At 36.7% G+C, this 72,089-nt stretch overlaps 1 protein-coding gene across 1 annotated transcript; it reads right to left on the reverse strand.

The window, feature by feature from the left end:
- Positions 1-24,750: 24,750 nt before the first annotated feature.
- On the reverse strand, positions 24,751-39,325 carry LOC107772611 (protein ABC transporter 1, mitochondrial). Its single transcript, XM_075243785.1, is given in 9 exon segments — positions 24,751-25,386; positions 25,872-25,988; positions 26,656-26,765; positions 26,925-27,084; positions 27,783-27,941; positions 29,178-29,330; positions 37,074-37,299; positions 38,498-38,795; positions 38,798-39,325. Coding segments are annotated over 9 exon segments (1,863 nt in total). The 5' UTR covers positions 39,042-39,325; the 3' UTR covers positions 24,751-24,990.
- Positions 39,326-72,089: the final 32,764 nt, after the last annotated feature.

A 72,089-nucleotide genomic window follows, 5' to 3' on the forward strand; every position in this document is an offset into this window, starting at 1 on the left:
GTTTCATTGATGTTAGCTAACTCAGATTCCAAGTTAAAAGTCTCTTGGCTAGCTTCAACTAGGGTATCACGACGAGAATACAAAAATGCCCAACTCACTTCAATGGCAGATTTATCCTCAAGGATTTCATAATCCCTTTCCCAGCCAGCAATTTCATTCTTTAATTTCTCATTTTCAGCCAAGGCAGAAGTGCACGAAGCATGAAGAGAGGCATGGGAACTTTCCAAGGCACAAACCTTATCAGAAGAAGCTTAGAGGTCTTCTTGTGCTTGAGTCAAATTCTGCACGAGCTCTCCAGCATAAGCCTCTTTATCACCCAAGAGAGCCTTCAACTCTCTAATCTCTTCACTTGGCTTTGACAGTTGCTCAGAGAAAGAGGTTTCAAGACGAGCTTTTTCTTTATCCACTTGACTTGAGGAAGCCTTTTCAACTGCCAACTTTGAAGTCAAGGCCCGTACCTGCTGCTCCAAGGTACGCTTACTTTCTTCTAAGTACTCCACATCAATTTGAAGGCTTTCATACTATTCCTTCCAATTGCACGCCTCTAATTGAGAATCATGCACTAATTGCTCTGAGAGGGCAACCCTTTTCATCATCTCCATGCCGATAAGATTGGCCTACAAAAAAAAAAGAAAAAGAAGGGAAATGAGAATCTCAAAGATAGGAAAATTTTAAAGCACAACAAAGGAAAAAAGAGAAGGGGAATACCTTTAAAGAAGCGTGCACAATATCATTCATCAAATTCAAGGAGCTATGACTCTCTAGCTTGGCTCTTTCGATTGGTCCGATTAAGGGCTTTAGCCATACATCTGCTTGACCCGATTCCTTAAGAGATTGCCCTCAGCAGGGACTTCAATGATCACTTGCCTCATAGCACCACTCCCACTTGAGGAGCCAACTTCAGCACGGTGAATGATTGGGGAAGGAATTTTTGAAGGAGGAACAGTGGAAGCAGGGATAGTGGAAGTAGTAAAGACAGTCTGGGGAGGAACGAAAACAACCAAGATCAGCAAAGAAGGAGTCATAGATACAGGTGTAGAAAAAGAAGCCAGAGGTGCTTCATCCAAAACTGGGTCTAAGCCTTCACCACCAAACCCACTGATAAAAAGCTGCTCAACAGAGTCATGAGCAGCAGCGGGAGCAACATCATCATCAAGAATCATTACCGGGGCTTCAATAGACTCGGTAAGGGGAATAGAACGGCGGGGGGATGCTTCTTCTTCATCATCAGAAATGATGCGTCTTCGAGCCCGTGGCCTTGTTATCAAAGAGCCCCCGTCTTCCTCTTCTTCAGAGCCTTGGTCATTAACGGCTTTTCTTTTCGATGAAGAACCCAAGATTATTTCTTAGGCCCTTTCCAAAGAGATACGAGAAGTCGTGACCGCCTCGCAGTAACTCCTCGAATAGCAAATCCTGATAGAAAGAAGGATTGAAATTAGTTCAGAGAAATAAAAAATATATGTAAGATAAAAGCTCTTACCATGAGTTTTTACTTTCCAACCAAATTGTTGGGAAATAGTCTTCCAAGATCTACCATCCATCGGCGCAATCTTCAATAGTTGTCTACTCAATCACGAAAATTGGGAACATCTTCTACAACTCCCATGGTTGCTGAAAAATAAAGGCAAAATTAGAAAAATGAACAAAATTGAAGAAAAAGGTACGAGAAAGTTAGAAGACTCACGTGCAAAATTCCACTTCTCAGGAAAGGGAACGTTCTCATCGCCTACTAAACCAACAGTGGGGGCAGCAACAAACTTGGCATACCAGCCACGGTCTTTGTCATCTTCAAGGCTAACTAGAACTCTTTTGCTCCTGGCTACTAGTGTATAAACACCATTGCAAAAGAGTTTAGGGGAGTAAAGGTGAATCAGATGCGGGAAAGTAAAAGGCACACTGGCTGTGTTGGTCAAATGCCTCAAACATGCGGCAACCCTCCATATTATTGGGCCAATTTGACCTAAGCAAGCATCAAAGAAACGGCAGAACTCGAGAATAATCGGATCAATAGCAGGTTTGAATCGTAAAGTGAAAGGGTACTTATACAACAACAATAACGACCCAGTATAATCCCACAAGTGGGGTCTGGGGAGGGTAATATGTACGCAGACTTTACCCCTACCCCGAAGGGTAGAGAGGCTGTTTCTAGGAGACCCTCGACTCAAGAAAGCAACAAGAGACGATATATTAGTACCATAAAAATGCATAATAAAATAACAACAATATAAGAGATATGAAATACAGAATACGAAATTCGAAATAGATGGCTGGTATAGTAAAAACTAGCAGGTAAAGCCCTGCATCAATAGACGACCAATGTCATTCTTAGTTTAACTCTTAACTGGCTAGTCTAACTCCTAACTGGCTAGTCTCACTCTAACTCTTTGTCTAAAGGGTACGTATAGACAAATGGAAATCTGGTTAAGTAGGAGGTAATTCTTTGATTCGCATTGGGAATAATGATAGGAAAGTCATGATCCCAATGGCAGTCTCTACGAACTAAAGAAATCAAACCTTCAGTAATTTAAGTGGGATAGATATCAGCACAGTCTAAAGAAGATACTTGATTTCTAAGAGATTCTCTGTCATTGAAAAAAGATAGTTCCACAAGAACTACTTCTTCTACTAAAGGTTCACGAAGAGGTTCAGAAGGTTCTTTACCCCTAGAAGAAGATCTTTATGAAAGAGAACCCCTAGTTCTAGAAGAGGGGCCAGAACTAGGCGAAGGAAGAGAAGAACCACGCAAGGATAAAGATCCCAAATTACGAAGCCCACCTCATCTTCTGCTCCTAATAGGGACATCAGGGAAGTTATCAACTATGGGGACCCTTCTAGGGTTAGGGTTTGATGAAGACATGATAGTACGAGGAAGAAACGAACAAAGATTCAAGAACTGAATATTTTGAAAACTTTATGTGATAAAGACAAAGAAGAAAATTATATTTATACTATGAATCAACCGTCAAAGGAAAAGGAGCACTGATGGAAAAGTCATAATGAGAACTGACGCTTCATGATTAGTGAAGCTGTGAAAAAGCCCTAAAAAGCGTTACAATATCGCAGATCCAGTAGAAGGGTGTCATGTGTGAAGAGCATTAAATGGAAGTAACAAATGAGGTGTTGATTTTATTATAGCATTAATGGTGACAAAAACTTCCGTTTTAATGAATTCCACTTCCCAAATATTCAATTGATGAATAAATGGCAAGTGGGGGGACTATCTGTAATGGGAAAAAATTGAGTTTACATATTTAAGTGGTTGGAAGATGACGTGCCATGATACGTAGACTGGTCAAAAAGTTATGATTGACAAAGAGGCACGAGTTGCAATAGATACGAGCAGAGGCATAAGAGGAAGTGTCGCACCTCCTTTTTACATACCCGAGAGGGTGCGTAGGGAGTTTTCTCCAATTAAAGGACAGTCGAAACGAGATTTGTTTGTTTGTTTCAGAGTCGCCACCTGGGAATTTTAAGGCGTCCCAAGTCACCGGTTTTAATCCCTGAATCGAGGAGAATATGACTCTGTCTATTTAACAGTCTGCGCACCAGAAATCCGGATAAGGAATTCTGTTAACCCGGGAGAAGGTGTTAGGCATTCCCGAGTTCCGTGGTTCCAGCACGGTCGCTCAACTGTTATATTCGGCTTGATTATTTTGATTTGTAAAATACATTTTTATTGCATGATTTTATTGTTACCGCTTCTATTTAGATTTAAAGACCCTTCTTTGAATCGAATCACGCGTACGTGTATCCGTTTTATATATTATATATATTTTAACGTGAAAAATCGTGTCACGCGTACGTATACACAATGATATTGATAATATAATAATTATTATTTTTTTTCGAAATTTTTTATTAATAAAAAAAAAGACTAATTCGAAATTGTGCTTAAAATAAAATTAAGAACGTTCGTCGCTCTTTTCTTCTTTTATTTTTCTAAAACTAAATTATAAAAATACTTAAACTATTATTAAGAACTAAATTAAGTTATAAAAGCGCAAATTAACTCCAAATAAAAATTAACGCACAATTAAGTATTAATTAAGCATAAAATTGTATATTTGGACATTAAATGCTAAAAATGCAAACGATGCCTATTTTTGTAATTTTTTAATTTTTGTAAAACAAATTTAATTACTAACAATTATAGAATTAAATCCTACATGCAAATGCGACATATTTTTGTATTTTTTATTAATTTAGCAAATAAACACGCACAGACAAATACAAATAATTATTCAAAATATCACAAAATATCACAAAATTGCACACCAAAGAAAAATCATTTTATTTTTGAATTTTTTGGGAGTAATTCTCATATAGGGCAAAAATCACGTGCTTACAGCTGCCCCTCTTTGCCCGAAGACACGAAGGGTTTTCGTGCAAAGATAAAGCGAGCGATTTTTTGCCCATCCGAGTACTCCGTGTGAAGCATTTTTTGAAAAAGATTTGACCGAACCTTTGCTTCAAAGGTTTCCTACATATCCTGGGCTAAACAGGAATCAGGCCAATGTAGTTCGGGAAATTTTGGTAGCTGGGACTACCGTGGGACTGCATTGTTACTGTTGTTGCATGTTATTACCACTGCTTACCGATCTCCTTGTTACACCATGCTTAAAATAAAACAAGAAGCTAGGCTAGAGTACAATTTGTTTTTGTTGCCTTGCTTCCTTGTCTGCTTGCATTTCTTCCGGTACTTTTCTTCTTTTGACACATGCACTTGAGTTTGTGCTGTGACCTCTTGTTGCAACCTTCTGCTTCCCGGTGCCGGGGAATTTTATTGTTTCCTGCTGGGGATTCCTATTGTAACCCTCTGTTTTATTGTCCTCTGACTTGATCTTGAAATGTATGCCTCTGTTATCTGGGCGGGCTCCCAACTTCAATACTTGAAAATTAAAGACTTGAAATGTATGCCTCTGTTATCTGGGCGGGCTCCCAAGTTCAATGCTTGAAAATTAAAGACTGAAATGTATGCCTCTGTTCTATGGGCGGGCTCCCAACTTCAACAACAAAAATGAATGCCATTCCTCTCTTCAGGCGGGCTCCTGACTTCAACAACAACTTTGAAAATAATTCACCATTCCTCTCTTCAGGCGGGCTCCTGACTTCAACAACAACTTTGAAAATAATTCGCCATTCCTCTCTTCAGGCGGGCTCCTGACTTCCACCAATACATCGCCATTCCTTTCTTTAGGTTGGCAAGATTTCAACAACTTTTTAAAATGCCTTTCCTCTCTTCAGGCGGGCTCCTGACAACAACTTTGAAAATAATCGCCATTCCTCTCTTCAGGCGGGCTCCTGACTTCAAACCATACATCGTCATTCCTTTCTTTAGGTTGGCAAGATTTCAACAACTTTTAAAAATGCCTTTCCTCTCTTCAGGCGGGCTCCTGACAACAACTTTGAAAATAATCGTCATTCCTCTCTTCAGACGGGCTCCTGACTTCAACCAATACATCGCCATTCCTTTCTTTAGGTTGGCAAGATTTCAACAACATCGCCATTCCTTTCTTTAGGTTGGCAAGATTTCAACAACTTTTTTTTAAAAATGCCTTTCCTCTCTTCAGGCGGGCTCCTGACAACAACTTTGAAAATAATCGCCATTCCTCTTTTCAGGCGGGCTCCTGACTTCAAACAATACATCGCCATTCCTTTCTTTAGGTTGGCAAGATTTCAACAACTTTTAAAAATGCCTTTCCTCTCTTCAGGCGGGCTCCTGACAACAACTTTGAAAATAATCGACATTCCTCTCTTCAGGCGGGCTCCTGACTTCAAACCATACATCGCCATTCCTTTCTTTAGGTTGGCAAGATTTCAACAACTTTTAAAAACGTCTTTCCTCTCTTCAGGCGGGCTCCTGACAACAACTTTGAAAATAATCGCCATTCCTCTCTTCAGGCGGGCTCCTGACTTCAAACCATACATCGCCATTCCTTTCTTTAGGTTGGCAAGATTTCAACAACTTTTAAAAACGCATTTCCTCTCTTCAGGCGGGCTCCTGACAACAACTTTGAAAATAATCGCCATTCCTCTCTTCAGGCGGGCTCCTGACTTCAAACAATACATCGCCATTCCTTTCTTTAGGTTGGCAAGATTTTAACAACTTTTAAAAATGCCTTTCCTCTCTTCAGGCGGGCTCCTGACAACAACTTTGAAAATAATCGTCATTCCTCTCTTCAGGCGGTCTCCTGACTTCTTATTTGTAATAATATCCTTTATTGAAGACTTTGTTTTGTTTTGTAAAATGTAAGATAAAGGGGTTTGGGTCTTTTGGGTTATGGACTGGGTCGACCCAGTTCTAAATGGACTGGGTCGTAGGGAAGATTGGACCATTTTTTGGGCCTGTGGCTTGAAATCGAAGAAGAGGCCCAATTCCGACTTTCTTTATATTTTCGCTCTCTTTTCTTCTTTTATTTCTCTAAAACTAAATTATAAAAATACTTAAACTATTATTAAGAACTAAATTAAGTTATAAAAGCGCAAATTAACTCCCAATAACAATTAACGCACAGTTAAGTATTAATTAAGCATAAAATTGTATATTTGGACATTAAATGCTAAAAATGCAAACGATGCCTATTTTTGTAATTTTTAATTTTTGTAAAACAAATTTAATTACTAACAATTGTAGAATTAAATCCTACATGCAAAATGCGACATATTTTTGTATTTTTTATTAATTTAGCAAATAAACATGCACAGGCAAATACAAACAATTATTCAAAATATCACAAAATTGCACACCAAATTGCACACCAAAGAAAAATCATTTTATTTTTTGAATTTTTGGGAGTAATTCTCATATAGGGCAAAAATCACGTGCATACAAACATCAAACTAATATTATAATCAAAAGTTTTACAAACCTCAAAACAAAAAGGCCAGCTTCCTTTTCCCGTTTGACAAATGCAACCAAACGACTATTTTTGTTTTGAATTGTGAAGAAAGTTGAGTTGGTCGGTTTGTTCAGAGGGTTCAACAAGAGTCTACTGTGCCGGAAAAATAGAATACTGAAACAGCAAATGACCGGAATGTGTCAAGCATGGGCCAGTGGGCAAGGACAGCCTTGTCATGAGTCACAATTGTTTAAAACAATATAACCAATTTTTTTTATACATCGCCATTTTCCAAAAATAAATGCATCGCCATTTTCCAAACGTCCCAGAAGGCGAGCACGAGCGTCACAAAATCTCCAGAAGCCTCCACATAACTTTCAGGTGCCCTATAACCCACATCCAAGCCAGAAGTATAAAGGGGAACGAAGGTTGAAAGATAATTTTACACCAATAGGAGAGTAACCACCAAAAATCCTCTCTGGCTGACCAGGAGATGGAGCGCCTTTCCAATTGCCCAATACAGTGTTTTAGCCATTAAGTTCTGCATCATCATTGCCAAGGCCGTTACCAACTTCAATATCATTATCATCAGTTAGCGACTTCCCGGGATGACTCTAAAATCCAGACCTTCTGATCAGTCTGCAAAAGATGCCAAGTCAGACAAATGAGAGTCTTACCGACGAACATAACATTCTGTTCCACAGCATAAAGGACTCTAATCTCCGACAGAGAAATAAAATTCCCCAGCAGAGTCGCCAGAGCTGTCGCACCTCCTTTTTACATACCCGAGAGGGTGCGTAGGGAGTTTTCTCCAATTAAAGGACAGTCGAAACGAGATTTGTTTGTTTGTTTCAGAGTCGCCACCTGGGAATTTTAAGGCGTCCCAAGTCACCAGTTTTAATCCCTGAATCGAGGAGAATATGACTCTGTCTATTTAACAGTCTGTGCACCAGAAATCCGGATAAGGAATTCTGTTAACCCGGGAGAAGGTGTTAGGCATTCCCGAGTTCCGTGGTTCCAGCACGGTCGCTCAACTGTTATATTCGGCTTGATTATTTTGATTTGTAAAATACATTTTTATTGCATGATTTTATTGTTACCGCTTCTATTTAGATTTAAAGACCCTTCTTTGAATCGAATCACGCGTACGTGTATCCGTTTTATATATTATATATATTTTAACGTGAAAAATCGTGTCACGCGTACGTATACACAATGATATTGATAATATAATAATTATTTTTTTTTTCGAAATTTTTTATTATAAGAAAAAAAAGACTAATTCGAAATTGTGCTAAAAATAAAATTAAGAACGTTCGTCGCTCTTGTATAATTAAATATTGAACCGCACATCTCGAGTTATATGAAATTAATATTGATATTCTCCGAAGAGCCCCCATTTTATTAAATGTTCGTTCGAAGTTGCGCGAACGCATAATCCGAATTGCTTTTAGAAATATAATCAGGTTACGCGAACGCATCCCTAAGCACGCAAAATATTCTTAATAGTAGTATAGATTTTCCATAAATTGTTGAATGTTAACCGCAAATTATATTTTTTGCGTAAGAATTATATTTCTCCAAGCCATTCAAATTTAAAAGGGTAAAAATAAACGTGGGATTAATAATACCATTTTTCCGTAAATACAATATATGCATACCCAAAAAATGAATTGCATATAAAACTAGGAAAGAGAATTAATTTGATAAATAAACTAATATTTTTCGAAGAAATTATATCTCCTTCTCATCTACTTGTTTTTTAGTCCAAAGTTATAATGGTTTGGTTAATGTTTGCAATGGAAGATAAGAGTCAAGTTGATAAGAAAAAAAGAAATATTACAAACTGATTCAATAAAATTGCTTTATATACAACGTAGTTGTTCGTCGGAACCATTCATAATATTTTAACGTCGTAACAAGCTAATCAATTCGTCGGAACCATTCATAATATTTTAACGTCGTAACAAGCTAATCAATTCACCTTTCTTATGGTTATACATATACCCGTTATCTTACCATATATGAACATACAACTTATATCAATCTAAACCAAAATCAGATTTTTTACAAGATATACTAATAATGTAATTTCTTGATACTTCCATTCTACTTTACATTTAGCTAACAATATTACGGGATGTAATTAATGGCCCATTTTATGCCATGTTCTCTACCTTGGTATTTCAATCATGACTTCACTTAATGAAAATTCCGAAATAGATAATATTATTACAACGCTTAAACGAACTTTAAGAGGTAACAATTATCTTATATTCATTACGCCAAACGTACTACTATATTAATCAACTGAAACAAAAACCAAATTTTTAACTACTGAACTTGAACGAATGGAAAACAGAATTATAATTCCCGAACTTCATTAATTTGTCATGTTGAAGCTTTTCATGACATGAATTTACAGATATGTACCTGATATTGGAAGCAAAAGAAAATGAAGATGAGAATCAGCAGCAGTAATAACAGTACAACAGCAACAACTGCCCAGCAACAGTAACAACCCAGTAACAGACCGGTGGAGTAGTAATCCCAAAAACAAAAGCCTTAAGCTTTAAATGAAACAACAACCATTAATACTAATTTCAAACAAAGAAAGAAAGCAGTAGAATTTTAGTTTTATTTTTATTTTGAAAGCTTAAATATTTTTCGGAATTTTTCTCTCTTCTATTCTTTGTCCGTTTTTTCTCTCTATCTGTGTGTGTATTTTTTCTCTCGTATCTCTTTCTATATTCTCTTCTTTTTTATCTTCTTCTATTTTCTTTGCGCTGCTTTGTTCTTGCTTGCTGGGGATAATACCACTGTGGGAGTCTCCTTCCTTCAAATTCAATTTTTTTTTTCAGAATTTATTTTCGCTCAACACTGCTAGGGATAAAAGTGTTATCTTCTTGGGATAACATTGTTGAGGATAATGCTGCTGGGGAATTTTATCCCTTCAAATCGATGCTTCATTCTTCTGGAAGCTGCTGAGGATGATAATGGTTTTTGCTTTTCTGAGCACAAATGTCATCCCTTTGTTCTGTCTGCTGGGGAACAACTTCCTTCATTGGAAACTTATTATGTCGGGGGCAACACTGGTTCAATGACCACTTCCCTTGAGACTGGTGTTATCTTTATTCTTCCTCGAGTGGGTACCTGACTTCCAGAAAATTTTCCAAATGAAAGGAAAATTTTCTGCCCCAGTTTTACAGTCTCCCTTATGGCATGCATTTCTGTCATCAATGCCATTCCCTTTACCTGTTTCAAATCAAACAAAATTTGTTAGTTTAAAACGTGGTGGTTGGTTGTGATACTCCCACTGGGATGGTTTTCCCTTTTCCCTTCCTTGCTCTGCGTTCCACAACTTGTTGGGGATGATATTATTTGCTGGGGATAATCCTTTTCTGCTGGGGATATCCCTCTTCTTTCGTGGCATGGCTCGGAAACTTGCATTTTCCCGACCTTTTAGTCTCGCATGAATTTCCCAAATCATGCTTATTGTTTTTCTTGTTTTGTCCACGGGCTCTGGTCTTGAGGTTTAATAACCTTTGATTTCGGCAAGGATATCCCTCTTGACACTCGTCAATCCTTTTGCTGGGGATATCTTTCTTGACACTGGCCTCGTGCTTCTTCCTTCCTGACTATATCACTTGGATGTACTAGTCAAATCTTATCTTGGAAAGCTGATGGTCTACTTTGAAGTCATTTCCCACTGGTCTTGACCAAACAGACTCTACTGGGGAAATTTCTATGAAAGGAAAAGATAAAAGGGAACAGAATAAAAGACAAAGGAAAAAAAATGACTCTTTAACAAAAGAAACTATAAATAAAAACCTATCAAATGAAAACACTAACTCTAATGGTCATGACATGCATGTGTGGCCTATCCTTCGTCATCAATCGTCTTTCGAGGTCTTCCCTTGACTATCCCCCATCTGATTCCCAATCTTATTCGACCTGTAGTGCCCGAAGGGTTTTCACTATCAAGCCTCTCTCATTTTGGTTTTCTCTCAGCTTGCGTCGCCTTATGGTGTCCGTAAAAATTTTCACCGATAAGACTCTCTCATTTGTATCACTTTCCAGCTGGGGATTTGGAGTGTTGCCGGTATGACTCTCTCTGCTGGAGATTAGAGTCCTTTTTGCTGTGGAACAGAATGTTATGTTCGTCGGTAAGATTCTCATTTGTCTGACTTGGCATCTTTTGCAGACTGATCAGAAGGTCTTTCTTTGGACCGTAATGTGGGTTTTTTGGATAGGCTTAGAAAGAAAGGGTATTAAAGGCTCAAAAACAAAATAAATTTGGGGTTTTAAAATTACAACCTTCGGAACCAATTTTGCTTACAACGAGTACAACTCTTGCCCCAGTTTCTTGCTTGGGGATTATTTATTTATTATTTTTAATTTCTTTTTACACCATGACCGAGCCGTGAGGCGCCTACGTATCCTCTTTGAGGAATCAGGTCAAACGTAGTTCCCAATTCCTCTTTTTCATTTGACTTTCTTTTGTTTTTTTTGTTATCATTTTTCTCTCATTTTTCGTTTTTTTTTTGTTTTGTTTATTTTTTCCTTTACCTTCCAAGTCGTATTTCCTAGTCATTGCTATTGATTCCGAACGAGGGGTATGAAAGATAATAAATAAGGCTCAAAAGGGATAACGAAGGATAAAATGTTTAGGTAGCAGAACAAAATGCCTTCGTCATTCCAGTCTTCAAAACATGCCAAGTGCAAACAACACGATTGAATATAGATTTATAGTCTCTTCCGATGGTGTTGGACTTGACAATTATGTTAAACACTTTCTTTTTCATTTGTCATTTCTAAAGCACTGCTGGGCGACACTCTCACTCTCATGCACGACCCTCATGCCAATTTGGCGAATCTTGCATTTAACGGTTTTCTTTATGTTTTACTTGCCCCAGTTCCACATGGCTCGGGTTTCAAATAATATCAAACCGTTCTTATTTCCTTTAAATGCTTTGATCACCTTCCCAGGGTTTTATGATTAACTTTATAGACTAGGCCCAAACTGTGTGCGCATGTCATGTCCCTAGAATCGGCATTCAACGAAAATGACAAAAGGACTAAATAAAAAGATGACTGGAAATAATAAAAGACCGGCTTTTGTATTAAACTTCCGGCGAAATGGTTAGAAAAACAAACAAAACAACCAGAATAAAATCTTAACACAACATCAACGAGACTTAAACAAACTGATAAAAAATGGAAAGATAAGAAGGTTTGACACAAGACAATATTCGGATTACAACCCTAAGAATAATCCGGATAACAGAAATGACAACAAAATAAACCACCAACAGCTTCTCTCTTGCTAACCATGGAATGGAGCGTCCTCCCATTTTATCAAAATTGGCATCTTAGCCACTAAGCTTTGCATTAGTATTGCCAAGACCATTATCAGCTTCCATATCATCAACCTCCGTCAACAAGTTCTCGATAGGGTTCGAGTGCTCCATGTTACTGTTATCGATCACAATCCGCCCTTCTTGGATCATTTTCTCTACTTCCCTTTTCAAATTACGACAACTCTCAATGTTGTGCCCTATGACATTGGAGTGGTACGCGCATTGCGCTGCCGGATCAAAGTTTCTTGCATGTGGATCTGGAGTATATGCGGGGAGCGGCTCAATCAAGCCAGCATGCTTTAGCCTTTCAAACAGACTTGCATAAGATACTCCGATAGGGGTGAGAGCCTTTCCTCGTTTGAGCAACCTTTCATTCCTAAATGCTTGATTGGGCCGGAAACCTGATCCAGGGGGCTTCCGGTAGGCTTGTGAGGGTGGATAGGCCTTCTGTGGAGCTGGGTATTTGGAAAGTGAAGCCATCTTTGGGAATCTCGTGGAGAGAAGTAGCATTGGGGAGGGGAGTAGCGTGGACGAGTGATGGAACTACTCGGGTAGCTAGGAAAGCTGTCATAAGTGGGTTGGGATGAAGAGTATGGGGGATGGGTAATGCCAGAGTTTGAAAAGCTTGGCGGTGGTGGGGGTGGTGCTTTCCCAGTTATCCATGCCTGATACATGTCTGCCACATGTTGTCTAAGCATTTTCACTTCTTCTACCAACCCGTTGTTCTGTTCGACCAATTGTTGTCGGTCATCAGTACCGACCCATCCTGTTCTGAGGTTCTGTGTCATTTGCTTTGCAGGGAGGAGTTAACACAACCAACCACTTTTCTATATATGAACACAGCAAAGGGAAGCCATCACGTTAGTGTCAGAGCATTTGACAGATAATCATATATTAGAGATGCAATGCACCTAAGCAGTTAAACCATTCTATCAGAGATGCGATGCACTTGCACTTTCCTTTATTTTTCTTTCTTCCTTTTTTTTTCTTTTTCAGTGGTGGTCGAATCTTATGGAGATTGCCTACGTATCATGACCCCGCATGAATCAGACCTTGCGTAGTTCGGACCAATAAAAGATAAGCAATACTAATCATTTTTTTTCAATTTTCATATTGGGTTTCAAAGGTTTAAAAATGACCTACAAACTTGAAAATCAAACGACCCACATATTATAATCAAAAGTTTTACAAACTCCAAAACAAACGGCCAGCTTCCTTTCTCCGTTTGATAAAAGCAACCAAACGGTTATTTTTGCAAACGTGGCCCCTTCCAGATTTTGAGGCCGGAGAGGATTATTTTATGACACTTTACACACTTGTTCGTTCTTTTACGAAAATAGCCTTTCGACAACTGAAATATATTCTAAGGCTATTTCGGCAAGAACGGTTTAAGACGCGGCCGAAGCTGGCTTGACTTATTTTTGACTTAAAAAAATTCACCTGACCGTTGACTCTTTTTTTTTTTTGGTTCAAATTACAATAAAAACCGGGTGTTGCAAACACGGCCCAGCGCCTCGGGGACGAAGATTTTTACGGCTGTGTGGGTCAACCGGACCAAAATCCTAAACAATGCCCCAAAGGTGGCTGTTTATGCAAAGTCAGCCTTCCGGCGTCCCTTTCGGGAACATTCGGCTATGTCTTGATAAAACAGTGTCACCCGACTTCTTTATGACCAAATTAAAATTTGACATATTTTTTTCCGGCTATTTTTAGCAAAAAGGGGAGGTTAGACACCACCCGACTTATTTATGACAAAATTAAAATTTTGACACATTTTTATTTATTTATTGGTTTTTGGTTATTTTAGCAAAAAGGTGGGGTTGGACCCGATGAGGGTTGCCTACGTATCTCACATCCGGTGAGAATCAAACCCGCGTAGTTCGGGCCTTGTGAATAAGTAAATGAACTAATATTTTTTTTATTGGAACTGTGAAAGAACTGCTCCAAGGAAGTATATATATTTTTTGATTGATTTCTTTTTGAAAAAAAAACTCGTAAAAATTCCTTTTCTTTTGATTTGAACTTTGAGAATTTCAAAAGTAAAAGGAAGTTTTTTTTTCGAATTTCCATTTGTCTCTTTTTTTTTATTCTAAAGAAAAAAATATTTTTGGAATTTTACTTTTGATAAAAGAAATGCTTCTAAAAAATATTTTTTGAATTTTGAATTTTCTTTTCAATTTTGAAAGAAGAATCAAAATATTTTTGGATTTTTTTTTAAAAGAAAACATTTTTATTATTTTTCTTTTATCAACAATGGAAAATAAATATATTTATATTATTTTTTGCAAGACATATTTTTTTTGGAATTTTATTTTGAATTTTCTTGGCAAGACAAATACTTTTTGCAACAAATAAAGATATATATATCTTTTGGAAATAAAAAAAAACTTTTCGGATTTATATGTATATATATATATATATATATATATATATATATTTGCGACAAATAATGAAAGACTTTTTTTTATTTTTTTATTTTTTGCATTTTCATAAGCATAAGCAAATAAAAAATAAAAAAAAACCATTTTAAAAATAAGACTCTTTTTTATTTTCATTTTTTATGGCAAGACAAACTATTTTTTTTTAAATTTTTATAGAACAACGACTCTTTTTTTTTTCTTTTGCTTTTAATAAAACAAACTAATAAAACATTTTTTTTTCATTTTCTTAAAATTTCTGCAGAGTTTTGACAGTTATTTGGGCATTGTTTTTTTTTTTCAAAAATAAACAATCAATTCCCTAACCGCTATTTCTTTTTTTTCAATTTTAAAATATTATTCCTGATATTCAAAAGTCAGTCAGCACACAAGTACGAATCAAATAAATGCGCAAGTAGGAGCAAGTAAGATGCATCAGGATGGTCATTTTCATTTTTGGTACACCTGTCCTAGACAGACTCAACCCCTGTGTTGAGCCTCCAAAGTCAAATGCACGTGATGCAAACAAACGTTCCTACTAGGGATCCGACATGAAGCTGAGTTATTCTAAGTGAAAAAACCTGAGGTATATTGTTCTAGCCCTGGCTCACCCAAGTGGACAGCTTGAGCCGAAATGGGGGCAACGTACCGGGAGCACGAAAGTCTGCCCGGCCTAGTTACTTGTCCCAACTTCGTCTTATTTGGTATGACTTCTAACAGAAAGGTGGGCCACGCGCACGTGTGCACCATAAATTTAGAAGACTCAGAAAGAAGGAGGTTTCGTAGCAGTTGTATATATTCATAATTCAAATAATATTAAAGCGGTAAAAGTGTCATTTAGCACATTGGGCATATATCATGTAAAAAAAATCAGATAATAAATAAAGCCAACTATAACAATTATTTTAAGCTCAAATTCTTGAACCCTGAACCAGTGGTTCTGGGAATTTCCCCAGCAGAGTCTGGAAGAAGTTGGTTCAGCAACTTATCTTTTTATTTGAAAGGATAAGTTGGTTCCAAGGCTTGGAGGAAGTAGTGAAGATGGGAGGTATGGTGGAAGAAGGCCTCAAGACAAATAAAATCATGAGCTATTCAGCAATTAAGGCAACTACTCAAGCTATTCAAGGCGGGGTAGGAGGAATCGGAAGAAAGAAGAGGGATATCCCTAGCAGAAAAGGATTATCCCCAGCAAATAATATCGTCCCTGGTGGAATGCAGAGCAAGGAAGGAGAAAGGGAAAAGTCATCCCAGTGGAGTATCACAACCAACTACCACGCTTTAAGCTAACAAATTTTGTTTGAGTTAAAACAGGTAAAGGAAATGGCATTGATGTCGGAAATGCATGCCGCAAGAAAGATTGTCAAACTGGGGCAGAAAATTTTCTTTTCAGTTAGAAAATTTTCTGGAAAATCAGGTACCCATTTGGGGAAGAATAAAGATAGCACCAAGGAAGTGGTCTTTGAACCAGGGTTTCCCCCAACATAATAAGTTTCCAATGGAGGAAATTGATCCCCAGCAGACAGAACCAAAGAGATGAAATTGGTGAATAGAAAAAGCAAAAGCCATTGTCATCCCCAACAGCTTCCAGAAGAATGAAGCATCGATTTGAAGGGATAAAATTCCCCAGCAGCGTTATCCTCAACAACGTTATCCCAAAAAGATAACACTTATATCCCCAACAGTGTTAAAAAAAAATTGAATTTGAAGGAGGGGAAGAAAGAAGACTCCCGCAGTGGTATTATCCCCAGCAAGCAAGAACAAAACAGCGCAAAGGAAAAAGAAAAGAAAAGAAGAGATTGCAAAGGTAAGTTTCTCAAATCATTGATCTTTACATTTTTCTCCTAGGATAAAAAGTCCTAGTATGATGAATTTCCCTCCCGAGTCAAAATCTTGGTCTGATGAAATTGTTCTCCCAAGATAAAATCTTAGTCGGATGAATCTTTCTCCTAAGATCACAACAAATGGACCTAGTCTGACGATTTATCTCCTAGAGTCAAAATCTTGGTCTGATGAAATTGTTCTCCCAAGATAAAATCTTAGTCGGATGAATCTTTCTCCTAAGATTACAACAAAATGGACCTAGTCTGACGATTTATCTCCTAGAGTCAAAATCTTGGTCTGATGAAATTGTTCTCCCAAGATAAAATCTTAGTCGGATGAATCTTTCTCCTAAGATCACAACAAAATGGACCTAGTCTGACGATTTATCTCCTAGAGTCAAAATCTTGGTCTGATGAAATTGTTCTCCCAAGATAAAATCTTAGTCGGATGAATCTTTCTCCTAAGATCACAACAAATGGACCTAGTCTGACGATTTATCTCCTAGAGTCAAAATCTTGGTCTGAAGAAATTGTTCTCCCAAGACAAAATCTTAGTCGGATGAATCTTTCTCCTAAGATCACAACAAATGGACCTAGTCTGACGATTTATCTCCTAGAGTCAAAATCTTGGTCTGATGAAATTGTTCTCCCAAGATAAAATCTTAGTCGGATGAATCCTTCTCCTAAGATCACAACAAAATGGACCTAGTCTGACGATTTATCTCCTAGAGTCAAAATCTTGGTCTGATGAAATTGTTCTCCCAAGATAAAATCTTAGTCGGATGAATCTTTCTCCTAAGATCACAACAAATGGACCTAGTCTGACGATTTATCTCCTAGAGTCAAAATCTTGGTCTGATGAAATTGTTCTCCCAAGATAAAATCTTAGTCGGATGAATCTTTCTCCTAAGATCACAACAAAATGGACCTAGTCTGACGATTTATCTCCTAGAGTCAAAATCTTGGTCTGATGAAATTGTTCTCCCAAGATAAAATCTTAGTCGGATGAATCTTTCTCCTAAGATCACAACAAAATGGACCTAGTCTGACGATTTATCTCCTAGAGTCACAATCTTGGTCTGATGAAATTTTTCTCCCAAGATAAGATATCAAATCTTAGTCCGATGAATCTTTCTCCTAAGATAAGATATCAAATCCTAGTTTGATGAATTTTCTCCTAGGATAATTTGAAAAAAAGAAGAAGTTTGAATTTGAAAAAAAGAAGAAGTTGTTGAAGTTAAGAAGAAGTCAGGCGTCCACCTGGAGAATGAGGATGAAGAATTAAAGAAGAAGTCAGGCGTCCACCTGGAGAATGAGGATGAAAAATTTAAGAAGAAGTCAGGCGTCCACCTGGAGAATGAGGATGAAGAATTAAAGAAGAAGTCAGGCGTCCACCTGGAGAATGAGGATGAAAGAATTTAAGAAGAAGTCAGGCGTCCACCTGGAGAATGAGGATGAAAAAATTGAAGAAGAAGTCAGGCGTCCACCTGGAGAATGAGGATGAAGAATTTTAAAAAGAAGTCAGGCGTCCACCTGGAGAATGAGGATGAAAAAATTGAAGTTGTTGTCAGGAGCCCGCCTGAAGAGAGGAAAGGCATTTTTAAAAGTTGTTGAAATCTTGCCAACCTAAAGAAAGGAATGACGATGTATGGTTTGAAGTCAGGAGCCCGCCTGAAGAGAGGAATGGCGATTATTTTCAAAGTTGTTGTCAGGAGCCCGCCTGAAGAGAGGAAAGACATTTTTAAAAGTTGTTGAAATCTTGCCAACCTAAAGAAAGAAATGGCAATGTATTGTTTGAAGTCAGGAGCCCGCCTGAAGAGAGGAATGGCGATTATTTTCAAAGTTGTTGTCAGGAGCCCGCCTGAAGAGAGGAAAGGCGTTTTTTTTTAAAAAGTTGTTGAAATATTGCCAACCTAAAGAAAGGAATGGCAATGTATTGGTTGAAGTCAGGAGCCCGCCTGAAGAGAGGAATGACGTTTATTTCTAAAGTTGTTATTGATGTTGGGAGCCCGCCCAGATAACAGAGGCATACATATCAGTCTTTACATTTCAGTTGTTGAAGTTGGGAGCCCGCCCAGACAACAGAGGCATACATTTCAGTCTTTATATTTCAAGCATTGAAGTTGGGAGCCCGCCCAAATAACAGAGGCATACATTTCAAGTCTTTAATTTTCAAGTATTGAAGTTGGGAGCCCGCCCAGATAACAGAGGCATACATTTCAAGATCAAGTTAGAGGACAATAAAACAGAGGGTTACAACAGGAATCCCCAGCAGAGTCGCCAGAGCTGTCGCACCTCCTTTTTACATACCCGAGAGGGTGCGTAGGGAGTTTTCTCCAATTAAAAGACAGTCGAAACGGGATTTGTTTGTTTGTTTCAGAGTCGTCACCTGGGAATTTTAAGGCGTCCCAAGTCACCGGTTTTAATCCCTGAATCGAGGAGAATATGACTCTGTCTATTTAACAGTCTGCGCACTAGAAATCCGGATAAGGAATTCTGTTAACCCGGGAGAAGGTGTTGGCATTCCCGAGTTCCGTGGTTCCAGCACGGTCGCTCAACTGTTATATTCGGCTTGATTATTTTGATTTGTAAAATACATTTTTATTGCATGATTTTATTGTTACCGCTTCTATTTAGATTTAAAGACCCTTCTTTGAATCGAATCACGCGTATGTGTATCCGTTTTATATATTATATATATTTTAACGTGAAAAATCGTGTCACGCGTACGTATACACAATGATACTGATAATATAATAATTATTATTTTTTCGAAATTTTTTATTAATAAAAAAAAGACTAATTCGAAATTGTGCTGAAAATAAAATTAAGAACGTTCGTCGCTCTTGTATAATTAAATATTGAACCGCACTTCTCGAGTTATATGAAATTAATATTGATATTCTCCGAAGAGCCCCCTTTTTATTAAATGTTCGTTCGAAGTTGCGCGAACGCATAATCCGAATTGCTTTTAGAAATATAATCAGGTTACGCGAACGCATCCCTAAGCACACAAAATATTCTTAATAGTAGTATAGATTTTCCATAAATTGTTGAATGTTAACCGCAAATTATATTTTTTGCGTAAGAATTATATTTCTCCAAGCCATTCAAATTTAAAAGGGTAAAAATAAACGTGGGATTAATAATACCATTTTTCCGTAAATACAATATATGCATACCCAAAAAATGAATTGCATATAAAACTAGGAAAGAGAATTAATTTGATAAACAAACTAATAGTTTTCGAAGAAATTATATCTCCTTCTCATCTACTTGTTTTTTAGTCCAAAGTTATAATGGTTTGGTTAATGTTTGCAATGGAAGATAAGAGTCAAGTTGATAAGAAAAAAAGAAATATTACAAACTGATTCAATAAAATTGCTTTATATACAACGTAGTTGTTCGTCGGAACCATTCATAATATTTTAACGTCGTAACAAGCTAATCAATTCGTCGGAACCATTCATAATATTTTAACGTCGTAACAAGCTAATCAATTCACCTTTCTTATGGTTATACATATACCCGTTATCTTGCCATATATGAACATACAACTTATATCAATCTAAACCAAAATCAGATTTTTTACAAGATATACTAATAATGTAATTTCTTGATACTTCCATTCTACTTTACATTTAGCTAACAATATTACGGGATGTAATTAATGGCCCATTTTATGTCATATTCCCTACCTTGATATTTCAATCATGACTTCACTTAATGAAAATTCCGAAATAGATGATATTATTACAACGCTTAAACGAACTTTAAGAGGTAACAATTATCTTATATTCATTACGCCAAACGTACTACTATATTAATCAACTGAAACAAAAACCAAATTTTTAACTAATGAACTTGAACGAATGGAAAACAGAATTATAATTCCCGAACTTCATTAATTTGTCATGTTGAAGCTTTTCGTGACATGGCTCGGAGACTTGCATTTTTTCGACCTTTTAGTCTCGCATGAATTTTCCAAGTCATGCTTATTGCTCTCCTTGTTTGTCCACGGGCCTTGGCCTTGAGGTTTTAATAACCTCTGATTTTGGCAAGGATATCCCTCTTGACACTCGTTGATCTTTTTGTCAATTCCCTTTTGCTGGGGATATCTTTTTTTTTTACACTGGCCTCGCGCTTGTTCCTTGCTGACTATACCATTTGTATGTATTAGTCAGATCTTATCTTGGAAAGCTAATGGCCTATTTTGAAGTCATTTCCCACTGGTTCTGACCAAACAGACTCTACTGGAGAAATTTCTATGAAAGGAAAAGATAAAAGGGAACAGAATAAAAGACAACGGAAAAAGATGACTCTTTAACAAAAGAAACTATAAATAAAAACCTATCAAACGCAAATACCGACTCTAATGGTCATGACATGCACATATGGCCTATCCTTCGTCATCAATCGTCTTTCGAGATCTTCCCTTGACTTGGCGATTCCCCATCTGATTCCCAATCTTATTCGACTTGTAGTGCCCGAAGGGTTTTCACTATCAAGCCTCTCTCATTTTGGTTTTTCTCTCAGCTTGCGTCGCCTTATGGTGTCCGTAAAGATTTTCACCAATAAGACTCTCTCATTTGTATCACTTTCCAGCTGGGGATTTGGAGTCTTACCGGCGAACATAACATTCTGTTCCACAGCAGAAAGGACTCTAATCTCCGGCAGAGAGAGTCATACCGGCAACACTCCAAATCCATTATAGCATAAGCATTATGTGAGCAGACTAAAAGTATACCTGTAATAACTTCCGCAGATGCCTCTACACTCTGACGATCAAGCATAGCAAACAAACGGGGTTGTCCCCTTCCCTGAGTAACTCGATCTGCACCTTTGCCTGCCCCATGCCCGGCCTGATTATGAGAACCACGAGCCTGGGATGGTGCAACTGTAGTAGCTGAGTAACTAGAAGGATGAGTTGATCCACCACTGAAATTACGTCGCAACTTTGGGCAGTTGGCCTTTATATGACCAATGTCTCCATAATGATAGCAACCATGAAACCCGAGCTTGCACTGACCTGAATGTTGCTGCTTACATGTTCCAGAAAGACCTTGTTGTTGTGAATGTTGCTCAGCATGACTCTGGCTATATGAGGATGATGTCCTAAAACTCTTATTCTGGCGAGACTGGTTTCCATAACTCTGAGTACGTATGAAGGAAGACCTACCACCTAACTGATGACTGGACTGAACTGGTGCTAATGACTCCGTATTAGAGGAATTCCTTCCACCTCCGCTGGATGTACCATTAAACCTGCCCGTTGTCCGGGCTTTCTTATTATGCTCTTTTTATTCTCTCCTTTGTTGTCTGTCTTTTTCTAAGTGCTTGGCAAATCCCACAACAGAGGAGAAGGTTGTCATCCCTACTGCTGCAGCTGATGTCGTACCCTTAATGTGGTAAGTTAAACCGCCAACAAACCTGCGAATCTTTGCTTTTTCTGTCTTAACCATGTGAGGAGCATACTTAGCTAACCTTATGAATTCCATGTAGTACTCTTGCACACTTTTATTCCCTTGCTTGAGCTGTTCGAACTCTGTAGCCTTAGCTTCCATATCCTCTACTGGGATAAAGTTAGCCATGAAGGCCTCTTCAATTTCTTCCCAAGTAGGCGGACCATCATCTTCATCTCTTTCCTTTTCCCACATCTCAAACCAAGCGCCAGCCACATCTCTAAGCTGGTAAGCAGCCAGCTCCACAGCTTCATCATCAAATGCTTTCATCACTCGGAGGGATTTCTTGACACCCTCCAGCCACAACATCAGATCTTCATCAACTATAGAACCATGGAACACTGGAGGACTCAACTTCAAAAATTCATTCACTCTTGAGGACTCAGAATTGTTCTGTCTATTTGATTGAGGTGGAATCTCATCTCTTCTCTCGTTCTGGTTGGCCAAAAAGCTTTAAACATCTCCATAGCACTGTTGACACTATTAAACATCTGACCCACCTCGGGAGATATAGTTTCCTGAGTCGGGCCTGCTGTTGGGGGCGGCACTGGATCCTAAGGTACTGGATCATCATGCTCCACCCCTTCTTCATGTTCAACCCGGGGTACTTGAACACCCTTTGTGGATTTACCTTTCCTTTTCTGAGTTGGAGCCTTTTTAGTTCTGCCTTGAGCCACAATGGTAGCAATAGTTTCTTGAGCAACATCCTGAGTGTCGGTGTCAGAGTTGCAAGTACGAGCCATTTCTGCGAGTTTTGGAGAAACGAATACATTAGATAATTTCTTAGAGGTAGGATCTACTGCACGATCTAAAGTATGAGAAAAATGAGATTTTTCCTAAATGTTGGTAGCCTCCTATTTATAAATATGGCGCGCTTCATACCAATAAACAAGACTCTACTAACACGGCTTCATAGACCCCTAGGACTTCATAAACCTGAGGATCTGATACCAAGTTTGTCACGACCCATTTTCTGAACAAGACGAGATCAACACTCGATCACTAAATATGACCGAGCGAACCATCTCTACTTATCAAATCTATTATAACTCCAAACTTTATATGCAACAAGGCAATACTCCAACCAAATACTTTTGATTAATTTAAATATTTAAATAAATCAACTTCAAAACTTTATTCGTAGTAACTACTGAATTACTGCTACGTTATTATCAAAAACATCTGAATCTTAACCCAATGACTATGTCTATGAAGCCTCTACTGATAAACTGACGCACTGCTCATGACATGAGATTTCCTGGCCAGTTATCTAAGTAAACAAAGAAATAACTAAATAAAGATGACTTTAAGGAATACTCCATGAACAAAAGCGGAGCTCACCAATAGCACTGGAAGAGAAGGAAGTCCTAACCCGTAGCCTGCTCGCCTGTAAAAATTGGTTCCTACGTTGTACTGCAGACCAACATAGGTTCCCAAAAGAGAACGTCAGTACCATCCATTGTACTCAGTGAGTCTCAACAATAGGGGACACAACTTTACTAACATACACATTACGAGCAAAGAATATAAATGCATAGAAAACATAAAGCCTCTAAGAACAATTCTAAAATAATTACATACTAGCAGTTTATGAATATTCTAAAAGAAATTCTTTTCTTTTTCTAAAAAAATACTTCTCTTTATACTTTGGGAGTTCTAACTATCCTGACTTAATTTTGTCTCAGTCACCGTGTGATCGGCACGGGTTTGATCCCAACTTGATCGAATAGGTCCAATCCACGAGGTACCACTCGCTTCATGGTTCTCAGCCCTCATGTATCATAACTTAGCATGGCAAAGTAAATTCTTAGCAACGAGACCCTCGGCTCGTGTGCTCCCTACTTTGGCACAAGTAGTTTCAGGAAGTCAACGCCTTGGTCAGGACCCCCGACCTGGACGATGACCCCTTCTCAAAATAAAGGATACTCCCAAAAATCTTTTCTTTCTAAAACTTCTTCTTGTAACTTTTCAAGTCTAAATCTTTTACACATAATCATACTGGTATCCTTAAATGTAAGGCATGACATAAGAATGAATTAAACATTCAAAAGTATTTATAAAGATTCCTGCTCCTTCATGAATTTTCAACATGAAAATGGCATATAAGAATAACACAAAAATCTGAGAATTTATGCACATATATCAAAATAATCGTCTAAACTTTAGCTAGAAAATAATTCTAAGCTAATAGGTTCTTACTCACTCCAATTAAGTATATATCAACTCTTTTATGCAATTCATTAAACACTTTGTATGCGTGCTTTTGTGAGTTAAACCACTTTAGTAAAGGATTATATCAACTCACCTCAAAACTTCTCGAGCCAATACGTAGGCCCCAGTCTAATTGACACCGGTCAAACAGTGGATTCTACAACAACCAGTGCATTTTAATTAATTTTAAAATTTCGCACCTAAACACGGAACTTTACTGTTGATTTAGAAAAGGAAGGGAATAACTATTTAGTTCTTACCTATTGGGTAATTGACAAAGGGAATTTTATATACCTGAATTCAAGAATTAGCAATTTGTAAAGAACCCTAGATTTTTCGTTGCCTGCGTGATAAGAAGCCTCTGTTCCGTGAGCGAACTGTTCTGTTTTTCGTCTAAGGCAAAAGCCTTCCGTCCTTTTTGATGAATGACAGAACGTGGGTTCTGTTTCTCTTAAGGCTTGGAGCCTTTTATTTTTAATAGCTCCCCCCCCCCCCCCTTATTTTATTTATTTATTTTTAACTTAACTAATAATTAATGATACCCACTTTTAATAATTAATAATATTAAAATTAGTAATATTTTCCTAATTGTATATCCAAATATATATATATATATATATAACTATAGGCAAGATAAATAATAATAATAATAATAATAATTTAATTCTATAATTAGCGTGTCTCGAAACTTTTATAAATTTGAGGAGTGTTACAAATAGACTGCACTAAATGGAGGCATAGCCAATGCGATCACAAATGGAGCTGCAGGCACTGCCATTTAATTGCATTCCAAACCATGTTAGTTGGCTTTTTCGCTCTTAAGGACTCTGCTTCATTCTTGAATCCGCAGGACAAGTTACAATGCGGAAGAAGGATCTCCATCATGACCCTGATCCACTTGCCAATTTTTCGTTACCATATTCGCCAAATTCATATTTCTCGTACACTTCAAGTAAGAGCTCCCTGCACGGCACAACAGCCCCGAGCTTTATGCAAGCAAGGAAAGCTCCAGAAAGTTTACGGTGAAGACTATAAGCTTCCTCAGGTGGCGGTGTCAGCCTGTGCCTCAGCATTGTAGCGCCTAGATTTGAAATGCTTTGGGTAATATTGTTAGCTCGAAAATCATAGCCTCCAAGCTTTGAAAATGGCAACCCCACAACAAAACCTGCCTGGACATGCGTCTCCATCATTATTTCAGATTCTTCTCCTGTGAGGAAACCAAGCCTCTGAGACAACTTTATTATAGCTCCCCGGTCATTGTTTGCGCAAGCAAAAACCTGGTTTAGCGATCAATCAGTATCTCATATTAAACAATATAGGAATATAGAAGTGTCTCAGGTCAAAAGATTCAATGTCAATCATGCATACAACCTAAAAAAGTAAGCTAAAATCGCAACGGATCTCAGGTTTGCAGTTCGCCAGAGATGATTATGCTTTAACTAGAGAAAGGTACTGGTACCGTATGACAATAAAGGAATGCTTCAGATAAAATCTTTTAAGAAACTTGGCCAAAAATGCAAGCTTCAAATGCCACTAAACAACAGTTCAGATAACGGACAAGACCACTACGACAAATTGACCACCAGTTTATATGTAGATTTGATAGTTCCAAAGTGGGCAAAAGCATATAATTTGTCATTTAGCTGAGCCATATAATTATTTCAAACTTCCCTTTGAGCTAGGTCTAGTGAAAAAATACTATAACTTGCATACAGAAGAATAATAAACTCCAGCGCAATTCAAGTAAGCAAAGACATCTTACCATTCTCAAATAATCATCCACAAAAGGTTTGGGGTAGTCCCGAGCTGCTCCAAAGTCAATGAGATTGATTATTCTTTCAGACTCATCATACAGGAAATTGCTCCAATTAGGATCGGTCTGCTCTAAACAAGTCAATGTTAGGGAAAAGAAAAAGGACAGCTTCTAAATTTCAGTATAATTGTAGTTATAAAAAGAACTTAGTATAATCGTAACAGTGAGCGAAGATAATTATAATTACACAAACCATTGAGAAAGAAAAGCTTAAATTATTGAGGGAAAGTTTCCCAGTGTGCTTCTAAAGCTTGCAGTTGAATGGGAACTATGTGGGTTGAGATAGGGGGTAATGTGAGGCTATGCTGCTCGGACTGTCAAAATTGCCTCCGGTTGAGTGTCCGATCCTCCAAAAATGCACATACTTTTGGAGGATCCGACACCTAACCGGCAGCATTTTTTAAGAGTCCGAGCAACATAGATGTGAGGCCATGCATGGCCTTGCACCCTGGCTCAGTGGGTTGCTCTCTCAGCACCATTGTTTACTGTAGCATGGCATGATTATATTTGTCAAGTAATGTACAATGAGGAAGAAATCATAACCAGGGAGTAATACGAAAAACATCAAGCCCGTGCAGGGCCTACAGGGACTTCTCCATTCTCTCAGCAACCTTTCTTACCGAAGAATGGAAGGATTATATCACTTGACGGAATATACAACAAGGAAATTGAACCCTTAGATCTTATGTAGTACTAACAGGATAGAAATATTGTATAGAAATTAACAATTTACCTGCATGAAACGAAAAACAAACAACTCCATCAGAGTAAGCTCGAGCAATTTCCTTCCGACGTAGTTTCGAGTCTCTTGATCCAGTAACGCCACCTTGTCAATTGGAATTCCTACAAAAATATTCATAGCAGTTATCAATTACAAAAATCAACTTCAAATAATCCCAACGAACCTGACGCCAAATACATCAGCTGATGAAAGGAACCAACCGTAACATTAAATTTTTGGTGTTTTCAAATGTTGGAAATGGCTAGATTTAAAGCAGTTACCAGGGACAAGTTCTGAAGTCAGTACTCGTTTACTTGACAAATCATCTATGACCACTGGAACATAAAATCCCTTCGCGCCAGATAATAGAATGCCAAATCTTTTTTGGCTCTTCGCTTCCAGCTCATAGTCGCATTCACGAAAGAGTTCTTCTTTGGCCACCTGAGGTTGAAGAATAAAACACATCTATTTCATTAAAGTTGCACCATAAAGCAAGGAGCCATGATCATTGTCAAATAAGTGTCTCTGGAGCAACGAGGGTGCTGTTTCCCAAATGTGAACTGGAAACCAAATTGCACTTCGAACGGTGAATTTCATCAAGAGAAGTAGCATTGTACGAGAAAGTACCTCCACTTTAAGCTACTTAACAGTATAACCTAAAGGGGAAGGGAAGGTGAATTTTCACTACCCTTAGTTAGCTTCATCAGCTACCTTTAGTTGTTAATTGGACAAGAAAGGGAAATGAAAGTCAGTCACTTCTTCTCCATCAACTTTCAGACTGGTCTTGAGCTGAAATGGAATGGTAATATCTCGCTTTAATTTTGATTCCCATACTTATACTTCATAACCAAACAAGTCAAATAGATGTTACCATTCTCTTAAACTTCCACTCTATCCTCCTCTTTCAACTCAAGTGAACAATAAGTTAAACTCTAAGAACTGCAGGTGACATGTCAAACGCAAGAATTTCTACTGATAAACAGATAAATTTACCTTCAAAACATTTTCAAGGTCCAGCTCATTAAGGCGACTAGAACCACAGAAATAGGTCAATTAGCTTACACTTCTTCTATATTGTAAGAACCACGGGTGAAATATCAAATACAGGGATTGGTATGTAAATACACGAATAAGTTTACCTTCATAGCATTTTCAAGGTACAGCCCTTCTGGTATTAGATTTGTGTAACCTAATAGAAGTTTCACATTATCAATATCACTCTCAATGCTATCAGCAACACCTGGGTACTGTATTTTCATAGCAACATCCATGCCGTCCTTTGTGACAGCCCGATGGACCTGGAAATTGTTTAGAAGTAGTAAGTATGTGACTAAATCTGCAAATAACTAGGCAAAATCTTAGATAACTAAACATTTTGTATAAAGAATACAACCTTCAAGCAAAAGCATCAAATACCATTCTCTTTTATGCAATGAAACGGCCATTCATTTATTGAGAATGCAATACTGCCAGATCATGAATTTGTTAGTGTTATGTAAATACGGCTTCCCTAAGTCCTCAGAGCTTTGGACAAAGGATTCGGGAGTCCATGCTTTTATGTCTAAGAAATTTCATGTTGGCAAAAGAAGAAGCTAACAGTGTTCAATTGATTCTAAATAGTAAATAAAACAAATTAAAGTATCTTTCCTTGGTGGGTATAAGAACCGTACACATTAAAAAATGCAATATCAACAACTATACCTCAAATCCCAAACTAATTGGGACGGTTGTATGAATGCTCTATATCAATTACCCTCTTTAAGCATTAAAACAGTTCCTTGTTTTTTCATCAAAATGAGAGTGGTAACTCCAAAATATTTCATTTATTTACTGGCAGTGTCATTTATCCTATTATTACTTTGCCTACTCTAATTTTTAGCCGAGGGTCTCCGGAAACAACCTTTCTACCTTCATAGGGTAAGGGTAAGGTCTGCATACATATTACCCTTCCTAGACCCCAATTGTGGGACTATACTGGGTATGTTGTTGTTGTTGTTCAATAATGTCTTAGATAAACAGGTCTAATCTCAATGGTACAAATGAGATGTGTGAGTTTGGAAGATTTGGTCACTCATACAAATAGAAATCCAACACTTTCAAGATAACAACAAACTTTTCCCTTATATCGAGAAAGCTAGAAGTAGACATAGCACTTTAAGATGTTCTCACAAAAATAAAAATATTGCTGAAACTGGATCTTATGGATTTTAAGGATTTAAAAGCAAAGTTAAAACTGATTATATTATTTAGTATATTATAAAACTTAATTGCAATTAAACTAGACAAAGACTAAGTTAACACAAAAATACTCGACTGTTGCTAATCCTAGACTGAAGAAACACAACGAGTTTACCAGTATTTTTCTAAATGAATTGTATGGGGGACATATCGAGGAGGGGGGGAAACATTATGAGGATAATGGGGGCATTTCGTACTAGCAAGATGATAGTAAGCAGTGTTTGCAGTATAAAGTAGCTCGAAGCGCAACTAAGAAACAAGAGAACAAAATGGTGGTTTAGTTAAAACTAGATCACCTGTCCAATACTTGCTGCTGCCATCGGTTCATAATCGAAACTCTTCAACTTCGATGACCAATCTTGACCTAATTCACTGCCCAACACTTGATTAAGCTGACTCCTCGGCATAACATCTGCACCTTGACGGACAACATCCAAAGCAGCTAAGATCTACAAGCATATGAGAGAATTCATACCAAAAGCAAACAAAGTTGATAAAAATCAATGGGTGGAAATCCACAACCTCGTCAAAAGTGGATAGATCCCTTGCATAGGGTAAGTAAAACAGAAAAAGAAAAAGACAGAGGGTTTTTCTCACTTTACACTAAATTGTAACTCTAACAACATTAAACTTTATATTCTCTTTTACTTTTGAGAGGATAATGTTAAAATTCTCCCTCCCAACCATGACCACTACCCTCCCCCCCCCCCCAAAAAAAAAAAAAAAAAGGAAAGAGAGAAAGGACATTTTGAAAGAAAATTAAACTCACATCAAACTAACTCTCAAATTTTACCACTTTGGTACCCACTGGCATCTTATTTTCCTCACCAGTTCACAAAATAATGATTATGAGTTAACATAGTAGGATAGGTAAATGTAATTTTTATAAATACAGGGGTGTTATAAAATAAAGACTGTAAAGTAAGTATAGAGAGAAACTGATATATTATTCGAATTCAAACTGATGTACATAATGAACTAAAATCTCTTCTATTTATAGAAGAAAGGAAGCTGCTGTGTAAGCTGCTACTATACCAGATATGGATAATCTTCTACCTAGGGTAATGTTTATCCATAACCGGGTACCGAAGTGATAAGCTTCTTCAGGAAACTTATTTCCAATAGAGTACTAAATAGATAAACATATTTACGGTGGAGTCCCATATGGATAAGCTTCTTCAAGAAGATTATTTACAATGGAGTACTAAATGAACATCCATACTATAATATATTTATAACACTCCCCCTTGGATGTTCATTAAAAGATAATGTGTCTCATTAAAACCTTACTAGGAAAAACCACGTGGGAAAAATCCTAGTGAAGGAAAAAGAGTACACATATTTAGTAATACGCATTGCTAGGTGCCTCATTAAAAACCTTATAAGGAAAACTCCATGGGAAAAAACCTTAGTAAGGGAAAAAGAGTGCATCGCGTATTTTACTCCCCCTGATGAAAACCTTATTTCAAATATTTGAGTCTCCGCATTTCAATCTTGTATACCATCTTCTCAAAAGTTGAAGTTGGCAAAGATTTAGTGAATAAATCTGCTAGATTATCACTTGAACGGATTTGTTGCACATCAATGTCACCACTTTTCTGAAGATCGTGTGTGTAGAATAATTCTGGTGAAATGTTCTTCGTTCTATCTCCTTTTATAAATCCTCCCTTTAATAGTGCTATGCATGAAACATTGTCTCCGTATAATATTGTGGGTCTTTTATCACATTCCAACCCACATGTTTCTCGAATGAATCACTGATCTCAATCATATGCACTACCTGCTTGCCGGTTTGAAATTGAGCTTTATGGGTATCGGATAAATAACCTGTATCTGCATTACCAATACGATCTGCACCACTTTTGTTAGCATTAGCAAGATAAATAAGTGTACCATCTACATCGAGATAGAGTATTTCAGGACCAAGGAGCTCCTCATCCTCTTCTAGAGGTTGGAACTGATCCTTATTCACTTCAAATGATTGAATATCCATTGGTGTACTTAATGGGTACACTTTGTCCATGTAAAAGTATTTTTAAGACCCTCTAGGAGCTCTTCCGGAGTTCCAATAAGATTTATGTCACCAACATAAACAGAAAGTGTAACAAATTTTGATGACATTTTCTTTATAAAAATACATGGACAAATAACATAATTTATGTAACTTTCTTTCAGCAAATATTTACTGAGGCGATTATACCACACGCGCACAGATTGCTTTAAACCGTACAAAGATCTTTATAATTTGATCGAGTACATTTCTCAAGACTTTGAATTATATGCTTCGGGCATTTTCAATCCTTCAAGGATCTTCATATAGATTTAGCCAAATAAGTCATATAGGTTAAGACTTGTATCTAAATGGTATGACATCTTCAAGTGTCTGAACTGCTAGTCCGATCCTCACAATCTTTTACAATATTGTGCACTATATTGTATTAAATATATCGTCGACGATCATTTTGTGTCAGTTCCGAAGCGACATAACTTGTGGAGATCTCATCACTTTCTTTATTTTCAGGTACCTGAACTTTTTCGAGAGTTTCATGAAATGTTATGTCTTGGGCTCTTCTAGAGCTTATTTCCTCCTCATTTTGATCATTAGCTCCTACTATTTTTCAAGGATTGTTACCTTTGGAACCGATTGGTCTACCACGCTTCATGCGTACAGTAGACTCTATCCTTTAGGGACTTTAATTTTAATAGGAGGATTTGCAGCTGAAATATGATATTTAATTTTGGATCAGCAAATGCTTCTGGCATTCGACTTGAATTATCTTCTAAGTGAGGATCATGATAATTCGATTCATATAGCATATTTTTCAACTGTTTATTCCATCCCTCAAATGTTAGAAAAACTAACATATATCCCCAATCATCTTTGGGAAAGATATCTTTGTGTATTATGGTAGAGAAATTAATCATATACCACACAACAAAAGATAGTAAAAATATTTGGTTTCTGATCCTAAACCAATTGTGAAGGGAGGACTTATCATATATTGTTGATCCGATGCATACAAGTGTTGCTATATGCAATTTAGAAAATCTTACATGAAGCTTTGTTCTCATAAGCAATGATTTAGCCATTAATAGGAGGTATTCAATGCTAAACCAGCTTGGATATAAACCAGCATTATCAAGATGAACTGTCTTGATTTCATAATCTGAAAATTATGCTCTTAATCGAGAAAAGCAATTCCAAATGCCAAACTGCAGGTTGACAATAATTACACATGTAACCATCTCATATATGCACCTATAAGTGGTTCACATGATAGGTGAACGGGCCCATGTTCACCTTTTATATATTTCAGAATCAGGGATCTTAGTCCCAACATTAGCTGGTATAATCAATTCATTATGAGAACAAGCAACACATGAGAATTCCTGAAGAATCTTCTAGTTCTTTAGTATATGCTTATCTGAATTCTCAAATAGCTCATTTAAAAATGGCAAATGAAAACTTCAAGTTTATCATGTCATGTGCTATCTCTTAATAAACTTCTGGTTTACTATGACGTAAACTTTTGCATTAGTAAACTTCTGGTTTACTCTGATACATGATATAGTACAAAATTGAAGAATAAGACGGGTAACTTCTCACATACATATTATTTTACCCCTTATGATTGTGGAATCATGAAGATTTTTAATCTTCCAATCATTTGTAGTCTCAATATGATAGTCATTTTTATTAGTAAACTTCAGGTTTACTACAACATATGTTTTGACCATAATCATATAATATGAATGACATATTTGTATATAAACTCTTCGAGAGCCATTATTTATTATCCACAATTTAATATTTATAGACACTACTGGTGTCATATGTCTTCTAGACAAACAGTTAGCTCTTCAGGAGTTGTTGATATATTTTGTACTATCAAATATTGCTCAGACACTTCTGGTATCATGCGAGAAATTCTTAATAAAATGAACATTATAAAGACATTATAAATTTATAAATGTAAGAAATTAAAAATTTCAGTATTTTTACCACCAACTTTGTGATAAATATCTCCTTCAGGGAGAAACGCCATTAACATCTGAATATTTTATATCAAAGTGGCAACCACATAATCATTACATCCTTCAGGGAAAGATACATGAGTTGTTATTTCCTTCGAGGAACTCGATAACTAACCATAAAATATTAATGTGGTTGTAGTACAAAGCATTCTACAAGAATGCTTTTTGCCTTAGAATGATATTTAATAAAATTATTCAAGATATTTTACGTACAACGGGTACGTGCGGTAATGATCTTTATGCCACAAAAACAAAATTTATATCCTTTGTTATTCTACCTCTTCAGGAGGTGAGTTGTGGTATTTCTTCATTCACTCCAGGGAATGAAAATGTGCTTCAAAAATAACTTTGAATAGCTTATTATTTTGTTTAAGCACAGAAAGACACAGTTTCATAATATTTTCCTGCTTCAGGAGAAAATTTCAATTGTGTTACTTCTTCAGGAGCAAATTTAAAATACGAAATATTGAGTATATATTCCTTCAATCATATTACCTCTTCTGGAGGTGAATTGTAATATATTCACATCAAAAACGTGTTCCTATTTACGCCCTTTATTAATATTGTCACATTTACTTCAGGAATGGGCTAATATTTATCAAAAGTTCTCATCCTTCAGGGAACGGAACATAATTATTTGAACGTGCATTAATCACACCAAATCGTGTGATGTCTTAGAAGCTCTTTTACGATAATGCTACTTCAGGAGCAAATCGAGGCATGAATGTACTATAGAGAATATTTCTCTAGTTTATCTTCAATTGTAACCACAGAAAGCCTAAATTATCACTTCTAGTGGCCATAGGCACATACCACTTCTGCTGGTTAACAAAAATTTAGTTACAACGAGATATGCGAAACATAACCACTTCTGGTGATTGTATATTTCTTGCAAACTCTGCTGGAGTATAAGTGGATCTAACAATGTCATTCACTTTATAGTTTCCTATGCAATATTACTCTTTCTGGAGTAAAATTAAAATCTTAATTCGAAAACGAGTAAAGTGAAAAACGAAACATAAAGATATACAAATTATAGTGTTATAAAATTCATAAAATGCTCCAGAATCTCGTCCAATGATTATGGCTCACTTACTAGGTTCCTAAGTACCTTTTTATTTTATTTTAATGGCAGTAGCACACATAGCAAGTAAAACGCATAACTTATCTTTGATGGTGTCTGCTAGACCCATCATATCAAGATGAATTTCAGCATCAAGCACCCAAGACACGTAGCTTTTGCCCGATATATCCAATACTACAAATTCACGTTTAGAAAGATTTGGCATTATTTACAAAAAGAAAGTTCGTACCTTTGATACTTTCAAAGTATTTGCTCGAGATGGCAGAGTCTTGTGCTGATAACGTGTTATAAAATAAAGACTGTAAAGTAAAGACAAGTATAGAGAGAAACTGATATATTATTCGAATTCAAACTGATGTACATAATGAACTGAAATCTCTTCTATTTATAGAAGAAAGGAAGCTGTTGTGTAAGCTGCTGTGTAAGCTGCTGTGTGCTGCTGCGCAAGCTGCTGATGTACATAATGAACTGAAATCTCTTCTATTTATAGAAGAAAGGAAGCTGCTGTGTAAGCTGCTACGCAAGCTGCTGTGTAAGCTGCTACGCAAGCTGCTGTGTAAGCTGCTACGCAAGCTGCTGTGTAAGCTGCTACTGCAAGCTGCTGTGTAAGCTGCTACTGCAAGCTGCTGTGTAAGCTGCTGTGTAAGCTGCTACGCAAGCTGCTGTGTAAGCTGCTACGCAAGCTGCTGTGTAAGCTGCTACTGCAAGCTGCTGTGTAAGCTGCTACTGCAAGCTGCTGTGAATAATCTTCTACCTAGGGTAATGTTTGTCCATAACCGGGTACCGAAGTGATAAGCTTCTTCAGGAAGCTTATTTCCAATAGAGTACTAAATAGATAAACATATTTACGGTGGAGTCCCATATGGATAAGCTTCTTCAAGAAGATTATTTACAACGGAGTACTAAATGAACATCCATAATATAATATATTTATAACAAGGGGAAGGCTCTCTGATAATTATAATCAAAACAAAGTAGCTTTACTGGTTCCTATTGTGCGTCCGTTTGCAGACCAGGAGACACCAAAAATCTATTTGACCTAAATGGCATTACGTGCAAGACATATTCTGGAAGGCATGCCATTTGATGAAGTATCACCTAATAGTTCATACTCTCCTATATGCAAGATCAAATCAAATTGTTAGCTAAATTTTGCTTTTTGGTGTAAAGAAGTTTATGAAAATGATACTGAATCCATTTTAGATATCATAGGTTCCCTACTGGAATAGGCTAGGGCCATTATTTGGGCCTCTATCTTTGCTTATGATATCTGGCATCCCTTTGTACATTCTTCTCTGCACTATCTTATTGCTCTGTTATAATATAGTAGCTTTTATCAAAAAAGGTTAGTCCATACTCTCCTTTAACCAATAACTGCAATTCCTAAACACCAGTTGTCTATTAAAATGAAACTGGCACAATTATAAATACATTGGCCCATTCAGAAGAACTGTAAACAAGTTACAAGGCAAGCAAACAAATGGTATGTTCAAAGCTAAATCCTTCTACCAGGTCTTAATGAAAAGGACGCGTTAAGCTTTAACATAAAATAATTTGGATTATGAACGTAGCAATGGAAATTCTTTCTTTCTTTCTTTCTTTCTTTCTTTAAGGACATGAAATCTAATTTACTATATGAAAAGCTTGTGCAAAAGACGATGACTCTATAAAAGTTGGTGCTATATGTGCAATTGAAGCCTCAGGGGGTTCTCCAATGAGGAGGATAGACAGAAATGGAAGGAACAAAGTGGATGCCTATACACTGTCAAGTCATAATACAGTTTTTTTTTTGGGGTGATAAGGAGATTAATCAAGTCATATTACAGATTGCTAAGAGAAAAAAGCAACAGATAAGGTCATGGCCATGGAAACAAATATGGAGGTCTGAAACTCCACGTAAAGTATCTTGTTTTACATGGTTAATTGCTAAAGAGGTAGCCTTAACCCAGGATAATTTGAAAAAAAAGAGGATTCATACTTTGCAGTAGGTGTTACCTGTGTGGAACAAAGGCAGAAACCATAAGTCGTCATTTTTTTTTTCACTGTCCGGTTACTGATCAGATTTGGCAGCTGTTTTGGAACTGTTTGGGTATTAAATGGACCATGCCTGGTAATACGGCTGGTTTTTCTTAAGTTGGAGCACTGTTGGTACAAACAGGACTACGAAAAAGAGTTGGAACACAATACCAGCCCGCATCTGGTGGACTGTTTGGAAAGAAAGGAATAAGAGGTGTTATGAGGTAGCTACAGTTCCACTTTAAAGATCAAAGCTAACTTATATTCTTGTTTTACTTTTAGTGTAGATTGGAACTTGTAAATGAAGGTGACTCTGTTTTAGAGCTTTTAGAATCCCTACATGTTAGGAAGGTCCGACTTTTGCTTTATACTTTTACTATGTTGTGTAGATTTCCAGCATAATTTTTGTCCTGCTTTTATTAAACTGTACCATTTCCAGAAAAAAAAAGCTGGAATTTCATATACGGGCGAAGGAAGAGCAGAGCAAGCATAAATATTTGTTCTGGAGCACTTTGGACAATCAGGTATCACCATAAGAGACTAATACTTGAGCTCTTCAGGGCAAAGAGAATGAATTCATTCAATATCAAGAATATCTAGCTTCTTTTTCTTTGTATATATTTGGAGGAGATTAAGATGTTCAACTGTATAGGTAATTGGACTAGTCTCTTGGAAATTAACAGTCTTGTATGGTACTCACTTGAGTACATATTGTACATAGAACTGGTGACCTTTTGTCAATAAAAGTTTAATTATCAAAAAGAACTACTCCCTCCAAATAAATATGATCATATAATTTTCACATCTTCCAAGAATTTAAATTTAAATATATTTAACAATTCAAATTAATATTTTGATGTGATGTTTACACTATCCGATCAACTTTTTAACTATTACTTTAGTAGTTTCTTCTAATAAACAAGTATAATAAATAAATCAAATTAAAATTTCAAAATCCATCTGCATTTAAAACTATGACATGCCAAAATGCAATGGGGGGAGTACAAGGAAAGGGAAAATAACTCCCAAGGCGTATTTTGGAACTCAAAATATTTACCGGAGCTGGAACCACAGATTCATCTTGGATGCTTAACATCTGCCCCAATTTTAAAGCTGCTCCACGCATTCTACATAATGCAAGAGCGAGACGTTCTGCATTTTTCTCAGATAGATAGGGGGATAGAGCCGATTGTTTCCCTAGCAAGTTTGGTGTACCAAAAACAAGCCTCTTGGCAGATTCTTGAAGTGTACCCCAAGCAAGACCAGCTCCAAGGCCCGCAAACCTTCAAAAAATTAAAGTTAAGTTCAAGCGAAGAGTCCAAGTCATGTGAAAAGAGAAAGTGATGTTCATGATAAGAGCAACTTCTGGTGCATCTTGGTTCTTTACATGCAAAAGGTTAATTAAAGCAGATAATTGCTAACGAAAACAAAAAGCCTGAAATATCCAGCCAAGTTCAAAATTTTGATATACAAGAGAGAGTGGTCATTCAACCTAGCTCTGTGGACGCATATTTTTCCAGTCCATTAAGAGCTAGGAATTGAGGCATAGTTCTTAATTCTTCCTTTAAGAAACAAACCTTCAATAACTTAATATGATAACAATGCATGAGACTCACTGATTTGCCTGCACATAATGCACCAGGAGGAGTACAACCTCTTAGGCCCTCAAATCTATACCAAGTCATTAGCATAAGTCCCCAATGAAGCAAAGATCTCTAAAAGCCTTAACTTTGGAATGGGGCCTCAAGTTTCCAGCTCAAAAAAGGAAAGAGGAAACCACTGGAGTAATAGATTGAATAAATAAAAGACAAAAGATCTTTTAAAGCGTATGCTCTATATTCTTCCAAAGATCTAGCATTAGAAAGACTTGGAAAGCCTACAAATATTAATGCAGTAGCAGTAAGCAAAATCTTTTCTCTGTGATTTAGTTCCCAAGAAAGAAAAAGGCTACACCTATGATGAAACATTCTTGCATATACTCTGACAAGTTACACATGCAATTGTCTGAAAATCCTGGCTAATATAGCATACCTCAATTCTAGCTTATAAATTAGTCTGGAATCGACAACAAACAACAAAGTAAACATCCAAGCACACCAACACAAGGGAAACTAGCAAGTAGCAACAAGTAACCATTTATGAGACTGTTCAATACATATGAGAAGTATTGAATAATAGTAACTGATTTAAAATGTCCACGACTTCCCTTAATGGGTATGAGTGTAGTTGACACGGCGATGTAACCAAGGATACCAGGAAGTAACTCATGGACAGGGGTGGATGTAGGCTTTAAGATATGAGTTTGGCATAACCTGTATATGTGTTAAGAAAGCTACTAAATATGTTTAAAAATTAACCTCAACACCCAATTACTAGCAGTTGAGGTCGTTGTCCTAGAATCTAGAACCTATAAAGTTCAAATCCTGGATTCACCTCCACCAAAGAGAACATAACAAGCAGCAAGAGATTGTATATAATTACCCAAGAGCTCTAGAAAAAGAAGTGGACGGCACTTTCCTCTCCCGAGGCTTCCTCTGCCTCTTGATAACCAGCTCCGGAGTGGCAGGCCCAACAGCTTCAGCAGCGTTGCTTTCAGAAGAGAGTGATGAATCTTTCTGAGGATCACCCTCGATGGATGTCCCAACAGCAGTTTGAGACGGAGACTGTACTACATTTTCATGAAATTCAGCCGCAGCAACTTCGTCCGGCGGTAAATCGCGTTCAATTTGGGGCACAACCTCTGACTCGGAAGTGAACGTACTAGAACTAGAGGGGCTAGTTTCTCATCCCCAAAGTAAACAACGCTTTGTTTATTCGAATCAGGATGTACAGCGGAATTTCCACCGATCTCCTTGTCGATTTGTCGAACCTTGCCCTTGGTGAGTCCGGTTAAGTCGGTGGCGGAGAGAAGAGTCTTCTTAATTAACGATTGCAAGTTGTTGTGGCGTAGTTGGCGGTTGACAGCCTCTTTGGCAACCAAAGATAGCCCATCTGCCAGCCTCGCTATGTCTTTCAGGTATGCCATTTAGAACCATAGATGTATTTAACTCTTTCGTTTTATTAGACTGAAGAAACTGAGGACCAAACTAGCGAAAGAGGCGGGCCGTGAAACAGTGAACGTATATGTACCAACATGGGTGGTGACGGGAAAAAGAAAAGGAGAATAGAATTTCAGTCGTGCGGCCATATAACGGTTAACGATTGTGCAGTGGATGCCACAAATCAGGCCATACCTAACCCGCCGCCACCGCAAACTGAAAATAAAAAGGTCGTTTGGACACAAACACAAAAGGTGTAGTGATTTTATTTTCTTGTTCGAAGTTCCAACATATTTGCTTTTGTTTCCATCCTTAAGTAAGCTCAATTTTAAGATTAAATATGTATATAATGCACACTTATATATAAATATATATTTTATTTTCGAGAGAGGCTAAAAATATATATTTTTTCTATTTTAATTGAGTTATTATTTATTAGACGAAATAAAATCTGCTATAAGAAAATACTATGAAAAAATTGTATTTTCTGGTCACTATAATTTTTGTGTGAGTTAGTGAAAGTTTTATGATTTTTGTATGAGAAAACAAAAGTTATATGACTTTACTGACAAATAGTTATATGACCATTTGTGAAATTTATCGGAAGAAGTGCAACTACATTTCACTTGTTCACTTGTTCATCTTAAAAGAAAATTCAACTTTTTCACCAATTTTTTTTAAACACACACCATTTTACAAATAATTTTACTTTTTGCCAAAACAAATTCTGTAAATTTTAAGCAGCCTAACTATGACTAGTAATGAATTTGGTAAAGCTATTAGAGTAAATGTTTTAAACCCTTGGATTAGCCAGTCCTTTGCCTTTATCACCTTCTCTTATTAAATATAACAACTAACTTTGCATAACCACTAGTTTTTTGTGGAATAGATCTATCTTTTTGGACACTAAATTCATGCAAGCTGGTTATCAACATAGTAAGTATTAGAGCTTGAAGTAATTTAGTTTATATACTAAACTCAAGAGAAACAGATGTTAATAACAAAATTTGTTAAAACAGAGCCTAACAAACACATTAAGAAGACACTAGCCTGATAGGGAAACTATAGTATAAAAATTACTACTCTAATTATTTAGCTCAAATTATTACCTTGCTAAACCCCCAAGGCTAGCGGAATATTGAAGAATGTTTCATTACCTCAATTCTCAAGTTGGCCACTTTAGGGGTGGCTCAAGGGGAGGTTAGTAAAGTATTTGTTTTAGGACCCAAAAAGTATTAATATGGAATATAGAATAATATTTCGCTTAGACAATATTGGAGTTTATAAAAAAAAAATTATAAATTCTTTATAATAAAGGAAAGAAAGAAAGACTTCCCACTTTTTAATAATAATTTTTTTTAAAACATTGAGTTAAACTACTTAAATCTCCATATTAACAAATAATATATTTTACAATAAGATTCAAGGTAAAGTATTACAAACACATGGCTAACATCTTACTAACTTGACTTAACTCTTACTAATATAAAAAATAATAATATTAAAGCAAAATACCTTAAACCACCTCTAAACTTGGCTCAGATTATTAGTATCCTCCCCGAACTATGTCCGGTCTTAATTACCCCCATTAACTTGTCCTTTTGAGAATTATTATCCCCCTAGACACTGATGTGACAAAAAGTTTGGTGCACTCGCATGCCACATGGATTTTTCCTGTATATGTGACATTTTTTTTGAAAAATAAAATATATTTTTACCTTCTTAAGAATATTACTTTTTAGATAATTTTTTCCGAATACAATTTATAATAAAATTTTGATAGAACTACATTATTTAGGCTAAATATTTTTATTTGGCAAAAATAATAAAGTTTTAATTAATCTTTTTTTGAATTTGACCTGAAAATAAAGATTTATACAATTGAAATAAATAGTCAAGGCATCTAAAAAGTTATAAAAAACATATAGTTTGAAATTAATTATTTTGGCTATAATTTTTTATATAGATCTAAATTACGGTGCTCTAAAATATATTTTTTTTACAGATTTTACCTTAAAAAGTAAAAATACACAATTAAAATAAATATTCATTTCAATTGTGTATTTTTACTTTTTTAGATAGTGTGTGTGTGTGTATATATATATATATATATATATATATATATATATATATATATATATATATATATATATATATATATATATATATATTTCTAGAGCACCGTAATAGAGCTATATAAATAATTATAGCCAAAATAATTAATTTCAAACTATGTATTTTTTATAACTTTTTAGATGACTTGACCATTTATTTCAATTGTATAAATTTTTATTTTCAATTCAAATTCAAAAAAATAATAACTAAAACTTTATTATTTTTTGCAAAATAAAAATATTTAGTCTAAATAATGTAGTTCTATCCAAGTTTTATTATAAATTATATTTGAAAAAAAATTATCTAAAAGTAATATTCTGAAAAGGTGAAAATATATTTTATTTTTTAAAAAATGCCACATATACAGAAAAATCCACGTGGCAGGTGAGTGTACCCACACTTTTTGCCACATCAACATCTAGGAGGTAATTGCTCTCAAAAGACCAAATTAAGGGGTAATTAAGACCAGACATAATTCGGGAAGGATACTAATGATTTGAGCCAAGTTTAGAGGTGGTTTAAGTTATTTTGCCTAATATTAATGTGTAAAGTTAAAAGCTCTATGCCTTATAAGAATGCTACACTATAAATATATACGGAGGAAAGAGAAAAGAATGGTACACTATAAACGGAAGAACGAGAAAAAAGAAGAAGACATGTATTAAATTTTTTGCGTGTGTGTATAAATTTTACTTTCTTATTACAATCATTGTTGAGATTCTTCACAGTATTGTTGAGATTCTTCACTAGCTTTGTCAGATCATGTGATACCATCAGTGTGTCTCACTTGACATATATCCTCTACCAATTTCTTAATCTTTCATTCATCTAACAGAATTGATTAGAAGCTTAGTCATGTATATAGCAACTGAAAAAAGCATAAACTTAATAAAAGCATAAAGGATCTCAATAGGCTGGTCCCACCGTATGCGGTAAAACTTGTGGGACCAAGTAAACCATTTCGAATTAGTGATTGCATCCTTTCGCTTTTCCTTGGGAACCTCTTTGTCATCGACATCCTTTTGCTCTGTCTTTCTGTCACCTTGCCCCGAACCCGAAGAGGAATTGCTTGTTGTACTCTACTCCTGGAGCCTTTTTGGGTATTAGAGGGTTGACCAGAAGACATGCAACTGCTAGACAGGAAAGAAGGCTCGAATCAAAGCGGACATGATTCAATAGTTTAACACTCTAGAAAACAACCGGGAAAACCCTAGAAGGGTCTAGAGGGACAAAACAATTTAATAAATTGCATCAGGGCCCTCAAGTTTTCTAATATCTTTTTACTATGGGAAAATCACTTAGTCGGGTTAGAAACTTTGCGGTGTGGGATGGGTTATAGCTTCGCGGGTGTTTCTCAAAGTTATGTGAGTTTGGGGCGAGTATGATTTTATCTCCATTTTCATATCTCAACAGTTAATTAGGACTTTTGCTGGAATTTGTTTACGTAGAGAACATTTAACTTGGGAATCTTACAAAAATATTTCAAATAAAAATTAAAAATTTAAATAAATAAGGATCTTTCTCTCTAAGAATCACACGCAAAAATTTCCTTTCATATTTTTAAGCGTAATTAGCAACATTAGATGCAAGACGGAAAGAAATTTTCAAGGATGAGGTACCAAACAAGGTGATGAAACACAAAATAATATACATACAAGATTCCAATAATCTAAACCTAAAAAGGATCTTTTTCAATAGGTATGGTTGAAATTAATTGAAAACATATAGATGAGTCAATATACAAAATTTGAGGAAGATTGGAGGTGATTTGGACTTATTTGGTATAAAAATTCGTAGTTAAAATCGAGTTAAAAAAATTCTTCTGCGACACATGTATCACACACAGAGGTATATATGGATAGACATGTGATAAACATTTGATACAAATATGATACATATGTGATACACAAATGATACACAATGTGCTACACATTTTTTTTTTCTTTTCATGTTCATCTTTTACTTCGAATTTTCAATTAAAACCACCTCAAAACTCCAACAAATCATCCCAAAACTGAGATTAAAAGTCCTTAAGATGTACCCAATTTATTCTAATAACACCCACTCTAACTAAAAGCAAAAATCTAACTTTTTTTTTGCTACAAAATAACTAATTGGCCAATATATATTGGTAATATTTTATGAATTGGCCAATTTTTATAATAAGAGCCCGTTTGACTTAGCCGATTTAGAGTAGTTGATAAGCATTAGGTGCTGAAAAGCACTTTTAAGTGCTGAAGCTGATTTAAAAAATAAGCAATTACATGTTTGGATAAAAGTGCTGAAATTAATAATAAGCAGCTGAAGAACTGGATATACGAAGAGTTTTGTTTCAACAACAACAACAACAACGACCCAGTATAATCCCACAAGTGGGGTCTGGGGAGGGTAATATGTACGCAGACCTTACCCCTACCCCGAAGGGTAGAGAGGCTGTTTCCAGGAGACCCTCGGCTCAAAAAAAGCAACAGGAGCCGATATATTAGTACCATAAGAAATGCATAATAAAATAACATAACATAAAATAACAGCAATATAAGAGATATGAAATACAGAATACGAAATACGAAATAGATGGCTGATATAGTAAAACTAGCAGGTAAAGCCCTGCATCAATAGACGACCAATGACATTCTTAGTCTAACTCCTAACTGGCTAGTCTCACTCTATTGTACTGTAGAAATATTCACACTTTCCCCTAACCTACAACCTTAATGCTCGACCTCCATAATTCCCTATCAAGGGCCATGTCCTCAGTAATCCTAAGTCGCGCCATGTCCTGTCTGATCACCTCTCCCCAATACTTCTTAGGTCGCCCTCTACCTCTCCGTGTGCCCACTACAACCAGTCGCTCACACCTCCTCATCGGTGCATCATTGCTCCTTCTCTGAATGTGCCCGAACCATCTGAGTCTTACTTCCCGCATTTTGTCCTCCATGGGGGCCACGCCCACCTTCTCTCGAATATCTTCATTCCTAATCTTATCCATCCTTGTATGCCCGCACATCCACCTCAACATCCTCATCTCTTCTACTTTCATCTTCTGGATGTGTGAGTTCTTTACCGGCCAACATTCAGTTCCATATAACATGGCAGGCCTAACCACTGCTCTATAAAACTTACCTTTTAGTAACAGTGGTACTTTCTTGTCACACAAGACTCCCGACGCTAACCTCCACTTCATCCACCCCACCCCTATACGGTGTGTGACATCCTCGTCAATCTCCCTGATCCCCTGAATAACCGATCCAAGGTACTTGAAACTACCTCTCTTGGGAATGACTTGAGAGTCAAGCCTCACTTCAACTCCCGCTTCCGTCGGCTCAACTCCAAATTTACACTCGAGGTATTCCGTCTTCGTCCTGCTCAACTTGAAACCTTTAGACTCAAGAGCATGTCTCCAAATCTCTAGCCTCTCGTTGACGCCGCCTCGTGTCTCGTCAATTAGAATAATGTCATCAGCAAATAGCATGCACCATGGCACCTCCCCTTGAATATGATGAGTCAGTGCATCCATCACCAGGGCAAATAGGAATGGGCTGAGCGCAGACCCTTGGTGCAACCCCGTAGTAACTGGAAAGGGTTCAGAGTCGCCTCCTACTGTCCTAACTCGAGTCTTAGCTCCAGCATACATGTCTTTAATCACTCTAATATAGTCAACCAGGACCCCTTTATCCTCTAAGCAGCTCCATAAAACCTCCCTAGGAACCCTATCGTACGCTTTCTCCAGATCAATAAACACCATGTGGAGATCCTTCTTCCTATCCCTGTACTGTTCCACCATCCTCCTAATAAGGTGGATAGCTTCTGTGGTAGATCGCCCCGGCATGAACCCGAACTGGTTGTCTGAAATAGACACCGTCCTTCGCACTCTCATTTCTACCACTCTCTCCCAAACTTTCATGGTATGACTTAGTAATTTGATGCCCCTATAGTTGTTACAGCTCTGGACATCACATTTGTTCTTATACAACGGGACCATTGTACTCCACCTCCACTCTTCAGGCATCCTATTAGTCTTGAATATAACACTAAACAATGCAGTAAGCCATTCCAAGCCTGCTCTACCCACACACCTCCACAGTTCAACCGGAATTTCGTCTGGCCCAGTAGCTCTGCCCCTTCTCATCTTACGCATTGCCTCCATGACTTCGTCAATCTCAATGTCCCTACAATTACTTAATTCATGGTGATTGTCGGCATTCCTCAATTCCCCAAGTATAATATCCTGATCCCCTTCTTCACTTAGAAGTTTATGAAAGTAGGTCTGCCACCTCCTCTTAATCTGGTCATCTTCCATCAAAACTTTGTCGTCATCATCTTTTATGCACCTCACTTGGTCCAGATCCCGAGTTGTCCTCTCTCTCGCCTTAGCGAATCAGAATAACTTCTTCTCCCCACCTTTGTTCCTTAGTTCCTTATACAGATGAGCAAAAGCTGTCGTCTTAGCCTCCGTCACTGCCATCTTCGCCTCCTTCCTAGCTACCTTTCAAAAAGAAGTATTTTAGGGATATAATAGTAAATATTTTGGTCAAACCTAAAGTACTTATAAGCTGAAATTTGATAAGTTGGGGGAGACCAACTTATGGCTTTTGGCTTATTTTTGGCTTATAAGCACCTTTAATTTTATCAAACGCGTAGATAAGCCAAAAAGTGTTTATAAGCCAGTTTGACCAGCTTATAAACTTAACCAAACACCCTCTAAGCTACTTATAAATGGACATAGTTGGTAGTTAATTCTTTAGTAAAAGAAATATTCATCCCGTATTATCCTCCCCCCCCCCCCCAATCCCCAATTCCCATATATATAGAAAAAAAAAAGCAATCAAATAAATATATAAATATATTGTTCATAATTGTACCCAAGAGCTAATAGGTACTGGGAACAAACTTACGTCAATGAACATTGCTTTTATCCAAATGATTAATGAGCGTACGATTTTAAGAATTTAGTTGATAGCTCTACGCTCGATCAATTCAAAATCTTATGGAATTCAAATAGTAAATTGTTATATTCAACAGCAACACTAAAATTATTGAATTTAGTAATGCTTGCGCAAAGAAATTAATAAAAGTTATTTTCCGAAATTTTTGCTTTTAAAGTTTACAACACTAGTATCGACCACAGAAAAACATTATATGTGGGTGGGGGCGGGTTACAGGTTACACTACTAGCAAAAAGCGACCAGAGATCGCAAAAAGCGACCAGAGTTGGTCGCTATTGGGCTAAAAAGCGACCAAAAGGGCCTGGTAGCTATATTGATGGTCTCTAAGCTAAATGGACCAATTTTTCCGGATATTGACTATAGAGACCAACTTTGGTCGCTTTATTAATTTAATAATATAAATTTGGCGACCAAAGTTGGTCTCTAAATATAATACGTTATTTATTTATTTATTATTAATCATTAAAAAGCGACCAACTTTGGTCTCTAATCCAAATATTATATTATAAAATCTGGAAACTAGAGACCAATGTTGGTCGCTTTTTTATTCAATTATTTATTTATTTTATTAAACTAGCGACCAATTTGGTCCCTAATACATGAATTTAATTATTTTTTAAATATTAGCGACCAACTTTGGTCGCTATATCACCAGAAATTTTATTTTTTTAATGAAATAGTGACCAAGTTTGGTCGCTTTTTGTAGAAATCTGGGTAAATAGCGACCAACGTTGGTCGCTATTCTCCAGAAAATTATTTTTTTTTAACATGAAAAGCGACCAAATAGAGACCAACTTTGGTCGCTTTTCTGTGTATTATTTTGGCAGAAACTGCCTGTTTTGGCAGCTACACCACCTGCCAGTCATACCAAAACCCTAACAAGCAACAACAACAACAATTCAAACAACAATTCCAATAACAATACCAAACAACAACACAACAACAACAACAACAACACAACAACAACATTAAAAGCTACATTAAAACCAAGAAAGTGTAAATTTCAATAGAACTACCAAACTAAGTTAACTCTTATTACAACCCAATGTAAAACAAATTGTATTTGTCTAGTTCAAATTGTCTAAAATTCATTCATTGTTTGTTACATCATTATCATCACCGTCTGATGAAGTTTCATCATCATCACGGTATTGAGAAGGGTCTACTTGTCGATGACGGGAAGAATGATCACGGGGAGGACGGGAGGAACGACCACTTGGAGGACGGGACGAACGAGCACGGGGACGGGCAGCCTCTGGCGATGATGGCCGAGACCGGGGAATCGAAAAAGATCCAGCTAGGAGATTTTTGATCTGCTCTTGCATGCTCTGGCACTGAGCGACCACGCCAATATACTGAGCATCTCTAAGCTTTTCTCTTTCCTTGGACGCTTCTAGCTCGGATGTGAGCTTTGTCACAGTCTTCCACATAGCGGAGAGGCTCTCCCCATCAAGTTGCTCGGCTTGCGAGGAAGTCCCTATTCCTTGCATTCCACACCTATAGCGATGGAATGTCTTAGTAGGAAGGCCGTATACCTTCCCCCATTTTGGACCGCCTGCAGCCCGCGTCCATAGTCTTTCAACATCCTCGGCCGAAAGTTGGAATGGCGCGCCCGACTCATTAGGTGGCTGGCTGCGTATGAATTCCTCAACTTCAACTCTGAAGCGATCCTATAAGAAAAAGTAAATTGAATTAGTATTTCAAAATTTATATAAAAGTAAATGAAAATACTTAATGAAAAGTGAAAACTTACATGTACAGTCGAGGCACGTCCCTCGACCCACCTTTCTTGATCCGTCTCTTTCTTCTTCTTCACAATATGAGTCTCCCTGAATAGCTCATCTTGGTTCATCGGACGACCCAACTTCTTTTCCTGAAAACTCATAAATTTTAATTAATAAATAGAATAGATATACTTTGAAAATTAAAATAAATTAAGCAATTACGTACTATTCTTCTTTTTATTGTCCCCTGGCTGACCGCACCTCCAGTGTGCAATGATCCTCCCTTCTCAGATGCGCAAGCTTTCTTTCCCTTTTCGCTCTACTGTAAGAACTCTGCAGTAAGCCATTGCCTTTGCAAATCATCCCAAAACTCCTGAAGCAACCAGCCAGGCTTCTGGTTCAACTGTCTAGCTATGGAGAAAGAATGCGACAACCGCTTGCGAGCTTTGAGATTAAAATTTGCAGCCACGTCCGCGCTATACTGATATTTCCATACACACTTGCTCTGTATTTCAAAAGTTAAATATTATATTGAAATATCATAAATATAAATAAATATACTTCTTAAAAGAACATTTATACCTTAAATTTATTGAAAATTGCCTTATTCAGTGAGAATGGGAATTCACGCCAAGACGCATAAGGGGCATCATAAAGCTTTCTGGTTGCTTTGGTGATTATCCTCGTAATAATATTACTTAGGAGGAACCTGCAATTTAATAAATAAAACAAATTAATATCTTAGTAAAAACTGTACAAAAAAATAAACATAAAAATAACAAATAACTCTTACCCATCACCCTCAGTGACAATGATGATCCTGCCATACTGATCATAATGCACCTCCTCGTCAGAAGCAGTAGCAGCATCAGCATCATCGTCCGAAACATGTGTATCAGAGGTATGTGTGGAAGGAGTAGAGGGGTCAGAGCTACTATCCCGCAAGCGAAGGCCTCCAATAGGTGGAGTCGCTGATGACGATAGATGTGATCCATGTGACTACGACATAGCTGCACGGATCGCAAGTGGCTGTGATACTGACTGATGTGACCTGAATGGCTGTGACCCGACTGGCTGTGAAACTGATGGTTATGATCCATGTGGTTGTGACATGGATCGATGTGATCCATGTGATGCTGCTGGGTGGGATCCACGTGGTAGTGAGGCAGGTGGACTGTATGTCGGACGCACAGTCCGATGGCCCTGTGAAGAAACACCCAGGGTCTGCACGAAGGTGTAGGGCTGGTGATGCTGTGGCAGCTCAGTATATCCATGAGGTAGAGGCTGTAGCATAGTGATAGGCAAATCAGAAGATGGTGGAAAAGATTGATGAGTAGTATCTTCTACCCTCCTCTTTTGCTTCCTAGCCTTTTCTCGACCCCGAGAACCACTACCTTCATTGTTACCTCGACCCTTGCCTGTCATCTGCATAATATAATACATATTTAGATTGAAACATATAAGGAAACTATCTATAAACAAGAGTTATCAAAGAAACCAACTTTTTAAAGCTCATCGACGTATTCTTCCTCATCAGAGAATTCTTCTTCCTCACTAGTTTGAGCTTCATCAGTTGATTCTTCTTCCTCGTTTTCTATAATTCTTACTTTATTTATATCAACTTCTTCCAATATGTGTTCAGGATATTCCAAATCATTTTCTAAAAGTTCGTCCACTATTTGGTGAACACTGGAGATATCGTTTTGATATGCAACATCCAACACATTCTCGACTTCGACTCTACCTACAGGCTTAGTTTTGATTACAACCCACCAATCGGACTTATTCCGCCGAAATGGATAAGGAGCATAATACACTTGCCTAACATTATGTGCAATTATGAAAGGATCATAGCGATCATACTCCCTCGTATGATTAACCTCAATTATGTTGTATTGATTGTGTACTCTCGTACCTCTTGTTGGATTTGGGTCAAACCACTTGCATCTAAAGAGAATAATTTTCTTAAATGGCCTACCTGAATATTCTAGTTCTATTATTTCTTTGAGCACACCATAATAATCAATATCTCCAACTTGGTTGCCATCACCACCTTAAACCCACAACCCACTGTTGTTGCTTTTTTTATTTTTAGAGCAACCCTCTGTATGAAACTTATAACCATTCACAACGTACTTGGAATATGTTGTGACCTCAACCCCAGGTCCCGAAGATATATCTTTCAAAAATTGATTTACACCATTATTTGGATCATTTACCTACATATTGTTAACAAAATTCATAAGTTAGCATAACTTCCAAACATTGTTTACCTACGTAGTGTTAGAATATTTTAAGGATATACTTACAAATTGTTTGAACCACCTATGAAATGCCGTATATACAGCATCTTGGCCAAATTGACCCACGAAGTGACTGTGACACATCAAATATTTTTAGTAGTTGCATTGAGATGTAATCACAGTAAATTTTATATTTTGATAACTATTAAATCAATACTTACTTGAGAAATGGTACTACTTCGGGACAATTTAGCAACACATGAAGTGTAGCTGACTTGAACTCCATATCACTCAAATTTCTCTTTCTACCATCCTTAGAACATCGTCCTGGTTGATTGAATATGGATATAGGCGGATATAATGGATTATTCGTAAGGTCGACCGTGTGCCTGTTGGGCCTATTCCTAGCACATGGCACGTTGCTCTCAAAATAATAAGAACAAAAATGAGCAGTTTCCTTTGCAAGATAAGCTTCGCATATAGATCCTTCAATTCTATTCCTCTGCTTAACAAATTGTTTGCATTTGCCAATTGTCCTACATAATTTCAGGTTAGCCAAGAACATTCAAATAAAACAGAAAATTATATATGGACTATAATATTACCTCTCAAAGGGATACATCCATCTGCATTGAACAGGCCCTCCAAGTCATGCCTCGTGTACAAGGTGGATTGGAAGGTGTTCCATCACATCAAAAAACCCACATGAAAATATCTTTTCCACCTTACCCGAAATTACACGAATGTTCTGATCCATCCGGCGTAGGTTTTCTTCCCTTAATGTGGAAGAACACAAGTCTTTGAAAAACAAACTAATCTCAGTGATGGGTTTCCAGATTCTTTCAGGCAAACCAGAAAACGCAATAGGCACTAAGGTCTCCATGAAAACATGACAGTCATGACTTTTCAAATGGCTCAACTTCCCTACCTCCATATCAACTTTTTTCTCAAATTCGACGCATAACCCTCAGGCATCTTCAATTTCGTTACCCAATCACAAATCTGCCGTTTTTCCTCCAAAGTGAATGTGTAACTTGCTTTGAGCTTGAATAACTTACCATTGTTTGCTGTCTGAAAGTGTAATTCAGGCCACCTGCAATATTCTTGTAAGTCCATTCTAGGCTTCGGGTTATCCTTTGTCTTACCTTTAACATCCATCACTGTGTTGAACAAATTGTCAAAATAATTCTTCTCAATATGCATGACATCAAGGTTGTGATGGAGAAGATTATCCTTCCAATAAGGCAACTCCCAAAATATACTTTGTTTGGTCCAATTATGAGTAACACCGTATCCGGGGAATCTATGCGGTGGAATTTCAGTAACTTTACTGAAGTTCTGGACCCTCTCCCAAATTTCATCACCTGAAAGTATCGGAGGTGGATAATCATATTCCAGTTTATTCTTTTTGAAAGCATTTTTCATCCTTCTAAACTCATGACCCTCAGGCAAGAATTGACGATGACAATCAAACCATGATTGCTTTCGGCCATGTTTCAAAGTGAACGCTTTACTATTTTCCATGCAGTAAGGACAAGCTAGCTTCCCAGCAGTCATCCACCCAGACAACATTCCATACGCAGGAAAATCATTAATTGTCCACATTAAATTAGCACGCAAATTGAAATTCTGCCTGGTTGATATGTCATATGTTTCAACACCATCGTACCACAATTGTTTTAGCTCATCAATCAAAGGTTGCAAATATATATCTATCAAACTTTTCTGATTACGTGGACCGGGGATAATACAATTTAAGAATATATATGGACTAGTCATGCACAACTCGGGTGGTAGATTATAAGGTGTAAGAAAGACAGGCCAACATGAATATGGTGTCGCAGATACAGAAAAAGGCGTGAAGCCATCCGCACACAGACCTAACCGAATGTTCCTTGGTTCACTAGCAAAACATGAATATGTCCTATCAAAGTGCTTCCAAGCTTCTCCATCTGAAGGATGGCACATAACACCAGGTGGTCTTCTATTTTCAAAGTGCCATCTCATATGAGGAGCAGACCTCATCGACGCATATAACTTATTTAGCCTAGGTATAAGAGGTAAATAATGGATCGCCTTGATAGCGACCATCTTCCCGCTGGAAAGCCTCTTGAAACGAAACTTTCCGCAAAATTTACAACTGCTTAAATTTGCATCATCTTTATAATATAACCTGCAACCATCTTCACAACAATCAATTCTCATTGACGAAAGTCCTAACTTAGAAACTAATCTCTTTGCCTTATAGAAATCACCAGGTAATTCGATTTCCTCGTCAACTAGTTCACACATAAGGTCAATGAAAGAATCCATGGCTGCTTGAGAAATATTCCAATCAGATTTGATACTTAGTAATCTAACTGCAATAGACAACTCAGAGTGCGGACGTCCTTCACGTAGTGGACGACTAGCTTCCTCTAACTGTTCATAAAAATGTCTTGCTTCATCATTAGGAGTTTGTTCAACATTTTCGTTGGGCTCACCCCCAAAGTGCATTCCAAAAGCATTCGCAACCATATTATGAATTCTGGAATCACAATTTCTATTCTCCCTCGACCTAATACTTTCACCAACAACCATGTTATGAAATATCCCATGGCTACCATCCATCTCTCCATGATTAGTCCACACAAAGTAATTCGCTATAAACCCCACCATATAAAGATGAACCTTAACTTCCTCCGGTTTTCCAAACTTCATACAGTCGCACTTAACACAAGGGCACCTAATTACTCCTTCTTTTATGTATGGCGGAAGTGACATTGCATGTCTAATAAAGTCCTCAACCCCTTCTACAAAATCCTCCCGCAATCCCCGCCGATTAGGATAATTCCTATTGTACATCCAAGAACGATGTTCCATCTATTTAAATAAAGCAAGAACAAATTAAATTAGTTAATTCATAGCCTAATCTTTTTTAGTTAACTAAAAGTCCAATTCATATCCTATTATTGTTGCTTCATAAAATGAAATTTAACCCCATATATAAATTAGTCTACCTAAATAGTTAATTTATTTGAACCCTAAAAGTATTAATAAGAACCCTAAAAATTGCAAATAATATATAACATGGAGAAATTGAACTCTAACATGGAGAAATTGAACCCTAACATGGAGAAATTAAACCCTAACATGGAATTAACTTTGGACTAAACATAGTTGAACAAATAATATATAACTTTGAACCCTAATATATTGGAATTGAACCCCTAAAATCACTGTTTTTCGAAAAAATAAAAGAAAGGAGAGAGAAACTAACCTTGGGAGTGGAGGTCGCCGAAATTTGCTGCTGCCGTCAGGGGTCACCAGTGGCGGGGGCGTCGCTGCTGCTGGAAGTCGGAGGGGGGAAGGGGTTTTGAGTGTTAGAGGAGAAAGATTTTAATTTGGGGAATAATTTTGAAAGAATAGACCTGAAACCCGTTTTGGCTCCTGTTAAAAAAAATAGCGACCAAACTTGGTCGCTTCCTTCAATCCTTAATCTCTAATAAACATCAATCAACAACTCCTCATATCCAGCAGTGCATTAGCCACTCTTTTGACTTGGGGGTGAGAGTCTTGCAACAAACCAAGATGAAGACATGTTTATTCCGATCACTACGGAAGATAAATGTCGATTATATATGCCATGGCAATACTTAGTAATTGTTAAGCTATTTGGTCGAAAAATAACACACTAAATACTGCATGCTAAACTAATTGCACTATGGAATCCAACTGAGGATCTTCTTTTAATAGATTTGAGCTCGGACTTCTTCTTAATCAAATATAATTTTGAAAGAATGGACCTGAAACCCGTTTTGGCTCCTGTTAAAAAAAATAGCGACCAAACTTGGTCGCTATTTTGGTAGCCAAATTATTTTTGACTGTTTGACCAAAATAGCGACCAACGTTGGTCGCCATTTTTGACCGTTTGACCAAAATGGCGACCAACTTTGGTCGCTATATTTGAAAATAAATAAATAAAATAATTATTTTCCTCTTTTATATATATATATATTTTCCTCTTTTATATATATATATTTATATCCTACAAAAGCGACCAACTTTGGTCGCCTTTTGGTCAAACGGTCAAAAATGGCGACCAACGTTGGTCGCTATTTTGGTCAAACAGTCTATACTTAGTGCATAGTATAGCGTAAGTATATATATTATTATATATATAAGCTATATTCGATACGGTATTACCTAATACACTTATACTTAGTGCATAGTATAGCGTAAGTACATATATTATATATATATATATATATATATATATAAGCTATATTCGATACAGTATTACCTAATACACTTATACTTAGTGCATAGTATAACGTAAGTACATATATTATATATATATAAGCTATATTCGATACAATATTACCTAATACACTTATACTTAGTGCATAGTATAGCGTAAGTATATATATTATATATATATATATATATATATATATATATATATATATATAAGCTGTATTCGATACAATATTACCTAATACACTTATACTTAGTGCATAGTATAGCGTAAGTACATATATTATATATATAAGCTGTATTCGATACAGTATTACCTAATACACTTATACTTAGTGCATAGTATAGCGTAAATACATATATTATATATATATAAGCTGTATTCGATATAGTATTACCTAATACACTTATACTTAGTGCATAGTATAGCGTAAGTACATATATTATATATATATATATATATATATAAGCTATATTTGATACAGTATTACCTAATACACTTATACTTAGTGCATTGTATAGCGTAAGTACATATATATTATATATATATATATATATATATATATATATATATAAGCTGTATTCGATACAGTATTACCTAATACACTTATACTTAGTGCATAGTATAGCGTAAGTACATATATTATATATATAAGCTGTATTCGATACAGTATTACCTAATACACTTATACTTAGTGCATAGTATAGCGTAAATACATATATTATATATATATATATATATATATATATATATATATACATATATATTATATATATAAGCTGTATTCGATACAGTATTACCTAATAAATCAATTAGGCATGCTTCCCTAAGCTAACAGTAGGCTAAAATTGAAAGTAGTGTAAGCAGGGAAAGAAACACAGTTATAATTACTTAATAAAAATAGGATTTTCAACAATTAGCACAAGTACGCACTCGTCACCTCACGTACAAGGCATTTCATATATCAACAATACCAAAATTCTAAGGGGAGTTTCCCTAATACACTTATACGCAGTGCATAGTATAGCGTAAGTATATATATATTATATATATATAAGCTATATTCGATACAGTATTACCTAATACACTTATACTTAGTGCATAGTATAGCGTAAGTACATATATTATATATATATAAGCTATATTCGATACAGTATTACCTAATACACTTATACTTAGTGCATAGTATAGCGTAAGTATATATATATTATATATATAGACACACACGCCCGCTTCGTAGTACTATTCATCCCTTGTATTACAAAAGTGTTAACGACTTACATTTATATTATTTACATAGTAAATACAAAAGTGATTTTTAATTTTGACCATATAGAGACCAACTTTAGTCGCTAACTGTAAATGAATTTAATTTAGCGACCAAAGTTGGTCACTAACAGTACATGAATTTAATTTAGCGACCAAATTTGGTCACTAAATTTTAATCAGATTTATTTATATTTTATATAATATTTAAATTAATAATAAAAATTGTTAAACGTTAGAACTGGGTCCCACATTGGCGACCAACGTTGGTCTCTATTTCATTAAGCGACCAACTTTGGTCGCTAGCTTTTGAATTATATTTATTTATGTTTTAATTTTTTTTAAATAAATATATATTTATTAAAATATTATAACTGGGTCCCATGTTAGCGACCAATGTTGGTCGCTATCAACTTATCCTTTAATTAGCGACCAACGTTGGTCGCAAGTTTTAAATTATATATATTTATATTTTATAAGTTTTATAAAATAATAATAAAATTATTAACAAATTTAATGTGGGTCCCATTTTAGCGACCAATATTGGTCGCTAATCTCAATATATATTTGACCAAGCAAGTCTGACCAGTCCAGTTAACAATCTAACTAAATTTGCGGCCAAATAGCGACCAACTTTGGTCGCTAAAGTATTTCAAATATTTTTTTTATTGTTTTCGGCAGTTTGGCGACCAATTTTGGTCGCGTTTCTTGATAGACCAAATTTGGTCGCTAATTTTTGATCGCTTTTTCCCGGATTTCTAGTAGTGTTAAGTCTCAACTTGTCCCGCCCCATTATCATCCTAGGAAAATATTCATATATGCATTGAACTTAGGTAAATGGCCCAAGTATGTCATCAGTCATTAATTACTTGGATTAAAACATTAAAAAATTGGTCCAAATATGCCCTTAGTTACTAACGATGGAAGCTTTCCAACACATGACCTTTTTTACGAAGGAAAAGGCTTAAATTTGCTCTTAAACTTCGCGAAATGGTCCAAATTTGCCGTTGTACTTTGCGAAATTGTGCATATTTTATCTTTCTCAACTCAATCAACACAACTCCATCACGAATCCTTCTCATATCATCAATAGAAATGCCAGAGCTCCACATCAACCTCATAATGCAAAAATAATCATAGGTACACAATAATTAACTTCTAAATCATTTGTAGCAAAAATATTGTGGTCAAGGGTGGGTTATAGTGGTTGCCGTTGGTCCAGGGCGGCCCTTCCATAAAGCAAGTAAAACAACTACTTTAGGCCCCATATTCGTGGAGGCCCCATTTTTTGTTACACCTAATAGACTATGTATAAGTTTAAAAAAGAGTTCTGTAAAGTGAAAAAGCTTGATTTCTTTCTTTAACAAATATAGAGAAGAAGAATTTACAACTACTATGATTTCTACCAAGCAAATTGCACTTGAAATGAATATCTAACCCGAATTTCGTAAGAAACGTGTGATATATAGGAAGTAACAATTTGATACGAATGTTGATAATAAAATCTAAAAATCTTTCGAAAAGTCCTTTAGAGTTGATTACTTTTATACATAATAGACAAAGCTATTTTTTACCTTCAAAATAGATTTGAAAAATTCGAAGCATATGAAAATATTTTTAGTTTTCAATTTGGCAGTAAAAACTAAAATCACTAGATGTTGGAAATTTGAAAAAATATTGTCTTAATATTTTGTGTTCCTTAAAGCATAATAATCAATTTGATATTGATGGTTTAGATTTATTTTCTGAATTAAAAGTATTAAGAAAAATAGTACAATTAGAACATAATAGTTTAATTGATACACTTAATCAAATAAAAAGATTTAGTTCTTTTCCAAATGCTTAAATTGCTTATGGAATAATGTTCATAACGCATGTTACCGTTGCTTCAACTGAAAGAAGTTTTCAAAATTAAAATTGATAAAACCTTACTTAAGAACAACAATGTCAAAAGAAAGACTAAATGGATTAACTATATTGTAAATTTAGAAATACTTATTAGGAGTTATTGATTATAAGAAAATTATTAATAACTATATATCTAAGAAAAGCTAAAAAAAAATAGACTTCAAATAAATAGTAATAAAAAAAATTAAAAAGTTAAGGTCCATCATAAAATTTAGCTTTAGGCCACAAAATTCGTCGGGCCGCCCTTCGTTGATCTTACAATATAGGTAAAATGGTGACATGAAAAAATGGTAAAGATGAAGTTTTGAGATAGATTGTTTGAATGGGGTTGTCTTTGCGTGGAATTATTGTGTGTTCATTATGCAAGTGTCGTCGACGACAAGTAGTAGTGCAGTTGCAGTGGTTTTCAAACGGTATTTTTTGAGAGTGGAGAATCACTTATTATAGTGTTGATTCATTTAGAGCGATAATGGATGGTAGTTAATAAAAATGAAATATGCACAATTTCGCAAATTTTTGGGTCAAATTTGGACAATTTACAAAGTTTAAGGGCAAATTTGTACCTTTTTCATTGTAAAAAAGGATCACGTGTTGGAAAGCTTCCGTCATTCGTGAATAAGAGCATATATGGACCAAATTTGTAATTGTAGGTACATTTACTCCAACTATTAACGGAAGATACACTTAAGCCATTTCCTCGAGTTTAGTAGCATATTCGAACCTTTCACTTTAACACGCTACCAATTATGATTTAAGTTATATCCCCGACAATGTAAACATATTTTGACCTTTTATAGAATATTGCTTTCCTTTTTTAAAGATTACAAATTAATGTCCATATACAACAACAACAACAACAACAACAACAACTATCCAGTAAAATCTCACAAAGTGGGATCTGAGGAGGGTAATGTGTACGCAAACCTTACCTCTACCCCGATAGGACAGAGAGGCTGTTTCCGATAAACCCTCGGAATGTTCATATATAAATTACCTGCAATTGCCTTTCAAATGACATGATAATATAAATTTCTTTTACACCGCCAATGCATAGAATTTATGCTCTATTTAATACTTATCAAAAAGTTTACCTATAAACTGTAATTACTTAATAATTAATCTGATCACATGCTCTATTATCCACGAAGACAGCAGGATCTCCTCAAAATGTACACAACCTACAATTTGGTGATTACACTCTTGAATTCATTGAATTAGATCTCAAGCATTATGAAAGTCATGTATATTCTCAAACGGAGATTCAAACTGTTTATAAAGGACAAGACACAAATGTATTGGGAAAAAAATTGAGTTTACATATTTAAGTGATTGGAAGATGACGTGCCATAACACGTAGACTGGTCAAAAAGTTATGATTGGCAAAGAGGCACGAGTTGCAACAGATACGAGCAGAGACATAAGAGGAAGCACGAGCAGATACTCAAAAGATTCAACGCCCGTACCTATTTAAGTCCATAAATCAAAAGGAATGAATCTGACAGTTCAGGGAGTACAAATACAGTATTTAATGAGCCTTAAATACTGAAAACGTTAGAGAATTTGTATTAAATATAATGATTATGTAATGTAGCATTTAATGTCTTTAATTGCCTATAATAGCCTTATTATGACAAATGCAAAACGCATATCTCCAAAGTAGCTATAAAAGGGAGAGAATGAATCAATTGTAAGGACACAAAATATTATCTGAATATACCGATTTACTTGTTTTTCTTCTAATTATATTGCTTGCCAAATTATTGTCTTTCATATATACTTTTGATTATCAGTAACCCGAGTTCTTCTAAATTAAAGTTTTGACCGAAATCTCATTTTTTGGTTAAACAAATTGGTTCCGTTACCGGGAATCTGATAATCTACCCTCTTTTAGCTTAACTTTCCCTGTTGCATCAACCATGTCGAACAACAATGACAACATTCAAGGAAACCAAGGAAACCAACAACTTCAGGGAAATTCACAGGGTAATCAAACCCCGGTCCCTTCTCCACGAGGCTCTCCTCGGCGGTCTCGTGAAGGCTCTCCTGATGGATCTCATACAAATTGAAACGCTCAATTTGAAAATGTTGAAACTATTGATGAAGCTTTGCAGAAACTAATTGTTGCACAGGTCAGTAAAGTTCTTGAGGCTTTTGCTAGCCAGTTACCTGCTGTACCACCCACACCCACTCCAAACAACAACACTTTGGAGAACCCTCATTCCGGGCTTGTCAACTCAGGTAGCGGTAGAACCCCCAGCGAATCACAGGAGGGAGAACCAGGTAACTTAATCAATTCTGATTTACAAAATTTAGTACTAACATTGCAGAAACAGCTCAATGAGCAAAGTGACTCTAGCAAATACCCGGGTGCCGCCCGTAATCAAAAGGATAGATACGGATAAATACTCGCAACAACCCTGGAAGCCAAGTGCTGCTCCCCTCCCGATTCCAAAGAAATTCAAAATGCCTGATATTCCAAAATACGATGGAACAACAGACCCATGAGACCACGTGACTGCATTCACAACAGGCGAAAAAGGCAACGACTTGACCAAGCAGGAGATTGAATCAGTATTAGTCAAAAAATTCGGTGAAACACTCACCAAGAGTGCATTAACGTGGTTTCCCTTTTACCCGAAAATTCTATAAATTCTTTTGCTGAGCTTGTAGATTCTTTCATCAAAGCACACTCGGGATCTCAAAAAGTTGAAAAAAGAATGGAAGATATTTTCAAGATCAAACAAGGGGACTCAGAATTGCTTAGGGAGTTCGTGGACAGATTCCAACGTGAAAGAATGACATTACCACGTGCACCTGATAATTGGGCAGCTATAGCTTTCACAAGTAATTTGAATGAAAAGAGTTCAGAAGCTACGAGGCGACTCAAGGAAAGTCTTCGTGAATTCCCAGCTACAATATGGAATGACGTTTACAACAGGTATAGCACGAAGCTAAGGATAGAAGAAGATACTGTTCCACGATTCAAAAAAGAAGAAAAAGTAAGTTCGAGACGGGCGGAAACCAAAAAAAGGTCCGGTAAAAACAGGTACGAGTCATACATGGGACCTGCGGGAAAAGATTCACGATCAAAATAGGACATTCAAAGGTATGATCACAGATCAAGGAATAGAGAGTCAGCTCTTCATCAAGATTTAGGAATGACCGAAACGCCCATGAGTCACGAGATGATGATAGAAATTTGAAGGTGAGATTTGGCGGTTACAATTTCAATGTGAGCACTTCCGAGCTCGTAGCTATTTTGAGAAGCATGGGTGACAAGGTACGGTGGCCAAAAGAGATGAGATAGAATCCAAACAGGCGCAACCCTAATCATTGTTGTGAGTTTCATAATGATCACGGGCATAAAACAACAGACTATAGATTTTTACAAAGTGAAGTTGATCATTTATTAAAACAAGGGTATCTCACCGAGTTATTCAGTGAGAAGGGTAAGCAAGCTTACATGAAGAATAGGCAAGAACCCCCTAAACCAGCTTCTCCAAAAAAGACCATCAACGTTATAAGTGGGGGTGAAGACATCAATGGCGTAACGTACACTGCAACTAATAAAATTTTCAAAGTCACAATTACCCAAGGGAAACGGGTGCGACATGTATTAGAGGAAGACAACATTACATTTGATGATACTGATGCGGATGGCGTATTATCTCCTCATAACGATGCCCTGGTAATATCTTTAATTGTACATGATACTAATGTGAAACGAGTTTTGATTGATCCAGGTAGTTCCGTGAACATTATTTTGCTAAGAGTATTACGTGAGATGCAAGCTGAGGATAAATTAATATCAAAGGCACATACTTTATCTGGATTTGACAATTCTAGTGTTGTCATTGCACTACATCCGGTCATTGCACCATGGCCATTTATGAAGTGGGGGATGGATATCGTGGGTCCACTACCGCAAGCAAAAAGACAGGTAAAATTTTTGCTCGTACTCACTGATTATTTTACTAAATGGGTAGAGGCAGGAGCATTTAAATAGGTGCGAGAAAAGGAAGTTAGAGATTTCATTTGGGGGAATATCATATGCCGATTCGGTGTGCCAAAGGAGATTGTGTGTGATAATGGTCCTCAGTTTATAGGCAATCAAATCACAGAATTCTTTCAAAGTTGGCAGATTAAAAGGATTACGTCTATACCTTATCACCCGGTGGGTAATGGGCAAGCTGAGTCAACAAACAAAGTCATTATCAATATTTTAAAGAAGCGTTTAGAGGAATCCAAAGGTAATTGGCCAGAAGTGTTACCTGGTGTTTTATGGGCATATCGCACAACAGCAAAAACAAGTACAAGAGAAACACCATTTTCATTGGTTTATGGAGCTGAAACTTTAATTCCAGTTGAGATAGGAGAGACGAGTACACGATTCAAACAAGCGACAGAAGAATCTAATGACAAGGAAATGCGTGTAAATCTTGATTTACTTGAAGGAAGAAGAGAAGTTGTACTAATAAGAATGGCAGCACAGAAGCAGGTCATAGAACAATATTATAACTGAAAAGCATGCCTCAGATTCTTCAAAATTGGGGACCTCGTGCTCAAAAAGGTTTTTCAATCTACGAAGGCAGCTAACTCGGGGAAATTAAGTCCAACATGGGAAGGACCCTATAGAATTCATGATATTGCAGGTAAAGGAGCATACGAGCTGGAAACAATGGATGACAAGATACTTCCGTCACATTGGAATGCTGTTCATCTAAAGAGATATTATTTCTGAAGAATACCCACGGTCAGGTATCCATATTTTAAAATTTAATTTTTGAATTTTTAAAATTTTACTAACGATTTTAGATGATAGGCAAAACGCTAACCTGTACTAAATGATGAGTCACGACCTGCAAGGCACGTGGAATAAATTAAACTTCCTGGCCTAGGGTTACAATTATTCTGATAGAAATTCAAATGGGTTAAGCAGTCTTCATCTATAATCGTACCTCCGAGTCCCGTATGTTTTTCCTTTACATGGAAAATGACCAAATGAGAGGAACAATCAAGTGCTCGAGGCTTCATACTTCAATGCTCAAACACGTGGGGGACTACATAATATACACGGGCATGTGTATAAGGAAGGCAAAGAAGATCAAGCCCTGAAAAGTTCACTCATTGAATGAAGTACAGAGCAAAGTCACAAGCTAAGGCCAAAGAAAAACCTTACAATAGTTACGGTAAAGGCTATGTACTGAAACGGGTTATAGATAAAAACCTCGTGTTTATTACCTTACCATAGTTAGGGTAAAGGCTATGTATTGAAACGGATTATGGATAAAAACCTCGTGTTTATTTTGCTTTTTTAAATCTGTTACAAGAAAAACAGTTACGAGAAAGTTATAGATGTAATTCAAATACGTGTAAAGTGTTATTCAAAACTAGACAAAGTTCAAATAAAAACTTGTCAAAATTATTTCAAAGAAACATGTGTATTCATATTTCTTTTATCGTATGTTAGCACCATTATGAAGTTGAGACGTCTTCTTCATTGAGTGTCGAATATAAAAGGGCCCTCTTTTATAAATTCATGATTAATGTAAATATTCATGAAGTTAATAGAAGCATTTTTAAAGAATAAAAATGCAAATTATTCTATAAGTCCTTAGAAATAAAGGCAAGAATAAAGTAAATGGAAGTTCAAGATAGTAATGAGAAAACTTCTTAATATTTAAAAGCGACTAAGTACGAACTTAGTCATAAACTGCGAATTGTTTATACAAATTGCCCCATGAAAGGTCCGGGGACTTGAATTTCCAAAACAAACCCTTAAATGAGACCAAGGGTTTTACCACAATGTTTCCAAAAAAAAAAAGGAAATTCAAATGACTTAAACTTATCACTAAGAAGATGTAGGAACTGAAGTAGGTGCATCAACAACAGCGGGATCAACTGGGCTTGAAGAAGTTGGGATACCCGTATCAACTTCAACATTCACGGAAGCTTCGGCCACATGAGAAGGAAAATCTTGAGTTTGCTGAGCCTTCTCAATAGTTTCATTGATGTTAGCTAACTCAGATTCCAAGTTAAAAGTCTCTTGGCTAGCTTCAACTAGGGTATCACGACGAGAATACAAAAATGCCCAACTCACTTCAATGGCAGATTTATCCTCAAGGATTTCATAATCCCTTTCCCAGCCAGCAATTTCATTCTTTAATTTCTCATTTTCAGCCAAGGCAGAAGTGCACGAAGCATGAAGAGAGGCATGGGAACTTTCCAAGGCACAAACCTTATCAGAAGAAGCTCAGAGGTCTTCTTGTGCTTGAGTCAAATTCTGCACGAGCTCTCCAGCATAAGCCTCTTTATCACCCAAGAGAGCCTTCAACTCTCTAATATCTTCACTTGCCTTTGACAGTTGCTCAGAGAAAGAGGTTTCAAGACGATCTTTTTCTTTATCCACTTGACTTGAGGAAGCCTTTTCAACTGCCAACTTTGAAGTCAAGGCCCGTACCTGCTGCTCCAAGGTACGCTTACTTTCTTCTAAGTACTCCACATCAATTTGAAGGCTTTCATACTATTCCTTCCAATTGCACGCCTCTAATTGAGAATCACGCACTAATTGCTCTGAGAGGGCAACCCTTTTCATCATCTCTATGCCGATAAGATTGGCCTACAAAAAAAAGAAAAAGAAGGGAAATGAGAATCTCAAAGATAGGAAAATTTTAAAGCACAACAAAGGAAAAAAGAGAAGGGGAATACCTTTAAAGAAGTGTGCACAATATCATTCATCAAATTCAAGGAGCTATGACTCTCTAGCTTGGCTCTTTCGATTGGTCCGATTAAGGGCTTTAGCCATACATCTGCTTGACCCGATTCCTTAAGAGATTGCCCTCAGCAGGGACTTCAATGATCACTTGCCTCATAGCACCACTCCTACTTGAGGAGCCAACTTCAGCACGGTGAATGATTGGGGGAGGAATTTTTGAAGGAGGAACAGTGGAAGTAGGGATAGTGGAAGTAGTAAAGACAGTCTGGGGAGGAACGAAAACAACCAAGATCAGCAAAGAAGGAGTCATAGATACAGGTGTAGAAAAAGAAGCCAGAGGTGCTTCATCCAAAACTGGGTCTAAGCCTTCACCACCAAACCCACTGATAAAAAGCTGCTCAACAGAGTCATGAGCAGCAGCGGGAGCAACATCATCATCAAGAATCATTACCGGGGCTTCAATAGACTCGGTAAGGGGAATAGAACGGCGGGGGGATGCTTCTTCTTCATCATCAGAAATGATGCGTCTTCGAGCCCGTGGCCTTGTTATCAAAGAGCCCCCGTCTTCCTCTTCTTCAGAGCCTTGGTCATTAACGGCTTTTCTTTTCGATGAAGAACCCAAGATTATTTCTTAGGCCCTTTCCAAAGAGATACGAGAAGCCGTGACCGCCTCGCAGTAACTCCTCGAATAGCAAATCCTGATAGAAAGAAGGATTGAAATTAGTTCAGAGAAATAAAAAATATATGTAAGATAAAAGCTCTTACCATGAGTTTTTACTTTCCAACCAAATTGTTGGGAAATAGTCTTCCAAGATCTACCATCCATTGGCGCAATCTTCAATAGTTGTCTACTCAATCACGAAAATTGAGAACATCTTCTACAACTCCCATGGTTGCTGAAAAATAAAGGCAAAATTAGAAAAATGAACAAAATTGAAGAAAAAGGTACGAGAAAGTTAGAAGACTCACGTGCAAAATTCCACTTCTCAGGAAAGGGAACGTTCTCATCGCCTACTAAACCAACAGTGGGGGCAGCAACAAACCTGGCATACCAGCCACGGTCTTTGTCATCTTCAAGGCTAACTAGAACTCTTTTGCTCCTGGCTACTAGTGTATAAACACCATTGCAAAAGAGTTTAGGGGAGTAAAGGTGAATCAGATGCGGGAAAGTAAAAGGCACACTGGCTGTGTTGGTCAAATGCCTCAAACATGCGGCAACCCTCCATATTATTGGGCCAATTTGACCTAAGCAAGCATCAAAGAAACGGCAGAACTCGAGAATAATCGGATCAATAGCAGGTTTGAATCGTAAAGTGAAAGGGTACTTATACAACAACAACAACGACCCAGTATAATCCCACAAGTGGGGTCTGGGGAGGGTAATATGTACGCAGACTTTACCCCTACCCCGAAGGGTAGAGAGGCTATTTCTAGGAGACCCTCGACTCAAGAAAGCAACAAGAGACGATATATTAGTACCATAAAAATGCATAATAAAATAACAGCAATATAAGAGATATGAAATACAGAATACGAAATACGAAATAGATGGCTGGTATAGTAAAAACTAGCAGGTAAAGCCCTGCATCAATAGACGACCAATGACATTCTTAGTCTAACTCCTAACTGGCTAGTCTCACTCTATTGTGCTGTAGAAATATTCACAACTTTCCCCTAACCTACAACCTTAATGCTCGACCTCCATAATTCCTTGTTCGCATTGGGAATAATGATAGGAAAGTCATGATCCCAATGACAGTCTCTACGAACTAAAGAAATCAAACCTTCAGTAATTTAAGTGGGATAGATATCAGCACAGTCTAAAGAAGATACTTGATTTCTAAGAGATTCTCTGTCATTGAAAAAAGATAGTTCCACAGGAACTACTTCTTCTACTAAAGGTTCACGAAGAGGTTCAGAAGGTTCTTTACCCCTAGAAGAAGATCTTTATGAAAGAGAACCCCTAGTTCTAGAAGAGGGGCCAGAACTAGGCGAAGGAAGAGAAGAACCACGCAAGGATAAAGATCCCAAATTACGAAGCCTACCTCATCTTCTGCTCCTAATGGGGACATCAGGGAAGTTATCAACTATGGGGACCCTTCTAGGGTTAGGGTTTGATGAAGCCATGATAGTACGAGGAAGAAACGAACAAAGATTCAAGAACTGAATATTTTGAAAACTTTATGTGATAAAGACAAAGAAGAAAATTATATTTATACTATGAATCAACCGTCAAAGGAAAAGGAGCACTGATGAAAAAGTCATAATGAGAACTGACGCTTCATGATTAGTGAAGCTGTGAAAAAGCCCTAAAAAGCGTTACAATATCGCAGATCCAGTAGAAGGGTGTCATGTGTGAAGAGCACTAAATGGAAGTAACAAATGAGGTGTTGATTTTATTATAGCATTAATGGTGACAAAAATTTCCGTTTTAATGAATTCCACTTCCCAAATATTCAATTGATGAATAAATGGCAAGTGGGGGGACTATCTGTAATGGGAAAAAATTGAGTTTACATATTTAAGTGGTTGGAAGATGACGTGCCATGATACGTAGACTGGTCAAAAAGTTATGATTGACAAAGAGGCACGAGTTGCAATAGATACGGGCAAAGGCATAAGAGGAAGTGTCGCACCTCCTTTTTACATACCCGAGAGGGTGCGTAGGGAGTTTTCTCCAATTAAAGGACAGTCGAAACGGGATTTGTTTGTTTGTTTCAGAGTCGCCACCTGGGAATTTTAAGGCGTCCCAAGTCACCGGTTTTAATCCCTGAATCGAGGAGAATATGACTCTGTCTATTTAACAGTCTGCGCACCAGAAATCCGGATAAGGAATTCTGTTAACCCGGGAGAAGGTGTTAGGCATTCCCGAGTTCCGTGGTTCCAGCACGGTCGCTCAACTGTTTTATTCGGCTTGATTATTTTGATTTGTAAAATACATTTTTATTGCATGATTTTATTGTTACCGCTTCTATTTAGATTTAAAGACCCTTCTTTGAATCGAATCACGCGTACGTGTATCCGTTTTATATATTATATATATTTTAACGTGAAAAATCGTGTCACACGTACGTATACACAATGATATTGATAATATAATAATTATTATTTTTTTTCGAAATTTTTTATTAATAAAAAAAAAGACTAATTCGAAATTGTGCTTAAAATAAAATTAAGAACGTTCGTCGCTCTTTTCTTCTTTTATTTTTCTAAAACTAAATTATAAAAATACTTAAACTATTATTAAGAACTAAATTAAGTTATAAAAGCGCAAATTAACTCCAAATAAAAATTAACGCACAATTAGGTATTAATTAAGCATAAAATTATATATTTGGACATTAAATGCTAAAAATGCAAACGATGCCTATTTTTGTAATTTTTTAATTTTTGTAAAACAAATTTAATTACTAACAATTATAGAATTAAATCCTACATGCAAAATGCGACATATTTTTGTATTTTTTATTAATTTAGCAAATAAACACGCACAGACAAATACAAATAATTATTCAAAATATCACAAAATTGCACACCAAAGAAAAATCATTTTATTTTTGAATTTTTTGGGAGTAATTCTCATATAGGGCAAAAATCACGTGCTTACAGCTGCCCCTCTTTGCCCGAAGACACGAAGGGTTTTCGTGCAAAGATAAAGCGAGCGATTTTTTGCCCATCCGAGTACTCCGTGTGAAGCATTTTTTGAAAAAGATTTGACCGAACCTTTGCTTCAAAGGTTTCCTACATATCCTGGGCTAAACAGGAATCAGGCCAATGTAGTTCGGGAAATTTTGGTAGCTGGGACTACCGTGGGACTGCATTGTTACTGTTGTTGCATGTTATTACCACTGCTTACCGATCTCCTTGTTACACCATGCTTAAAAGAAAACAAGAAGCTAGGCTAGAGTACAATTTGTTTTTGTTGCCTTGCTTCCTTGTCTGCTTGCATTTCTTCCGGTACTTTTCTTCTTTTGACACATGCACTTGAGTTTGTGCTGTGACCTCTTGTTGCAACCTTCTGCTTCCCGGTGCCGGGGAATTTTATTGTTTCCTGCTGGGGATTCCTATTGTAACCCTCTGTTTTATTGTCCTCTGACTTGATCTTGAAATGTATGCCTCTGTTATCTGGGCGGGCTCCCAACTTCAATACTTGAAAATTAAAGACTTGAAATGTATGCCTCTGTTATCTGGGCGGGCTCCCAAGTTCAATGCTTGAAAATTAAAGACTGAAATGTATGCCTCTGTTCTATGGGCGGGCTCCCAACTTTAACAACAAAAATGAATGCCATTCCTCTCTTCAGGCGGGCTCCTGACTTCAACAACAACTTTGAAAATAATTCGCCATTCCTCTCTTCAGGCGGGCTCCTGACTTCCACCAATACATCACCATTCCTTTCTTTAGGTTGGCAAGATTTCAACAACTTTTTAAAATACCTTTCCTCTCTTCAGGCGGGCTCCTGACAACAACTTTGAAAATAATCACCATTCCTCTCTTCAGGCGGGCTCCTGACTTCAAACCATACATCGCCATTCCTTTCTTTAGGTTGGCAAGATTTCAACAACTTTTTAAAATGCCTTTCCTCTCTTCAGGCGGGCTCCTGACAACAACTTTGAAAATAATCGCCATTCCTCTCTTCAGGCGGGCTCCTGACTTCAAACCAATACATCGCCATTCCTTTCTTTAGGTTGGCAAGATTTCAACAACTTTTTTAAAAATGCCTTTCCTCTCTTCAGGCGGGCTCCTGACAACAACTTTGAAAATAATCGCCATTCCTCTCTTCAGGCGGGCTCCTGACTTCAAACAATACATCGCCATTCCTTTCTTTAGGTTGGCAAGATTTCAACAACTTTTAAAAATGCCTTTCCTCTCTTCAGGCGGGCTCCTGACAACAACTTTGAAAATAATCGTCATTCCTCTCTTCAGGCGGGCTCCTGACTTCAAACAATACATCGCCATTCCTTTCTTTAGGTTGGCAAGATTTCAACAACTTTTAAAAATGCCTTTCCTCTCTTCAGGCGGGCTCCTGACAACAACTTTGAAAATAATCGCCATTCCTCTCTTCAGGCGGGCTCCTGACTTCAAACCATACATCGCCATTCCTTTCTTTAGGTTGGCAAGATTTCAACAACTTTTAAAAACGCCTTTCCTCTCTTCAGGCGGGCTCCTGACAACAACTTTGAAAATAATCGCCATTCCTCTCTTCAGGCGGGCTCCTGACTTCAAACCATACATCGCCATTCCTTTCTTTAGGTTGGCAAGATTTCAACAACTTTTGAAAACGCATTTCCTCTCTTCAGGCGGGCTCCTGACAACAACTTTGAAAATAATCGCCATTCCTCTCTTCAGGCGGGCTCCTGACTTCAAACAATACATCGCCATTCCTTTCTTTAGGCTGGCAAGATTTCAACAACTTTTAAAAATGCCTTTCCTCTCTTCAGGCGGGCTCCTGACAACAACTTTGAAAATAATCGCCATTCCTCTCTTCAGGCGGGCTCCTGACTTCTTATTTGTAATAATATCCTTTATTGAAGACTTTGATTTGTTTTGTAAAATGTAAGACAAAGGGGTTTGGGTCTTTTGGGTTATGGACTGGGTCGACCCAGTTCTAAATGGACTGGGTCGTAGGGAAGATTGGGCCATTTTTTGGGCCTGTGGCTTGAAATCGAAGAAGAGGCCCAATTCCGACTTTCTTTATATTTTCGCTCTCTTTTCTTCTTTTATTTCTCTAAAACTAAATTATAAAAATACTTAAACTATTATTAAGAACTAAATTAAGTTATAAAAGCGCAAATTAACTCCCAATAACAATTAACGCACAATTAAGTATTAATTAAGCATAAAATTGTATATTTGGACATTAAATGCTAAAAATGCAAACAATGCCTATTTTTGTAATTTTTAATTTTTGTAAAACAAATTTAATTACTAACAATTGTAGAATTAAATCCTACATGCAAAATGCGACATATTTTTGTATTTTTTATTAATTTAGCAAATAAACATGCACAGGCAAATACAAACAATTATTCAAAATATCACAAAATTGCACACCAAATTGCACACCAAAGAAAAATCATTTTATTTTTTGAATTTTTGGGAGTAATTCTCATATAGGGCAAAAATCACGTGCATACAAACATCAAACTAATATTATAATCAAAAGTTTTACAAACCTCAAAACAAAAAGGCCAGCTTCCTTTTCCCGTTTGACAAATGCAACCAAACGGCTATTTTTGTTTTGAATTGTGAAGAAAGTTGAGTTGGTCGGTTTGTTCAGAGGGTTCAACAAGAGTCTACTGTGCCGGAAAAATAGAATACTGAAACAGCAAATGACCGGAATGTGTCAAGCATGGGCCAGTGGGCAAGGACAGCCTCGTCATGAGTCACAATTGTTTAAAACAATATAAACAATTTTTTTTATACATCGCCATTTTCCAAAAATAAATGCATCGCCATTTTCCAAACGTCCCAGAAGGCGAGCACGAGCGTCACAAAATCTCCAGAAGCCTCCACATAACTTTCAGGTGCCCTATAACCCACATCCAAGCCAGAAGTATAAAGGGGAACGAAGGTTGAAAGATAATTTTACACCAATAGGAGAGTAACCACCAAAAATCCTCTCTGGCTGACCAGGAGATGGAGCGCCTTTCCAATTGCCCAATACAGTGTTTTAGCCATTAAGTTCTGCATCATCATTGCCAAGGCCGTTACCAACTTCAATATCATTATCATCAGTTAGCGGCTTCCCGGGATGACTCTAAAATCCAGACCTTCTGATCAGTCTGCAAAAGATGCCAAGTCAGACAAATGAGAGTCTTACCGGCGAACATAACATTCTGTTCCACAGCAGAAAGGACTCTAATCTCCGGCAGAGAAATAAAATTCCCCAGCAGAGTCGCCAGAGCTGTCGCACCTCCTTTTTACATACCCGAGAGGGTGCGTAGGGAGTTTTCTCCAATTAAAGGACAGTCGAAACGGGATTTGTTTGTTTGTTTCAGAGTCGCCACCTGGGAATTTTAAGGCGTCCCAAGTCACCGGTTTTAATCCCTGAATCGAGGAGAATATGACTCTGTCTATTTAACAGTCTGCGCACCAAAAATCCGGATAAGGAATTCTGTTAACCCGGGAGAAGGTGTTAGGCATTCCCGAGTTCCGTGGTTCCAGCACGGTCGCTCAACTGTTATATTCGGCTTGATTATTTTGATTTGTAAAATACATTTTTATTGCATGATTTTATTGTTACCGCTTCTATTTAGATTTAAAGACCCTTCTTTGAATCGAATCACGCGTACGTGTATCCGTTTTATATATTATATATATTTTAACGTGAAAAATCGTGTCACGCGTACGTATACACAATGATATTGATAATATAATAATAATTATTTTTTTTCGAAATTTTTTATTAATAAAAAAAAAGACTAATTCGAAATTGTGCTTAAAATAAAATTAAGAACGTTCGTCGCTCTTGTATAATTAAATATTGAACCGCACATCTCGAGTTATATGAAATTAATATTGATATTCTCCGAAGAGCCCCCTTTTTATTAAATGTTCGTTCGAAGTTGCGCGAACGCATAATCCGAATTGCTTTTAGAAATATAATCAGGTTACGCGAACGCATCCCTAAGCACGCAAAATATTCTTAATAGTAGTATAGATTTTCCATAAATTGTTGAATGTTAACCGCAAATTATATTTTTTCGTAAGAATTATATTTCTCCAAGCCATTCATATTTAAAAGGGTAAAAATAACGTGGCATTAATAATACCATTTTTCCGTAAATACAATATATGCATACCCAAAAAATGAATTGCATATAAAACTAGGAAAGAGAATTAGTTTGATAAACAAACTAATAGTTTTCGAAGAAATTATA

The sequence above is a fragment of the Nicotiana tabacum genome, chromosome 22 (genome assembly GCF_000715075.1).
Source record: "Nicotiana tabacum cultivar K326 chromosome 22, ASM71507v2, whole genome shotgun sequence".
Classification (NCBI taxonomy): domain Eukaryota; kingdom Viridiplantae; phylum Streptophyta; class Magnoliopsida; order Solanales; family Solanaceae; genus Nicotiana; species Nicotiana tabacum.